Source organism: Nerophis lumbriciformis, linkage group LG17, assembly GCF_033978685.3.
Source record: "Nerophis lumbriciformis linkage group LG17, RoL_Nlum_v2.1, whole genome shotgun sequence".
NCBI lineage: Eukaryota > Metazoa > Chordata > Actinopteri > Syngnathiformes > Syngnathidae > Nerophis > Nerophis lumbriciformis.
In genome coordinates this window covers 19,159,473-19,220,420 of record NC_084564.2, presented here as the reverse complement: position 1 = coordinate 19,220,420, position 60,948 = coordinate 19,159,473, and the positions used below count along the sequence as shown (strand labels likewise).

General features: G+C 40.5%; 1 protein-coding gene across 2 annotated transcripts; it reads right to left on the bottom strand.

Moving 5' to 3' along the window:
* Nucleotides 1-243: 243 nt before the first annotated feature.
* On the bottom strand, nucleotides 244-10,876 carry rbm7 (RNA binding motif protein 7). 2 transcript variants are annotated; one of them, XM_061972693.1, is made up of 6 exons: nucleotides 10,658-10,876; nucleotides 10,279-10,441; nucleotides 4,598-4,664; nucleotides 4,436-4,514; nucleotides 4,256-4,375; nucleotides 244-940 (listed from the first exon to the last, which is right to left on the bottom strand). In XM_061972693.1, exons 1-6 carry the CDS (start codon nucleotides 10,748-10,750, stop codon nucleotides 647-649), a joined length of 816 nt encoding a protein of 271 aa, XP_061828677.1. In that variant the 5' UTR covers nucleotides 10,751-10,876; the 3' UTR covers nucleotides 244-646. The 2 variants fall into 2 exon arrangements, with proteins under 2 accessions (XP_061828677.1, XP_061828678.1); XM_061972694.1 differs by lacking the exon at nucleotides 4,256-4,375 and having other exon boundaries at nucleotides 10,658-10,873.
* Nucleotides 10,877-60,948: the final 50,072 nt, after the last annotated feature.

Below are 60,948 nucleotides of genomic sequence, written 5' to 3'. Positions count from 1 at the left end.
CAAGCCTTGAAAACATCCTAAATAGAAAGGTCACATGTAGGAGCTGATCATGTGGCGGCTATTATGTTACCGTGGTAATTGGACTTCATTGAATGGATATGCGTGGCGCCACCTGTAGATTACTTCCTAACCCGCAGCACAAGCGTATTAGTTACACAGCGGGACATTTATAGGTGCACACGAGGACATGTGGCGCACGCATCCGCACAATGGTTTGCGCCGTGATGAAACAGGATGCAAATGTTAAGTCAAAAGATCTTTTATAATCATAATGGTCAGTTAAAACATTCCAAAATGGTCTTACAAAACCAAGATTTAAAAAATGAAAGATTTTTAGAGGAAAAAATTGGTGCTGGTAGATTTACTTTTTTTTTTATTTTTTTTTTTATACCTGAACATTACGTAGCTACTCTGCGCACCAATTAAATAGTTGATATAAAAGCAGACCAAAAGGCTCTTTTTTGTCTAACATTATTGTCCTTGGCCTGATTAAGTATAAATTTAAAAACACTGTAAAAGTAAAGCAAAAAAAAAAAAAGTTAAGATGCTAACCCTTCTGGGGTCATGTAGAAAACAACCTGAGTATGCTAGAAAATGTCCAAGTGATCACATAAAGAAGTCTTTTTTTCGGGATGATTTCTTTGCATCAGTACCGTCTCCAACTGCTATCTTGGTAATCACGGTTACCGCCCCTGTCGTCGTAATGCCTATTGCCGCCCTGACGATTGCCGCCCCCCCAGGCATTCTGCTGCTGGTGCTGGTAGTTGTTCCTGTGCTGCTGATGGTGGACCGAGTCGTCCGGGTAGTGCAGGAGAAAGGTCTGGGATGGGTAGGGCCAGCTGGGATTGCCGTCGTGCAGCCTGAAGTTGCCTCCGCCCCCTGCAGGCGAGTGCCTCTGCTTGGAAGAGAGGTCGTCCAGCTGCTGACACATCATGTTCATCTTGGAACGGAAAAATACATTTTGTAGAAATTAGTAATTCAAAAAGATCCTTGATTAGGGTTTTCTGCAGGTTTCAACAAGTCACATTTAACACTTTTTTAAAGAACATAGTGAACAAAGAAAAGGACTAGTTGATCCCCATACAGCCGTGCAGGTGTTTGTGGCATTTTAGCATACTTTCACTCGGACTTGTACCAAGTACCAAGACTTTTTCATCATCGTTCAGTTCACTTTCACTACAATGTTTACAAACACTGCTCCTTATGACTTTGGTCCTGACCCGACCTAATGTTATTAAAATGTTAAGACCTTTTATTGTCATATTTAAGACGTTCTATGAGATTTTGATAAACATTAAAGACATTTTAAAGGCCTTTATTTCAAATGATTGGATTTTCGACTTTTTAAGACGCCACAGATACCCTTGTTATAATATAGAATAGACTCTTTAAAGGTTAATGTGTCTTTAGAGCTTGTCTTCATCACTTGCTTGCTCCACTTTTGAGAACAATTTCAATGGGACTTTCCAGGGAAAATAAAGGTTAAAAAAACAAAACAAAAAAGGCGCTCATATGCTTGCCTTAATTGCATCTTTTAATTGCTTCAACCTAAAAGTGTCTGTGGTTCATATCATAAATGTACGTCTAGGCTGCGACTGATGTAACTGCAGCAACAATGCTACTTTGTGGTAGCATTTTTACGTCATTTGAAAGAACTACAGCAGGAGCAAGGATGTCAACACCATTCCAAAGACAGACCACAATGGAAGCTAAACCAACAAAATCCGAAGAGGATAAGAAATAAAAAAAGGTGAACACCTTTGTTTGGATTAAAAAATAGTCAGTCGTCGACCGAAAAGAAGGGCTGGTACTAACAAAACTTTATTTTTTATTTATCTATTGTCTTGTCTGTTTTGTATATAAAAAATAAGCTTTATAAATAAAAATAAAACATAAGCAAAATCAGCCTTCTTTTCGTGTATTTATTTATATATATATATATATATATATGTATATATATATATATATATATATATATATTAGGGCTGCAACTAACCATTAATTTGATAATCGATTAATCTGTCGATTATTACTTCGATTAATAATCGGATAAAAGAGACAAACTACATTTCTATCCTTTCCAGTATTTTATTGGAAAAAAAACAGCATACTGGCACCATACTTATTTTGATTATTGTTTCTCAGCTGTTTGTACATGTTGCAGTTTATAAATAAAGGTTTGTAAAAAAAATAAAAAAATAAATACAATAAAACATTTTTTAAAAATAAAATAAAATTGCCTCTGCGCATGCGCATAGCATAGATCCAACGAATCGATGACTAAATGAATGGCCAACTATTTTTATAATCGATTAGTTGTTGCAGCCCTAATATATATATATATATATATATATATATATATATATATATATAAAATTCCAAGAAAAATATATTATAATTTATATCCATCCATCCATTTCTACCACTTGTCTCTCCCGGTAGCTTTCTTAGTTACCGCTGCCTCAAAAACATTGGGGTGTATTTTGAAGCAAAATCGAACACCCGTCAGTCTCCTCACTCATCTTTGCACTGACGTATGCATTGACCTGATCACTGACTGTATGACAACCTGTGACTGTTTTCAGGTCCTTAACTGGGGTTAAGATAAAGGAGCATGTACAACCAAAATAAATTGTGTGACTAATCACATGCAATAACTTGTTATATTTGACAGCCCTAAAAATGACCTGTTACAAGATATACATTTGAGTCCATGTTGCACACTATTACTCCTAGCTAGACAAACTTTTATAGTGTGGAAAAATATAAAACAGGCTTCACCACACATCCTAAAATAAAGCATTGAGCTCTGTCAACTATGCGTCAGTCAGCTACAGAGGGGGGATAGGAGCTGTAGGTTTGATCATTGTTTTTCAGCAAATAGGCTAACCTAGCATTAAGTTGCTGTTAAAATGTGACTAATGTTAGCACTGGAGCTCACATAGTTAGGGAAATGGTATTGTTTTTTACATGTTGTCTATGATTCACATTTTTTATGTGAAACAAACACTTTTTATGCATTCTACTTTGTAATATATGGCAAGTACGGGGTCGCTAAACTAATGAGAGTCATCTATTGCGCCATTAAAAAAAGAAAATTATAAAAACATCCACAAAGTGTCAACAATACTATATGTACCTGTCGTGACCTGAATATTAACCAAGTACAGTATTAGCGATATCGTTATTATAAGCACTAACGCAGAAGAAGAGGAACTACTTTTAGCGGCGCCGTGATCACAGAGAGCCAACTAGCTTATGCAGCTATTGACATACTGAGCCGGTGAGCTGCTGCATCGCCTTTGAGTTGGTGAAAGTTAATATCAGATTATAAATATGGATGTGGCCATAAACCGATAAGTTGGTCAACTTTGACATCCAATTTACTTCCGCAGATTGCAAGAAAGAACCGAAAAGACGCTTGTTTGCGACCATTTTTTTCCAATACCTGCTTGGGGATTATGATGAATTCTTCATCCAAAGGGGAATCAATAAACATCACATTAATCGTCATCCCAGTGAAAGCAGACATTGTACAGTAAGTGATTATTTATTGTGTTCGTAGTTTGTGTCGTGTTTAGCATTTAGAAATAGTGCTACTTGGTGGATCTGCTGAGAAATCAGCTTCTAAAACCTGTAGCTCATCCTCTGTATATTCAGGCTCAAAATTATAAGGTTCTGGATCATCATCTGTCCCAAAGTAGTCGTCGATGGCACTCATTAAGTCTGTCAAGATTAGTAGTAGTTGCAGTTGTTAATGATGGGGAAGGAAACAGCGAACGTTGTGATGCGTCTGTGAAATTGATATGCCGCTATGCTTAGAATGAGCAAAATATGTAAATATTATATATTATAAATATTACTACATTACTATATACTTACAGCATGTACATACAACGGTGGAGGTTTTTAGAGCGCTTTATAGGTGCACTAGATCGAATCACATTAGCTCCATTGTTAGCTGACTCTTGCTAACATTTACGAGTTAGAATGCATTAAAAAAAATGGTGTGCTTGTGTTGTGATATAAAGCATGTATTATGTTGGACAAGCGCAGCAGAGTTACAGTGTACATGTAAACACATGGATAAAGTGCGCAACACTTCTTTGAGCCACACACCATGTCAGACACAGCTCATTGGCAATAAAGCTATAGAGACAGGGCTTACTTGAAGCACTTTTAAACTGTCAATTCCAGCATCAAGGCTAGATTTTGGCCAAGACACTTCAATTACATTAGAATTGTTTAAAAATACCATATATGGGTTATGCTGGCCTGGGAACGCCTCGGGATCCCCCGGGAGGAGCTGGACGAAGTGGCTGGGGAGAGGGAAGTCTGGGCTTCCCTGCTTAAGCTGCTGCCCCCGCAACCCGACCTCGGATAAGCGGAAGAAGATGGATGGATGGATGGATATATGGGACAAAGGGGTCGTTACCATGGCATGCTTCTGCAGATTATCAGGAGACGAAAAGGACCTTTGCATGGAGACTGGAAGGGTTAACTGGGGTGGCATCCTGGAAGAGCAAATACAGCCAAATACATTTTTACATTGGACACACAAAAGGTGGGATGTGACCCTATAAAAAGATGGTCTCACCTCACGCCGTGGGGATTTGGGGTACTTGTCGGACTTGAATTTCCCGTACCATTGCTATGATTGCTACCTGAGAAGGGACAAAAATATATAGAATTGTATTAATAACTACGATCATCCTGTACTTCATGTTCTATTGCAGATCCATACTTGTATCACTGTATTTCCTCAAATAGAGGCCACACCTGTTCTCATTGTCCACCTGAATTAACGCTGTACCACCGATTGTACACTAGGTCGCAGTAATGACGTTTATGATTCACCATGTATCACATTACTACACTCACCTGCAAAGATAAAGCAGTGTTTCTTAACCGTAGGGGGCCCTGGCCCACTGTTTTATCAGCTGTGGTCCGTAAGGGCCGCAGTGGTACTCAGTTGTAATACACTTCACCACTTGTTGCAGTAATGACAATATCCAACAAAAAAAGAAGTCGGGAGCTAAAGTCAGAGACGTTCCTTAAGCGCAAAAATTATGACTAAAGTGGGGAAGCTATACTTTCATTAGCACTTTAATTTTTATTGAAAGATTTAAGAAACGCACACACACATACACTATATTGCCAAAAGTATTTGGCCACCTGCCTTGACTCACATATGAACTGGAAGTGCCATCCCATTCCTAATTCCTAATTGGAAGGTCACATGAAGTTTGGAGCTCTGTAGCAACTGACTGTGGTGACCTCTTTGCACAATTTCACGACTGGATTTGTTGCACAGGTGGCATCCTATGACAGTTCCACGCTGGAAATCATTCTTTCACAAATGTTTATAGAAAAAGTCTCCATGCCTAAGTGCTTGATTGTATACATCTGTGGCCGGGCCAAGTGATTAGGACACCTGATTCTGATCATTTGGATGGGTGGCCAAATACTTTTGGCAATATAGTGTATATACACACATATTATTGAAAGAGTAAGCGTACGACTTCAGAGTTAATATTTGAATAGGCCCCTCTGTAGTGAAAAAGTTGGGCCCCAAGGTCAAAAAGGTTATGAACCCCGAGTTGAAGTACAAGGTGGTAAATTACGGATCAGATGAAATATCAAAATACTCTTCAGGTAAAAAAAAAAATTGAATAGTGTGTAAACACTATTGATTTTATTGCAATTCAAGTTAAAAGGCAAAACTAATATGTTTCTTAACTCATTGCATACAAAGTGAAATATGTCAAGCTTGTATTTGTTAAATTTTGATGATCAATGTGTACAGTTTTTGAAAATCCACATTTTTGGGAATTTTTTTATAGATTTTTTATAGGCTGTAAGCCGTAATCATTAAAAGTATATCAAAACAAGGCTTGAAATATCTTGAGTTGCATGTTATGAGCCCATGTAATATATTAGTTTTACCTTGCAAATCTAATTGCTGGACTAAACAAACCTTTGCACAATATTACAATTTTTTGAGTTTCTGTATGTGCACAATACATAGGCACTCACATCTGCAGCATTGACACCGAAACAGCTTAATCTTCTAGGAAGACTAGGTCACTGTGAACATTTGTTGAAGATAAAATCTGTTTTCAAAGAAGCTCAGATGACTATCAAAGACTGTTATAAGATATTTACATTGCTCCACAGTTTCAACAAGCTGGCCATCAAGTGAAACTGGTTTGTCATTTTTTGTGGAAAACAAACAAAGTCCATTGTTTTCAACGCATTCGTTGTTAACTGGCCTTCAAGAGCCTTAGTGCGGGCAAGATATCAGGCCTCACCAGTAGGGTCCAATTTATTAAGCAAGCCAACTAAGGCTTCAGTTTAAAATTGTTATTGGAAGTGCCAATTCCTTTGTAAAAATAGAGAAAAGAGCAAAGGTGAAAGGACACTACTCTTTGGACAGATGCAATTGTATGCTCTCCTGACAGATGGTTGTACCCCTTTACTTCTTAGAGGCAATCTATCTAGTTCACCACTTTGTTCATCAATATATCAACCAACACTCTATCCATAGTTTCACAAACTGTGGAGGTTATGGCAATTTGTTTATTAGCTTTAGTACAACCTTGTATTTAAGCAAAATATGAATTACATTGTGATCAGACTTTCCGAGAGGCGGTCTTTGTAAACCTATGGAATGTATCCATAGCAACAATCCAGCGTTTGGTTAAGTCGTGAGGGACTGTCAGCATCTTGCTGTATGGTAGGCACGTAATCAAGCGAATTGCAAAAGTTTTCAATCGCATAATCGAGATGCGTTTGTCCGACTTTTTAAAGGCCAAACACGATCAGATTAAGGTGTTTTGTTGTAGCATGCTTATTTTGACCCAAATTTGAGAAATCCGATTTAATGCATGGAAATTTTATTACTGAGATTACTGCTTGGTAGGGCTGCACGATTAATCGACATCAAAGTGTTAATTAGGGCTATTACGTAACCCCAAGAGACTGAGTTTTTTTTGTTTTCTCTCTCCTCTTCTGAAATTTGTTTTACACGGGTAAGTGTGCTGTGTATTTCTTGCATCTCCGGCACTTAGCTTTGTATGGACTCATTGATCGTTTACACACCGAGTTCGGAGAGGAAGTCACGTCAAAAAGAACGCGCCACAGCCAGCTTCAAAATAAAGCGGTTTTGTAACTCGGAGCTAACCACTGGAAATGTGTAGGCGAGTCATCCAGACAGACCCGTGTTTCTCCTTCTTCTACTATGTACAGATGCTTGTGGAAATCATACATGAATGCCTTAAGAGAAAGCGATTGCAGCTATTTGGGATACAACACTTCTCAGACGGCAAGAGAACTTTCCAATGTCTAGGTCAGCTGTAATTCTACTTACTAAAAAACTTTGTCCATTTGTCGAAGGAGAGGCAACGAGAACGCGGTCTCCCGTTGATGTGATAAAAAAGTAGCATGTGCTTTGTATCACCTGGCCGTCGAGTCAAGATGGAAAACGGCGAATGCTTTTGGACTGGCAAATTAGACTGTATCGGTTATTGTCCGCCATGTATGTCGCGGTTTCAACGTCTAGGTCCAGAGTATATAAAGTCACCAAAAAACGAATGGACGATGAAGGTGAAGGCAAAAAGAGTGAGGAGTGTCCTGACCAGATATCTAGATCCCTAGATTGATTGATGTAAAATGTTTTTTATCACATTGTTTACGTGTCTAATAAAGATTTGATTAATTTATGATGGCTCAGGTGTGATTCACTACAATAGGGCCCCACAGCACACTGGATTCTAGTTAATTGAAATAACACAACACTGGATATTGTTCAGATAAGGTACGTTTAAGAACTTGCACACAAAGCAACACTGGAAGTGACTATGACGACTGCTAGACTTTTGACAAGAACAAGAAAGTTTGATCATATTACACCTATACTGGCTCACCTGCACTGTCTTCCTGTGCATTTAAGATGTGACTTTAAGGTTTTACTACTTACGTATAAAATACTAAACGGTCTAGCTCCATCCTATCTTGCCGATTGTATTGTACCATATGTCCCGGCAAGAAATCTGCGTTCAAAGAACTTCGGCTTATTAGTGATTCCCAGAGCCCAAAAACAGTCTACGGGCTACAGAGCGTTTTCTATTCGGGCTCCAGTACTCTGGAATGCCCTCCCGGTAACCGTTAAAGATGCTACCTCAGTAGAAGCATTTAAGTCCTATCTTAATACTCATTTGTATACACAACTGAAGATGTGTTGTACTGGTGGCACCACATGATTATTGCCAAACTCCACCCCACCCAAGAGGACATCTCCAACCCCTTTTAAATCGGTGTGCTGAATATTTAGGGATCTTTAACAACTAATCCTATTAAGAATCCTCTCGCCTTTAAATAGACCCCTTTTTTAGACCAGTTGATCTGCTGTTTCTTTTCTTTTCTGCCCCCCCCCCCCCCCCCCTGTAGAAGGGGGGGGGCACAGGTCCGGTGGCCACGGATGAAGTGCTGGCTGTCCAGAGTCTGGACCCGGGGTGGACCGCTCGCCTGTGCATCTGTTGGGGACATCTCTGCACTGCTGACCCGTCTCCGCTCGGGATGGTCTCCTGCTGGCCCCACTTTGGACTGGACTCTCGCTATTATGTTAGATCCACTATGGACTGGACTTTCACAATATTATGCTAGACCCACCCGACGTCCATTGCATCCGGTCTCCCCTAGAGGGGGGGGGGGGGGGGGGGGGGGTCACCCACATCTGCGGTCCTCTCCAAAGTTTCTCATAGTCATTCACATTGACATCCCACTGGGTTGTGAGTTTTTCCTCGCCCTTATGTGGGCTCTGAACCGAGGATGTCGTTGTGGCTTGCGCAGCCCTTCGAGACACTTGTGATTTAGGGCTATATAAACAAACATCAATTGATTGATGATTGATAAGACGTGTGTATTTGGTCGCAATGCGCCGGCGGACGTAGGGGGTCATAAACGGTGGCATTGTTGTGTGTGGACACGGATAAGGTTAGGTGGGATTTACCCTGGATAACCTTAAACGGGGGCCTAAGGCTGCTAGTTGAACGCTAATGGATCCTGTACTGTCAGTGAGTGGAGAAGAGTTGCATACTGCCATGGTCTGCTATTGTGATGCGTTCAAGGCACAGCTGAGAGAGAAAGGCCTGCTTTTGATTGATTGATTGATACTTTTATTAGTAGGTTGCACAGTGAAGTACATATTCCGTACAATTGACCACTAAATGGTAACACCCGAATAAGTTTTTCAACTTGTTTAAGTCGGGGTCCACTTAAATTGATTCACGATACAGATATATACTATCAGATATATACTATCATCATAATACAGTCATCACACAAGATAATCACATTTAATTATTTACATTATTTACAATCCGGGGTGTGGAGGGGGCAGTTAGGTTTGGTTGTTATCATCAGTCATCAACAATTGAGAAGAGAGAGAGAGAGAGAGAGAGAGAAAGATCAGAAGGCATAAGAAAAAGTACCTGCATTTGATTGTTTACATTTGATTATTAACAATCCGGGGAGGGTTTAGTTTAGGGTTGTAGCTGCCTGGAGCTGAACTTTTATTGCGGTTTTGAAGGAGGATAGAGATGCCCTTTCTTTTATACCCGTTAGGAGCGCATTCCACATTGATGTGGCATAGAAAGAGAATGAGTTAAGACCTATGTTAGTTAGGAATCTGGGTTTAACGTGGTTCTTGGAGCTCCCCCTGGTGTTGTGGTTATGGCGGTCATTTACGTTAAGGAAGTAGTTTGACATGTACTTCGGTATCAGGGAGGTGTAGCGGGTTTCATAGACTAGGCTCAGTGCAAGTTGTTTTACTCTGTCCTCCACCCTGAGCCAGCCCACTTTGGAGAAGTGGGTAGGAGTGAGGTGGGATCTGGGGTGGAGGTCTAGAAGTAATCTGACTAGCTTGTTCTGGGATGTTTGGAGTTTAGATTTGAGGGTTTTGGAGGTGCTAGGGTACCAGGAGGTGCATGTAATCGAAAAAGGGTTGAACGAGAGTTCCCGCCAGAATCCTCATGGTGCTTTTGTTGACCAGAGAGGAGATTCTATAGAGAAATCTCGTTCGTTGGTTGACCTTTTTGATTACATTGCTCCTTAATTAGCATCCTAATAAGTCGCACCTGCCTACTGTCCTAATACGTTCACACTGTTACCGAATTCAACAAACGTGTACATGCAATTGAAAAAAACGAGGTGATGTGTTTAATGGCCCAAAAGAGCAACCTAAAGACGTCACATCTACGACACATTCTGTAGCCTTACCTGTGCGGAACTGCACATGTATGATTCTTCCGAACAACGACGAGCCGTTAAGCAGCTGTATGGCGTAGGGCACCGACACTTCGTGTTTGAACACAGCGAAACCATAAGTCTTCTGCTTGCCTTCCGCGTCTTTGGGGATCTTTGTTCTGATCAGAGGTCCTGCCTGCTGAGAGAAGCTGGTTAAAGGCTGTACGCATGTGTTATGCATGTATACCGCTCGTTAGCTTACACAAATACACATGTTGCCACTCAATGTTATGTGCATGATTGGTGAATAATTATATTGTTACGTTTGAGTGCGTTTATTTACGCTGTCCGGTGACGCTAAGAGTTAGCGCTTGCTACTGCCGTGCTATGCTAGCCAGAAAGACAACATCACCTGCAAGAACAGTTCGAATAAAATCTCCTCTGTCACCCGCGCATCCAAGTGCCTGATAAAAAGCGTTCGATCAGTTTCCTCTTCGATCCCCATTTTTATGTATTTTTTTGTCACGTCCAGCAGATTTTTTTTCCCACGGCGATGCTCGCACGAGCTTTACTCTGATTAAAAAAAAACCCTGGCTAGGCCCGTGACGTCACGGCTAGTCGTAATGCTTTCAATTCAGACGAAACAAGGGCGGGGTTTTTTGTTGCTTTACGGCAGTTGCATCCGTTTTCGACCCGGTGTTACTGCCATCTAGCGGCACAAAAGGAGATTTTCTGGAAATTTATTTTAAAATTCATTTATGTTTTATGGCAGTGTTTTTCAACCTTTTTTGAGCCAAGGCACATTTTTTGCATTGAAAAAATGCGGAGGCACACCACCAGCAGAAATCATTAAAAAACGAAACTCAGTTGACAGTAAAAAGTCGTTGTCACAATTGTTGGATATGACTTTAAACCAGTGACGTGCAGTCATGGAAAGAAAAAAAATGTAAAAAGAAAAAAATGTAAAAAGAAAAAAAAAAATTAAATTGTTATATGTATCCAGTGATTATACTATAAAGTTATTTTCCATTTAACTTCACCAGTTTTAGATTTTTTTTATTTAAAATCGCTGAATTTTCACATTTGCCGTTCAAATACTGAGAAGAGACGGTGCGGTGAACAGCAGCCAGTTGAGGCACGTCACTGCGTTGTGCCTCAACATGGATTGCGGACTCGGCTAACTGCTGGCCTGCTGTGCAGTGAAACCGTATTGCTATATGAACTATATTATACATTTCCATAGTTTAGTTAGCTGAGGTATATAATCAGAGGTGGGTAGAGTAGCCAGAAATTGTACTCAAGTAAGAGTACTGTTACTTTAGAGATTTATTACTCAAGTAAAAGTAAGGAGTAGTCACCCAAATATTTACTTGAGTAAAAGTAAAAAGTATGTTGTGAAAAAACTACTCAAGTACTGAGTAACTGATGAGTAACATACACACACATATCATATATATATATATATATATATATATATATATATATATATATATATATATATATACACACAAATATATATATGTATATATATATACACACACATATATATATATATATATATATATATATATATATATATATATATATATATATATATATATATATACACACACACACATATATATATATATATATATATATATATATATACACACACACACATATATATATATATATATATATATATATATATATATATATATATATATATATATATACACACACATTTATATATATATATATATATATATATATATATATATATATATATATATATATATATATATATATATATATATATATATACACATATAAATAAAAGCGAAATTGTAACAGCATGCCGCCACAGACGGAAACACCTCCTAGGTAACACATGAGCCAATCACCACGCCCCTACGCCAGCCTGTACCCACCCACTCTGTGCCCTATATAAACCATGGTATGTGAATGCTCCCATTAAAATCTGATGATTGAGGGAACCCCTCCTCATGAAACAGGCCTGTAGAGATGAAATAGTCTTGTGATTTTTCCCCACACATACATATATATACACATATATATATATACAGTATATAATTTATATTTATTTATTTTGCCGTTTTTGTTTACATGTCAAAGGTGTTTTAATGAATATACATGCATGTTTAACACATATAGATTCCTTTCTTTCATGAAGACAAGAATATAAGTTGGTGTATTACCTGATTCTGATGACTTGCATTGATTGTAATCAGACAGTAGTGCTGATAGCGTCCACGTTTTCAAATGGAGGAGAAAAAAAGTTCCTCCTTTCTGTCTAATACCACATGAAAGTGGTTGGTTTTTGGCATCTTATTTGTCCAGCTTCCATATTCGTTTTTATACACTTTACAAGAAATACATTGGCGGCAAACTCCGTAGCTTGCTAGCTTGTTTGCGCTGGCTTTCGGAGACTCTTGTTTTGAAAGCGCAGGCGCGATGGAGCGGCACTTTTATTGTGAAGACAGGAACTGTGCAGTCAGTCTTTAGGCTTTTGACGGGATGTACGGTTGAAATAAAAAAGGGTCTTTTTTCCTTCACACTTTTGATTGATTGATTGAAACTTTTATTAGTAGATTGCACAGTACAGTACATATTCCGTACAATTGACCACTAAATGGTAACACCCCAATAAGTTTTTCAACTTGTTTAAGTCAGGTCATGTGACCGCCTGGCTCTGTTTGATTGGTCCAACGTCACCAGTGACTGCATCTGATTGGTGGAACGGAGTAAACGTCACCAGTGACTGTATTTGTTGAAACGCAGGCACTATGACAGACCAAAACAAACAAAGCGTGCATTAACAGATCGATAAAAATTAGTAGCGAGTAGCGAGCTGAATGTAGATAAAAGTAGCAGAGTAAAAGTAGCATTTCTTCTCTATAAATATACTCAAGTAAAAGTAAAAGTATGTTGCATTAAAACTACTCTTAGAAGTACAATTTATCCCAAAAGTTACTCAAGTAGATGTAACGGAGTAAAAGTAGCGCGTTACTACCCACCTCTGTATATAATGTACAGTGTATTTTGTCAACAACTGTATGTGTGTAACGTATTTCTTGTGCTGAGCGATCATAAAACGGCTGCAAAAGACGCACTGGCTGAGGCTCGCAGTAATCCGCCTCCTGCACCCCCGCCGTAGAATGCACCCTGTGACGGGAGTGTTATATCAACTAAAGCCCACACTTCAACTTTCCACGTGCAAGATTGAATCTATTTAAAAAAGTTATTTCATAAGAAGCCAAAAAGTGCAAAAACAATAATGTTCGTGTTGGAGGAGTTGTGAATGACTGCAGGGCCACAGCATTAGGTACACCTGCAGACTGCAAGTGTACCTAATTCACAACTCCTCCAACACGAACATTATTGTTTTTGCACTTTTTGGCTTCTTATTAAATAACTTTTGTAACCTATTTTTATGGGCTTTCCTCTTTGTGATGTTAAGTTCCTGTTATGCGCTGTTATACAGTATATGCCTTGAGCTCTTATTTTGAAGGCGCTAAGAGCGGAAGTGATAACACGTTGGAGTGGAGCGGAGGTTTTTGAAAGAAGGTAAATAAAGTGGTCCTCGTGTAAACTGGAGCCTCCGTGTTTGTTATTTTGTAGTTTCATACAGTATAGGCGACATTTATAAACCCTTTGTTACACTTTTTTAAATAGATTCAATCTTGCACGTGGAAAGTTTAAGTGAGGGCTTTAGTTGATATAACACTCCCGTCAGGGGGTGCATTAATCCAGCACAACAGCGGCACATGGACTTCATTTATAAGTAAAGGTATGACCATAATATTGTTTTTTTTATTAAATGTGCTTTTTTGTGTGCTACAGTTTGTATGTGTAAAGTTAAAGTTAAGTTAAAGTACCAATGATTGTCACACACACATTAGGTGTAATGAAATTTGTCCTCTGCATTTGACCCATCCCCTTCACCCCCTGGGAGGTGAGGGGAGCAGTGAGCAGCAGCGGCGCCGCGCCCGGCAATCATTTTTGGTGATTTAACCCCCAATTCCAACCCTTGAGGCTGAGTGCCAAGCAGGGAAGAATGCTGGTATGAACTTTTAAACATAACCCGTTAACTGCTTCCAATCAAATGGTGAATACGATACTCTTTAGGGTTCATATGTTTGTAAATCTGACTGTGATGAAGTCAGTACCTCACCAGCCATCAACCTCACCGCACGTCACTGCTTTAAACCATAACCAAGCATGCATCAATATGGCTCTTGTCTCAAAGTACGGTAGGTGTACTGTCACAACCTGTCACATCACGCCATGACTTATTTTGAGTTTTTTGCTGTTTTCCTGTGTGTAGTGTTTTTGTTATTGTCTTACGCTCCTATTTTGGTGGCTTTTCCGGTTTTGTTGTTTTTTCCTGCAGCAGTTTCATGTCTTCCTTAAGTATTAAATACATGCAATCAAAAGTCAGCTTACAATGGAGCCCATGAGAGGCGCTCTACTCTGCCTATAAAGCCTTTAATAAACATCCAAACACCTCCATGAAGGTTTTATATACATGATGTAACTATATATATAATGTAGTAACATGCACATTAATAATAACATTTAATATGTACACATTTCTATCATTTTAAGCATACGCAGCGCATTCATTTCGAAATCACAACGTTCACTTTTTTTTTTTTCAACTGATTATTACTCACTGCAGACTTTATGAGAGCCAACAAACATATTAATACATCACTTACTGTACAATGTCTGATGTCATTAGAATGCTGACTACTAGGATGTTCATATATTCCCATTTAGATGAAGAATGATTTATAATCCTGGCCAAAAAATATTTTTGTGTCGTTGTCGCCATTTCTAGGCCTAAATTGGCTGTTAAATTGTACCAACTTGTCGGAATATTTTGTCGCCATTTTACTATCCAGGTGAGAGGCATGATATATGATCTAGAACAGTCCGGAGGCACACCACCAGCAGAAATCATTAAAAAACTAAACTCAGTTGACAGTAAAAAGTCGTCGCAATTGTTGGATATGACTTTAAACCATAATCAAGCATGCACCAATATAGCTCTTGTCTCAAAGTAGGTGTATTGTCACGACCTGTCACATCACGCCGTGACTTTGAGTTTTTTGGTGTTTTCCTGTGTGTCGTGTTTTAGTTCTTGTCTTGCGCTCCTATTTTGGTGTCTTTTTCTAATTTTTTGGTATTTTCCTGTAGCAGTTTCATGTCTTCCTTTGAGCGATATTTCCCGCATCTACTTTGTTTTAGCAATCAAGAATATTTCAGTTGTTTTTGTCCTACTTTGTGGGGACATTGTTGATTGTCATGTCATGTTCGGATGTACATTGTGGACGCCATCTTTGCTCCACAGTAAGTCGTTGCAGTTGTCCAGCATTTTGTTGTTGTTTACTTTGTAGCCAGTTCAGTTTTTAGTTTCATTCTGCATAGCCTTCCCTAAGCTTCAATGCCTTTTCTTAGGGGTACTCACCTTTTGTTTATTTTTGGTTTAAGCAATAGGTACCTTTTTACCTGCACACTGCCTCCCGCTGTTTCCGACATCTACAAAGCAATTAGCTACCTGCTGCCACCTACTGATATGGAATAGTATTACACGGTTACTCTGCCGATCTCTAGACAGCACAGACCCCTCAACAACAACACATAATTTGCAGACGATAATTACTGGTTTGCAATAAATATTTTTAACCTAAATTGGTGAAATTAGATAATCTCGCACGGCACACCAGGCTGTATCGTGCCGCGGCACAGTGGTTGAAAAACAAAGTTTTATTGTATGTTTTTTTTTTTTCATTCTAAATCAGTTTTATTGGCCACATATGTTTAACACAAACAATTTGACCTGGTAGACTGTGTTCTCTTTGTTCAATGTAAACAATAATTTAAAAGTCAAAGTTAAAGTCCCACTTCTAGTCACACACTAGGTGTGGTGAAATTAACCTCTGCATTTGACCCATCCACTTGTTCCACCCCCTGGGAGGTGAGGGGAGCAGTGAGCAGCAGCAGTGGCCGCGCCCGGGAATCATTTGGTGATTTAACCCCCAATTCCAACCCTTGATGCTGAGTGCCAAGCAGGGAGGCAATGGGTCCCATTTTTTGTTGTCTTTGGTATGACTCGGCCGGGGTTTGAACTCACAACCTCCCAGTATAACCACTAGGCCACTGAGCTGGTTACTAATGATTGACTACAAATATCAACAATAAACAACTAAAATGTGAACGTGAGCGTGAACACAAGTTAGTACATTCACAGTGACATATTAGAATAACATAATAAACAATCATTCTTAGTTCATTTTAAAACTACTGGTATAAAATAAAATATGCTACATCAATAATAAAACAACATACGCCTAAACCAGGGGTCGGCAACCCAAAATGTTGAAAGAGCCATATTGGACCACAAATACAAAAACAAAAATCTGTCTGGAGCCACAAAAAATTAAAAGCCTAGTATATGTGTTATAATGAAGGCAACACATGATGTAAGCATCTATATTAGCCTACTATCAAAGGCTGACACTAATCTTTGTTGACAGAAATTTTGTATTTCAATTTTTATTCTACACATTTTTGCAACATTGGAAAACATTAGTAAATCATAGGCTTCTCACATGATGAGATTACTTCTGGAATTTACTGGCTCAGAATTGCCAGAGGTATAGTTGTGTTTGACCAAGTTTAAGGAAAAGGCAGGCTGTCTTCTTCTAATGGATTTATTACAATCTTTGCGAGCTGGGTAACGTTTGCTGTGGTCTGGAACAACATGGCACACAAACAACTATCAGAAATGCAGCCAATATTACATACAGATAATGTGTCATGATACATGCAAATATAAATTAAATACACAGAGGACATAAGTAAAGGAAATAAATTGAGCTCAAATATACCTACAAACGAGGCATAATGATGCAACATGTACATACAGATAGCCTAAATAGCATGTTTTTTTTTTTTTTTATGTCCTGTCCAGCTTCTCAGGCAAATCATATAGTTGATGTAGATGCCCATGTCGGCTGTTCAGATTTACTTTACAAAAGAGAAGTGTAGGATACTTCTCTTGTTGCCTTATTTGTATTTGACTTTATTAAATGTATTTATATTATCATTTAGTGCAGCCGGGCCGGAGCAGGAGGGGATAGAAAGAGAAAAAAAAAGAAGACAGAGGGGGAAATTGTGGGGACAAGAGGGGGATTAGACAGAGAGACAAAAACAACAACAGCAAACAACAACAACAACAACAATAGAGCAACATCAGCAAATATGACATGTACAAATATGATGGTAAAAGTAATAGCAAATAAGCAGTTAGCGAAAAATAAAAAATAATACAGAAATGACAATGAGCATTATTACACTACAAATGGATCAATACAAATACCAATAGAAATAGCGCTATTGATAATGAACAATACCAATAATTTACCTTTATTATCAACAATACAGTTGTTTAAATGCAACAATACATATACGTAATGATAACTTGAGATACGAAAGAATGCAGAAAAATGGAGGGGGAGAAAGAGAAGCAACCTACATTAACCTTGTAGATTGTTATAGTCACAATAGGTTAAGCTTTGTCAGTGTGCCATGTGTTACACCCAGTTTACCCTAGGGCAACAACGTTAATATATGTTTGATGAAACGTGATTATGTGCATGAGTGTAAGTATGCATATGTACTTGTATATGTACAGAATGTGTATATGTGTTTGTACAATGAATGTATATGTACAGAATGTGTATATGTGTTTGTACAGTGAATGTATATGTACAGTATGTGTATGTGTATGTTTGTATATTGAATGTGCGTGTGGATGTACGAACATTAGGTAGGTAAATATGTACTGTATTTGTGTATGTATGTGGGAGCGTAGGTACCTATGTACGTATGTGAGCATATGTGAATTTGCATGTACAATACATTCGACTCCCAGAGTGCGTGGGAGCCAGAGCACGGCCCCATCACCCCCGAGAGCCCAACCCACAAACAGGAGGCGTGGTGCCCAGGGAACCAGGGACCACCGCCCCCACGCAGCCAAGCCGGCCAGCGACAGGAACCCCAGAGCCCGACCCACCGTACCGCCCACAAGGGCCAGCAGCAGGCCGCAGACAGACGCACCCGGCGGAGGACAGGGCACGAGAAAAGCAGGGGACAGCCAGACCCCAAGCCAGCGAGAGACCACACCCCACACGGGCAGAAAGGCGAGACGCCCCGCCCGAAGGACCCAGAGACTCCCCGCAACCGGACGGGAAGACCGCCCCCGCCCCACCGGCAACCGGGCCCCCACGAGCCCACCCCCCACCCCCGGAGAGCGCGGCGAGGCCAGCCCCCGGCCACCCCACCCAAACCGGCCGCCGCAGGACCACCCAGGCACAGGGCCACGGGAACCACCCACCCCACCCGCAGGGACCCCAACGATGGAGATGGAACAACCAGCAACCGCCCCGCCGAGCCCCCCCCCTGAGGGAGGGGAAAAATTAAAAAATAATATTAATAAAATATATTTTAAAAATAAATAAATAAATAAATAAATTAATTAATTAATAAAAAAAAAAAAGAATTAAAAGAAGATCACAGACATGCTGACAAACAAGGTCACTACCCCAGCAACTGGCCGACTCGCAGCACCTCGGAATACCTTGCAGCACCAAGCTACCACAATAGACGCAGGGACTAGGCCCAACAGGCCCCAACCAAGACGGGCACCCGGAAGGGATGGACAGCGGGACCCAGGAGCTCCAGACACGCAGTTCGGATGCAGTAGCCTGAGGCGTCGACCCCCGTCTGACAGGCAGGCCCAGAGCGTACCCCCAGAAATATACATACATACATACATACACACATACACATACACATACACACATACACGTATACATACCCACACATACACATATATACATATACATACACATATGTACACATACACATATATAAACATACATACATACACACACATATACATACATATACACAGTTCGTCAGCCCCGACAGCCATCACGCGCGCGCGCTGCCACCAGTCACAACATCAGCCACACCCCTGCACCAGACCCAGCAGCCACGGGCGCCCGCACCACAAACAAATGGCAGCAGAAACAGCAGCCGCAATAACCCCAGACAGCCAGCACCAGCCAATCAAATTAAAGCGATCAAAGAAAAACTGCGACCAGCAACCACACGCCACCAGGGCCACGGAGACCAGCCGGCGCCAGCCCGCCGGTCAGCCCGAACGCCAACACGCAAACAAGAGACACCAACAACCCCCCCAACCAAAAGGCCCCCCACCCCAACCCAAACCCGCACAAACACACCACCGCCCAAACAACCGGGACACAGCATCCAGACCAGACACGGGGGCTGCGCCGCCACCACACCAAGTCACCAACAGAGACCCCACAGCGCAAGGTCGGGCCACACGGGCACGGACCCCATCCAACAGGAAGTGAGACCCGCGCGACGCCACACACAAATAAATAATAAGATAAAAAAAAAATGAAATAAAATAAAAATAAAAAAATAAAATAAAAAATAAAATTTAAAAAATAAAATAAAATAAAAATGAGTAATAATAAAAATAAAAATAATAAATACATTAAAAATAAAAAATATATATATAACAATAATAAATGAATAAAAGCCTGGCAGGCCACCAGACCGCAGTCCCCGCCGGCCGACGAGGCAATCAGGGGTGCGCCGAACCCCAAACCCCCCATGCATGTGTACAAGGCCCCCAGAGTGTCTACTGTGTAGTTAAAATTAGGAGGTCAGCCGTTACAGCCGACCTCCAGTCCCTATTGATGTGTGTACTGTAGCGTGAGTGAGATATGTATGCTTGTGGGAACTAATAATGCGATTAAAATTGGGGGACATCAAGGTCATGGTGGGTCCCAACCAAACCAAGCCCCCCAAATCCTAAGTGTCTAATATGCAGCTAAGATTGAGGGATGGACGAGCAGGGGACAAGAAAGGAGGACTGGAGCCCCATTGGAGGCATCCTCAACCCCCCGCCATGCCTCCCCGCAGGACAATCCCCAAAGTCCTATATATGTGTGACTGTGTGCGCTATAAGTAGGAGGAGTAGAGGGCCCGGACATCCCCCCAGTCCACGCGGCCGACAACCAGGAACTACGGGCAGGAGGCCGCCACCCCCCGCCACAGCCCGTGACCCACACCAGACCACTTTAACGTGACGCCACGCGAGCCCCTCCCCCCGCCAAACAAAGCCAGCCCCCGCCCGCCCCAACCCAACCCTGCAGAGCCCATACCGGCAACCAAACGCAGAGAAACCGCACAGCCCCCACGCCCAATGCAAACACCGCATCCCGGCCATCCACACAGCAACGTGCCCATACGAGTCCCGGCCAGGGGAAGGAGCCCCCCAACGGGGGAAGAAGCCAATGCATCCCGTCCGCCTGCCAGCCCCCAAACCAGCCGGCAAGCCAACGCCAGCCATCCCCACAACCCCACAAGCGCACAGACACCAGCCACAGTCCCCCAACCACTCCAACCCAACACAGCGATGCCAACCGCTGGTATCACCGCAGCAACCATCACCACCACCGCCCGTCCGCAGCGTAAACACCCGCGGCCGCCGAAACCAAAACAAAAAAGCGACCGACCCCGTAAACCACAACAACGCACACCCCCGGCTACCACCGAGGCCACCAACCCACCTACCCCAACTCATCCACAGCCAGGCCAATTGAGCCACCGGACATCCACACCCATGCACACACCTACACATTCATATACACATACATACACACATACATATATGCATATACATATACATACACACACACACATTTCCACACGTATGCATATACATATAAACATACACATCCACACATATATACACATTAATACACCCACACACATATACATAAGCCCACATATACACAAACACATACATACACAACACACACAAAAAAAAAAAAAAAAAAAAAAAAAAAAAAAAAAAAAAAATAGAAAAAAAAAAAAAATAATAATAATAAAATAAATAAAAATAAAATAAAAATAAACCCTTTAAATAAAATAAAATAAATAAAAATAAACAAGAGGCCTGGTCGCCAACAGTGCCCAACGCCACCAAACCCCGCAGCCCCTCCCGCACGTCCAGGCCCCCCCCGCCCACCACCCACCAGGCATCCCATCCGGCAAAAAGCCATAAGGGCCCAGCCCTGCGTCCACAGCCGGCATGCCACGGCACCTCAGCAGACCCGGCGCCGCGATCAGCAATACACACCGGGGCAGCGACACATACATATGTACCTACATATGTTTTAGTTCTTGTCTTGCGCTCCTATTTTGGTGACTTTTTCCCTTTTTTTGGTATTTTCCTGTAGCAGTTGCATGTCTTCCTTGAGCGATATTCCCCGCACCTGCTTTGTTTTGGCAATCAATAATATTTAAGTTGTTGCTATCCTTCTTTGTGGGGACATTGTTGATTATCATGTCATGTTCGGATGTACATTGTGGACGCCGTCTTTGCTCCACACGCTGTAAGTCTTTGCTGTTGTCCAGCATTTTGTATTTGTTTACTTTGTAGCCAGTTCAGTTTTAGTTTCGTTCCCTAAGATTCAGTGCCTTTTCTTAGGGGCACTCACCTTTTGTTTATTTTTGGTTTAAGCATTAGATACCTTTTCAACTGCATGCTGCCTCCCGCATATTGTTATCATGACAAACCATGTTCCCGACATCTATAAAGCAATTAGCTACCTGCTGCCACCTACTGATATGGAAGAGTATAACATGGTTACTCTGACGAACACTAGACCAGTTTTTCAACCTTTTTTGGGGCAAGCACATTTTTTTCATCTAAAAATACGGAGGCACACTACCAGCAGAAAACGTTAAAAAATGAAACTCCACCAGGTCCTCCCCGTGCCTTATTTTGAGTTTATTGGTGTTTTCCTGTGTGTAGTGCTTTAGGACTTGTCTTGTGCTGTTATTTTGGTGTTTTTCTGTAGCAGTTTAATGTCTTCCTTTGAGCGCTATTCCCCGCACCTGCTTTGTGTTAGCAAGCAAGGCCATTTACGTTGTTGCTATCCTTTGTGTGGACATTGTTGCTTGCCAAATCATGTACGGATGTACTTTGTGGACGCCGTCTCTGCTCCACACGCTGCACGTTTTTGCTGTCGTCCAGCATTCTGTTTCTGTTCACTTTGTAGCCAGTTCAGTTTTACTGTCGTTTTACATAGCCATCCTTATGCTTCATTGCCTTTTCCTTTCCCTTTTGTTCATTTTTGATTTAAGCGTTGCATACCTTTTTACCTGCACGCTGTGGTCTGCATATTGCATACTTGCCAACCCTCCCGGATTTTCCGGGAGACTCCCGAAATTCAGTGCCTCTCCCGAAAACCTCCCGGGACAAATTTTCTCCCGAAAATCTCCCGAAATTCAGGCGGAGCTGGAGGCCACGCCCCCTCCAGCTCTATGCGGACCTGAGTGACGTGTTGACAGCCTGTTCACACGTCCGCTTTCTCACAATATAAACAGCTAATGATCGAGGGCGAGTTCTTGGTTTCTTATGTGGGTTTATTGTTAGGCAGTTTCATTAACGTCCTCCCAGCGCGGTAACAACACACAAAAACAGCAGTCAAGTTTTCGTCTACCGTAAAGCAGTTTGTCTGCCGTAAACAGCAATGTTGTGACACTTTTAAACAGGACAATACTGCCATCTACTGTACATGCATATGTGACCCACCCATAATGTGTCACATTTTTGTGTTGATTTATTTATTTTATTTTGTGGTTTGAATTCGTTTTTGGAGCTGTCATTACACATTTATCAGTATTCACATTGGTCAGTAGGGGGCAGTAGGGTGTTTCTTCCCAATTGAACGCTATCACCTGCAGACCGGAAGTGTCTTGTCATTCTGATGAGCGCGACCAGTCTGTGAACAATTGAAACGTCCTGTGTGCTTTTTCCTCCTGTATAACAGGTTAGTTTTGGTGAATCAACTCACTGAATAATATCCATGTGATCTTTATAAGTTTAAGTACACATTCTGATGGTGGAGCCTAACTCTAAAGTGTTTGTGAGTTGTAGTTTGTATTTGTGAATGAATCCAGTGCACAGCTGCAGTAATCAATACAAAAAGGCAACGTGAGTGCGCAATGTTTATATAGGAACTTCTGATCCTAATTCAGACTACCAAATTAGAGCTCCCGTTTTCTTATTGATTTTATAATGTATATTTGAATAATGTGTTTGTTCTGAAATAGTGACAGAGAATGGAACAAGGATGGACAATTCAACCCTTAACAATGAGTAGATGAGTGTTATGTGTGTGTATATGTGTAAATAAATGATCACTGAAATTCAAGTATTTCTTTTATTTATTGATATATATATATATATATATATATATATATATATATATATATATATATATATATATATATATATATATATATATATATATAAAATCGGAGGTCTCAAGGTTGGCAAGTATGGCATATTGTTATCAGAGTTCTACAGCCGAGTTCTACACAGCACGGACACTAAGGAACAGCACAGTATTTGCTGATTATAATTATTGATTATTATTATCTTTATGTGCTCGACGCCTCAATCATTGGTATGTTTTCATCTACAAAACTATTCTGGGTATCACTCCATCTTATCTGTCTTGTCTTTTAAGAAAGAAACAAGGAAGTCACAATCTCCGTTCAATGAATGTTCTGCAATTTGTCGTCCCCAAAGTAAGAACTGAACTGGGCAAGAAAGCATTTAGGTTTTCAGCACCGAAGGCTTGGAATAACCTACAATCGAATATTAAACTTCAAACCCTAGTTACGTTGAATGAGTTTAAAGCTTCTGTGAAAGGACTGCAGTCTACCTTGTCTGTATGCACATGTGTCATGTGAGCAAGTTTTAATGTTGTAAATGTGATGTTTTATGTATTTGTTTACTGTCTTTAATGTAACCTTGCTGCTGCCCTCTTGGCCAGGTCTCCCTTGAAAAAGAGATCGTTGATCTCAATGGGATTTTACCTGGTTAAATAAAGGCTAATAATAATAAATTGATTTGCAAAATATATTTTTTGGACCAATTAGGGGAAGTTGCATAATTTCCCACGGCACACAAGACAATATCTCACGGCACACTAGTGCGCCGCGACACAGTGGTTGAAAAACACTGCTCTAGACAGTACAGATACTCAACAACGGCAAATTATTTGCAGACTATAATTACTTGTTTGCAAAAATTGTTTTTACCCCAAATAGGTGAAATTACATAATCTCCCACGGCACACCAGACTCGTGTGCCGCAGCACAGTGATTGAAAAACACTGCTCTATTCGATGAATGGTCAATGACTTAAGGACAATTATTGGCTGCTTGATTGTGTGTTTGCCAGTCCCCTAAAAGTGTGCATCAAATTGGTGGTGAGACGGCAAAAGCCCTTGAAAATTTCCAATGGATGTTTGGTAGTGTGCGAAAATTTCAAGTCAACCCGATTTAAGGAGCTAAATAATGGCATGTAAGTGTAAGAAAAATAATAGCAGGGGTGCATATTTGGTCAAAAACAGTGAAGAGGATCCCAACATCATGAGTTTGTGACAGTAAAAAAAACATTTAGCATGTCCACTCTTATTATTTCCAATTACGTTGACAGCCTGGCTGCTGCTCACTGATAAGACTTTTCTTTTTTTCCCCCTCCTCCCTTTTTAAACACGGTGGCTAATTTTTTGTCAGAGGCTCAAGTGCCTGGAACCAACGGCTCCTGGTGTTTCTGTCGTTGCTTACAGTGGAGGTCAACTAAGCGCCATGAGAGGCTTAACTCCTTCCGCCATAATTAGATGGGCTTCGGTGTCCTCCATATTCCTTTAATCCCTTCAAACCGTAATGATTTTACTCATTCTTCATGCCTGGGGGCCTGCAGGCGATAGGGGGGTGGTGGGTTGCATATTGCAAATATTTGAACAATTTCAGCTTAATTGATGGAATATCCCATCAGAGAGCAAACGTGTGCTGCTGACAAAGTGTTTAAAGTGCTGCACGTGGCTGCAATGCAATCTGTTGTTAAAGCATAACAACAAAGCCCAAACGCAGCACGGGGTGATGAAGTGCTTCAATTTGTCGGTGGTCTCTGCAGCCCATAGGAGCCCCTAATGCATTTTCCTCACCTGGCTTTTTGTGATCATAATTTAATGTGACATGCTTTATTTGATGTTCAAAGCACAACATGTTTGATGATACACTGAAATACCAAAAATATGGACATTTTAACGGTTTACTCCCAAAATACAGCATGAATCAGTGTAAAATGTCATAAACAGTAGATGGCAGCATTGGTCTACTGATACTTTTGTATATTTGGGTACAGTGTTTGTGAAACAATTGCTCAGCTCAGGGAAAATCACATCTCCTTTTAATACTCATATGTAGAAATTAAGGGCTGTCAAAATGTGATTAATCACTAAAAATATCGCAGTCATTTATTTTGACTGTACATGTCACCTAATAGGCTGTGGGGTTTTACTGCATACAGTCAGTGATCAGGTCAGTGCATACAACAGTGCAAGGATGGGTGAGGAGACTCCGACTGTTGTGCTCACTGACAAATTTCACTTCAAAATAAAGCCTGACGGTATTATATATTATATATCTGTCTATTACCTGACCGCTTCTATGTTAGCTACCTCTCTTTGTTTCTGCTGGAACTACTCTCTAATTTATGCTGCCCTTTTTTTTTTCTTTTTTTTTTTTGCTGCAGCTGTTACATATACTGTAATATTGTACATGGTATTTGGGGTTTGTTATATATTGTATATGTTATATACAAATATAGTATAATACAATATAATATATCAGTATATATTATATACCGTATATATAATATGAACATATTACATATATGTTGTATTTCATATTGCTACTATGGTACATTTTTAGTCTACTTAATACCCGCATTATCCTTTCCATCCGTTGAAACTGAGCTACTGTGTGGAACAATTTCAATAAAGTTTTTCTAAGTCTAAGTCTAAGTCTAAATTATAGATACAACTTTTAGCAAGTTTTGAGCGAATACCTGTAGTGTGTTCAAGTAAAACAGTTAAAAATGTTCATGTATGACATGAGAGTAAAATTGCAGTTTTGTCCAAATATTGGGCTCTTTTTTAAGTTATTTTGAATGATGCAAGCGAGTAATAACTTGTGATTAATTGAAATCCAAAGGTGTGATTATTCTAATTAAACATATTTGACAGCACTCTGGTAAGATGTTCTTTATTATTATTTATTTACAGACACACAGTTTTGTATTTCATTATTGTGTCTTTTGTTAATACCAGAGTCCGTTCTGCAAAAAGTTCATCCCTTGAAGCACACAGCTTATGGACAGGGACCTACAGTTAAAATATACATCATTATAAAATATCCAAAATACAATACATTTCAAAATTTACCCACCAAATACCCATTTACAATTTCATTTATAAATAAAAAAATAAATCTTTAAATCCACCAAATCAGGCTCGATATCCTATTATTCAAATTTGAGTAAAAGGTTGCATCTTGATTCTTTTTATCTTTTTGTGCTTTGATCCAAAGTCCTATCAATAACGAGGAAAAAGCCCTGTTATCCTGGTCCCACACTGCTGTGGGATGGCATTCCACATGACTCAACCATGAGTCGACCAAAAGTTACAGAATCATGTCTCGGTCGTGAGACGGCACCACCAAGGGTTATTTTTCCAATCGTGGCGATATCACCTCACACCATCGCACTGCCTCTTCCACAAGGTTTCACTCTATCAATACATATGTCTATCATCCAGTGGCGGGCCGTGCGTTTCCCACCTAGGCCTTCAGATGTCCTACTTCAATAAAAACCTCTCAAAATACCATCATTTATGTCACCACATGATCATGGTTGGTGCACAACAGTGTACAAAACGGTCTATTTTTCTCTGCATTTAAAAATGTATAAACTTGCATCAGCAACTAAAACATATCTTACGTGGTGCTGTCACAAGTCAAATAATTGTAAAAATAAAATAAAATAAATAAATAAAATATTTGAACTCACAATTTGTAGAACCCATTTAAGTGGAAGTGGCGAGCAAACCATTTCACCACCAGGACAGCTTAGCTCAGGAAAAAACAGAGGCTATTTCATCCCTACAAGCCTGTTTTGCAGGTTTCCCTGCTCTTCAGGGGATTTTTTCTACCACCTGTCCTTAATAATGTTGACAAAATAATAGAATGGAAAATAACACAATATGTTACTGCATACGTCAGCAGACTAAATTAGGAGCCTTTGTTCGTTTACTTACTACTAAAAGACACGTTGTCTAATATGTTCACTATTTTATTTAAGGACACACTTGCAATAAGAAACCTATGTTTAATGTACTCTAAGATTTATTGTTAAAATAAAACCAATAATGCCATTTTTTGTGGTCCTCTTTATTTAGAAAAGTATTGAAAAGTATCGAAATACATTTTGGTACAGGTACCAATGAATAGGTCAATATTTCTTGACATCATTGATTTTGATACAGAGACAAGTGGATAAAACATATTTAACAGGGACTTGGTTGTGTGTATATATATATATATATATATATATATATATATATATATATATATATATATATATATATATATATATATATATATCAGTAGTTCTTAACCTGGGTTCGATCGAACTCTAGGGGTTCGGTGAGTCGGCCTCAGGGATTCGGCGGAGGTCAAGACACACCCGACTCATCGTGTATCGCCGTATTATGGGTACTCCCCAAACAAACAATGTTCCTTCTAATTTTCCAACTGATTTGCAGGTGTGTAATTTGTTGTGAGTTCATACACTGTGTTGGTATTGTTCTTTGAACAAGGTGATGCTCATGCACGGTTAATTTTGTGCACAAGTAAAAAAAAACATAACTTTGTCTTGAATTTGAAAAAAAACAACATTTCGGGGGATTCACAGTTGGGAGAGCGGCCGTGTCAGCAACCTGAGGGTCCCTATTCAAGGCTGTAATTACTCAACCTCAAAGATTTTGTTCTGCGACATATTTTATGGAATATTGCATATTTTGCATTTTCCAAGTATAAAAAAAGTTTTTTTTTGTTGAAAAAAAAAGGCCATAGAACATACAAAAAATATTATAAACACTTTATATCTGAATTTCTTAAAATATTTCAAGCACTGAAAGTAGAACAAAAAAATATTGTTGACTTATGACACTTTTAAGAGCAGACCACCTTTGGATCCTAATAATAAAGTGTGTCCAGTCAATCTCACGGTTGCACAAGGGATAAGAAGTGAAGGTGCAACCTTGTATTGACAATCTAAACAAGGCCCACTCAATGTGTTTAATCAGTGGAAATAAGTAGTGGTCAAGCAGAATGACATTGCACTAATTGATAGCATTCACAGAAAGAAACAAAAAAACAACCCATCTGGAACAGCGGTGTGTTATTTAGCATCATTACAGGAACAAATCTTACAGGAGCTCATATTTGATTCCATTCCATTTCATTCTTTTAATTACCAGTGGAAGAAAACAGGATCAAATTGGGGCAATGCTCAAGGGCTCGGTCGGTGGACATTACAAGGAGAATAGGCCCACATATAGTAAATAGGTTACACACACACACACACACACACACACACACACACACACACACACACACACACACACACACACACACACACACACACACACACACACACACACACTCATAGACATTCACCAAACAATTGCAGTTCTGACCTCAGGCCCGGAGCGTTTGTTGATCCTGTGAAATGATTGACTGGTGGCTAGACACTTCCTTCTCCTTGACCGACACCCACTCTTGCTCTCGGCTCCCGCATACAACAACCCTGACGCTGGCCTTCCTTGATTCATGCCCATTAATTCCCACGGCATGATGATTGGGCAAGATTTCATGCAGACCCGTATTGCTATAAAGTTTGGCATAACTCAGACTTGGAAGTTGTCTTGAATCATTTATTCAATACACAAGAATTACATGTAAATACCGACTCAGTGGTTTCCCACAGGACAGTAATCTGAATGGCTTCATTGTGTAATTTGCATAATTGGCCAAGAAGAATAATGTGAGAGAGACAAAAAGTAAGTAAAAAAACAGGAAATGCATGCCTACAGTAATGGCTTCAGACGGGAGCGGGAGGGAGAGCAACACCCGATGCTCGTTGAGAAGAGCAATACCGGGTACCAACGTTGATACTTTTATAAGCACCGACCTAAATCTGTCCTTCCTACTCAGTACAAATGTAGAATAAAACCATCTTATTTCAGTACCTTTGTTGCACGTGACGTCACGTCCAGTTGCAGAATCAACACCGGTTTAAATATTTAGAGGGGAAACAGGCTTATTCGTAGGAGACTGCCTCTGGGTAATGTTGCAATTGTCCATGCCAACAATGCAAGCACGCTTGAAGGAAGCACTAAAAAGTATGGCTCCCCTTTCCAAAATGTGCTAACTTGATGCTAATTTGCATTGGATATGCCATATACATGCTACTACTACACTAGTGATTTTATTTGGTTATTTCAACACCTCCAAAGGTAGTATTCAAAACTACAACAAATATGCACGTAACAATCAAATATCCATTGTGTATTAAGTACAATATTTACAGCTGTTAAAAGGCAAGACTGGCACATTTAACTTAATGGCAAAGACTACATTTTGACAACAGCAACACGCTGAGGACAAACTGAAATGAATGCTTACTTGCAAATGAGACTCAGGAGTAGGGTTGTGCGGTATACCGGTATTAGTATAGTACCGCGATAATTATGCAGATCCCAAATACAGATCAGCAGGTACCAGAAGGTAAGAAAAAATGCTTTTGCATAATATTGCGAAACTAAACGCCAGATAATATGTCTTACCTTATACACACACCATAATAATACTTGTATGTTGAAACACAGTAAAATCCATCAAGCGGTGCGGCTTCATAGCTTACCAAAGTCGTACTAAAACATTTTGATGGATTTTTGAGCGTCGTGTGTAATGTTCTATATTTTCTATGGAACATATAAAATGTTGGTGTTGTTTACTTCAGTCATATTGCCATAATAGTGCAGTCTACACGTATCTCTTATGTTGGACTGCCATCTACTGGTCACACTTATCATTACACCATGTACCAAATAAAATTGCTTCGAGGTCGGTAAGCAAAACCAGATTTATTCCGTACATTAGGCGCACCGGGTTATAAGGTGAACTGTCGAGTTTTGAGGGGGAAAAAAGTATTTTAAGTGTGCCTTATAGTCCGGAAAATACAGTACTGAAAATGAGATAAACTTATTCATCTCACTATTGTGAAATACAACTTACTTTTTGTCAAGACTGAGACTATGGCGTGGTTTGTTCTCCCGAGATGCAAATGATTTGGACCAGATATGACATGCAGGTGAATACATATTTAATTTTAACACTCAAAAAAAGAATAAACAAAAGGCGCGCACAAGGGCGGAAGTACAAAACTTGACTATAAACACAAAACTTGCACAAAGGCAGAAACTATGAACAATGAAACAAAACTTGCAAACTATGGCATGAATAAAGAAAACTTACTTGGACGAGAAAACGGCATGAAAAAGAGCAGCAAGGGTCATAAGGGTGTGTGGAGAGTGTCAGGGGTATGATATCGCCAGATTAAAGACAGGTGCGTGAGTCGTGAGGGCAGGTGAAAACTAATGGGTTGCTATGGTAACAAACAAGAGTGCACAATGAGTCCAAACGTGGAACAGGTGAAACTAATGGGTAACCATGGAAACAAGACAAGGGAGTGAAAAGCCAGAAACTAAAGAGTCCAATAACTAAACAAAGCAAAACATGACTAAAACAAAACATGATTACACAGACATGACACTTTTTTTTAGAATTGTATTATTTATGGAGTAAATTATGTAAAAATTAAGAACAGGAAATGAATACGATTTGTTAGTAATTGCTATGAAATGTAAAAGGGGTAGGATTAAATAAGCCTACTTCTTTTGCTCCTTTTCGAACATGTTGAAAAGAGAAACTGAAAATTGTGACATATCCTGCTGTAACTGTATGCATGTTCGAAATAAACTTAAACTCATATGTTGAAGTACATCAAACAATGCAGCCTACACTTATCTCTTATGTTTGACTGCCATCTACCGGTCACACTCATCATTACACCATGTACTTAATAAAATTGCTTCGAGGTGGGTAAGCTCAACCAAACTTATTCCTTACATTAGGCGCACCGGGTTATGAGGCGCACCGTCGTTGAGGAAAAAAAAAAAGTTTTTAAGTGTGCCTTAGAGTCCGGAAAATACGGTACTGTTTTTTGATGTTTTCTTGGAGTAGATGAAATAGACTGCATCTGTTCAAGTCTGTTAAAAACAGTAAATTAGTTCATGAAGCCCCTTTTTTGTCGCATTCTGGTCGCGTCAGGATGGGTATTGTGATCCCACGAGGCAGAAGAACAGGCAAGGTGCAACGTGTGGGTAAGGATGATTTTTAAATCCTTGGAAAAAGATAGTATGACACAAGGAATGCACACAGGATGGCATCCTGGGAGTCTCAGTGTAGAAACAAAATCAAATATTCGCATGACGCTATCAAGAACGCAAACGGTCACGTAAGGCAGGTTGACGCTCGCATTTAAAGCTCTCTGATTAGTGATCAGGAGCAGATGAACCTCCTGATAGCCGATCAGAGGCATGTTAAAATAAGCAGCGCTCCATGGTAACCAAATGAACACAATGAAGGGAGTGCAGAAAAATAAACAGAACCTCAAACACAGGAAAACCACAACAAAGACAAACAGGAAATGTCACTTTTTTTTGTTATAATTCTATTTGAATTAGAGTTAAAAGTTAAAGTTCTAACGATAGTCACACACACACTAGGTGTGGTGAAATTATCCTCTGCATTTGACCCATCCCCATGTTCACCCCCTAGGAGGTGAGGGGAGCAGTGAGCAGCAGCGGTGGCCATGCTCAGGAATCATTTGGTGATTTAACCCCCAATTCCAACCCCTTGATGCTGAGTGCCAAGCAGGGAGGCAATGGGTCCCTTTTTTATAGTCTTTGGTATGACTCGGCCGGGGTTTGAACTCACCACCTTCCAGTCTCAGGGCGGACACTCTAACTAAGGCCACTGAGCAGGTCAAGTACCTCAAGTTCAGGGCTTTTTGGAGCACTTTAAGATGATAATAGAAATAGATTAATTCAATTAATTACAGATCATAATGAATGAATCTGTCATTTGAAAACATTCTTGACAGTTATAGTGAAATAAGAATAAAACTGATAATACAAGTATGCATTGTTGTATATTTGGATTATTTTTGGCATGTTAAAATGATCCCAAATAGTCAATAGGCCCCATAAATTTTTTTCATTTTTCTTATGCAGTCCTCGGTGTTCTAACATTGGACACTTAGAAAAAGTCCTTGTTATCAGTTCCTCCACACTTTGTGTAATCCTGACATGTGTGTTGAAGTAACTCCCTCTCACAGGCACAAATAGGCAAGAGTTGATCGCTGCCACAGCCATCTCTGCGGGCAGGGATCACCCCATTTGCTTGTTATCTCGATATCAGGGCTGTCGCCATGTTGACGCGTAGCGACTTGGTGTTCATTTACAGCTGCGCTCTCGCGTTTTGCATGCTTTTTCCTCTCACGCACATAAGGAGAAATGTACCCTCTTGCTACAGTATAGCGGTAGCGTTCGTCATACCAACCAAAAAAGACTCCAGAAATTCAATTTAAGATTATTTTTAAGCAAGGTGACAAACATTAAAGGGAAACTGCACTTCTTTTGGAATTGTGCCTATCGTTCACTGTCATTATAAAAGAAATGATTTAATTTTAATGCATTCTAACTCATAAATAAAAGTATATAAAAGTCCGCTTACAGCGGAGCCAATGGGAAGTCCTCTATTGCGCACATAAAATCCAATATAAAAAACATTCAAAAAGCGCCAACAAAACTCAAATTACATTTTGTGACTTGAATATTAACCAAGTAATAGTGATATTGTTGTTATAAGCGCTAACGCAGACAAACTATTTATAGCGGCGCCGCGGCACACTACAGTCTGGTGTGCCGTGGGAGATTATCTAATTTCACCTATTTGTGTTAAAAATATTTTTTGCAAACCAGTAATTATACCGGTAGTCTGCAAATGATGTGTTGTTGTTGAGTGTCGGTGCTGTCTAGAGCTCGGCAGAGTAACCGTGTAATACTATTCCATATCAGTAGGTGGCAGCAGGTAGCTATTTGCTTTGTAGATGTCGGAAACAGCGGGAGGCAGTGTGCAGGTAAAAAGGTACCTATTGCTTAAACCAAAAATAAACAAAAGGTGAGTGCCCCTAAGAAAAGGCATTGAAGCTTAGGGAAGGCTATGCAGAACAAAACTAAAACTGAACTTGCTACAAAGTAAACAAAAACACAATGCTGGACGACAGCAAAGACTTACTGTGGAGCAAAGATGGCGTCCACAATGTACATCCGAACATGATATGACAATCAACAATGTCCCCACAAAGAAGGATAAAAACAACTAAAATATTCTTGATTGCTAAAACAAAGTAGATGCGGGAAATATCGCTCAAAGGAAGACATGAAACTGCTACAGGAAAATACCAAAAAATTAGAAAAAGAACTAAAACACTACACAGGAAAACAGCATAAAACTCAAAATAAGTCACGGTGTGATGTGACAGGTGGTGACAGTACACCTACTTTGAGACAAGAGCTATATTGATGCATGGTTGGTTATGGTTTAAAGTCATATCCAACAATTGCGACAACAACTTTTTATTTTTAACTGAGTTTTGTTTTTTACTGATTTCTGCTGGTGGTGTGCCTCCGGGTTTTTTCAACGCAAAAAATGTGCCTTGGCTCAAAAAAGGTTGAAAAACACTGTTCTAGATCATAAATCGTGCCTCTCACCTGGATAGTAAAAGGGCGACAAAATATTCCGACAAGTTGATACAATTTGACAGCCAATTTTTTGGCCAGGATTATAAATCATTCTTCATCTAAATGGAATATATGAACATCCTAGTAGTCAGCATTCTAATGACATCAGACATTGTACAGTAAGTGATGTATTATTATGTTTGTTGGCTCTCATAAAGTCTGCAGTGAGTAATAATAAGTTGAAAAAAAAAGTGAACGTGGTGATGTGATTTTGAAATTATGCTTACAATGATCAAAATATGTAAATATTATATGTTATTATTAATGTGCATATTACTACATTACATACATACTTACATCATGTATACAAAACCTTAATGGAGGTGTTTGGATGTTTTTTTAAGGGCTTTATAGGCAGAGTAGAGCGCCTCTCATAGGCTCCATTGTAAGCTGACTTTTGATTGCATTTATTTAATAATTAAAATGCATTTAAAAAATAGATCTATCGTCATGTCTTTCATAATTATTGTGAACGATAGGCAACATTCCCAAAAAAGTGCGCTGCTTTAGGATGATGGAACAGTTCAAAATACGAAGAGGATAAACGTTTCTTCAGAGTTCCTCAAGAGGTAATACAGAAGGGCGAATAAGTGCAAGAGTTTATGAAAAACGTAGAGAAAAGTGATATGCACTCCAGTCTAACAAAGCAGATTGAGTTGAAGAACGCACAAGTTGGCAGGGATCACGTCATTAAAGTGTTATCTTGATATTATTTGTATTTCTTAAAATACATGTTTGCTACGTAAACAGGACCAATTTGGTGAGTTTAAATAAAAATAAAGCAAATGTAAGCAAAACCTAAAAGAGTTAAAAGAGCCATATGTAGGAATTTCACATCAAGTCATCATTTAATGGCCCTGATATGTCAAAAGGCATTAATAAATCATGTTCTTTTCGCGTACCTCTATAACTGATAACAGTAGTTCAGCCGGGATATGCTCATTTCAAAATTAGATTTACAGCCCCGAAATCTTGTTATTGGTTTCATTTCGATGTCCCGCCCTCCACTGTGTGACCAATTAGAATGTCTGTGAGTGTGTCACATCCAGATTGCCAGTTATGCACCGCCACCTTTTGTCTAGTTACTGCCACTGGTAAAGTTACTAAACATGTCAGACCTCAGTAAATCTAAAAGGTGTCGTTACGATTCTCAACTTATTCATAACGAAGCCAGGAACAAAACAAAGATTTTATCGGAGATGCCTTTGAAAGATGAAGACGATTGAAGGTGGAGAAGATTTTTTCATCTGACGCCAAACTTGCTAATTTCCTCCTTGGTAGGTAAGTAAGGCATTTAGGTTTTCTTATTACTTGTAATAATTGGAAATGGACAATTCGTATGGAAACTATATTGTCCAATACAGTCTATGACCTTGTCTAACAAAGCTAGTATGTTCGTGCAACGAATGCTTAGCATGCTAGCCTGGTCAATGACACATCTAAATATAGGCTAATGGGGGAAATACTGTATATGCCCGTTAGCCTGTATGTCGATGTGTAATCAAACTGACAGGGCAAAATATATACTTTGTGGATATGGGTAGTGTCAGTGCCTATTTCATTCTCAATATGCTGATACACTGAGGAAATGGGTTCTAACATTAGCACGGTCGTCATCATGGCAATGTGAAACGTATCACATGATAAAATAATTCCTCATTCGTGTTTGCATATTGTGGACTACATGTACCAAGTTATATGGCAATCTGAAACATTTGAAACGGTAGCCTATAGGTATACCTTTAGTTTTGGGGTACTTTAGGCTGCTAAGCATGCTCTACTTATTTTGACCAGTATAGCCATTGATAGAATTGGTTGTTGTTTGTTTTAGTCTTTGTTTTCTGATAGTACTGACAATAACCATATGATTGCCATTTGTTGTGATATTGTATGCAGGCATGACATACTTCTTCATGAAAATAGCCTAATTCTGTGTAAAATATGTTGGTTAGAGAATTGTTATTGACAAAAACTATTCAGTTATTTTGGTCCCAGCACATCAACCCCTAGTAAGAGGCAGTGGAAGTTTGAAGTTCCTTGGAGTAGCCCAGTCGATCGAGCTGGATTCGGCTGCGTATCTGGCGACATCAGTCAGGGAGAGGGGGAGTGTACTCCAGATTTTTGACCGTGATTGCAGAACTATTTCTGGCCAGATCCCTACATATGGCTCCTTTAAGCTTTTGCCAGTGGCAGTGGCAACAATCATAAATGACGCTTTCAGCTCATACACAACCTTGAAATATATAGTTTTATTTTGATAAAGACGGGGGAAAACACGTGTACCCAAAAACGGCACGTGCAACATAACAAGGCAACAAACATTGCCGTAGACGCAAAGTTAAATCATGAAATGCAACCTTACCCGAGCAAAAAGGATGCATATTTATCCAGGAGAGTCTTGATACTAATTTCCTTGACCCAGCCACACACTAAAAAGTTGTAGACCTCCATGCTTTTCCAAGTTTTCATCTGTTTTGTCATGTAGAATGATGTCTGGACTACCAGATTGTTTGACATGTCTGGGAATGCGATGGACGGGTAATTCTTCTGATTACTCACAAATCTTATTTTGATAACATATAGAGATAGATTCCATTGCGTAGTTGGATTTTTTGCTCGTATCTTCTTTTAAATGGTAAGATCTAGGCCCCTTGTGTACTGTGGAGAATGCATATATTTTTAAGTGTTCTTTCTTTATCGACAGTCATGTTTAAAGCAGCTAATATGTTCCCATGTGAACACTTTGGGTTTATTATCTTATGTCCGCTAGTAAACTCTGTGCTTTACATTGAAGGTGCTAGAATGTGTATTGGGAGTATAATGTACTCGGCCCGCAATGGCCCATTGCAAAAGGACTCCCACAACTCCCTTTTTACAATTTACACCAATAAGGCTGTATTTCTTTCTGGGCGGGAGGGGCTGTTTTCGTACTAAATAAGCTGACTCTTTCCGTTTGATTTTTAGATTGCTGCTCGATGCCGCCATTAACGCATTGTAAGGCTGGTCTCCTAAAGTTTTAGTAAAACTTGGTAATATTGCTATTCAGTCTTGATGGTCCTTCTTACTCAACATATACCTGTATGTCATCCGAAAGTACTTGGGATTGACAAGTACTTTTATTCCCTGAAAGGAAGACTGGTCTGACACAACAGTACTCAGAGAGTTCACACTCTGCTTGCTGCACAGTAGCCTTGTTTGTCTTGGTTGCCCACCACTTCGTTTACTTCCGTTCAAAAGGTCACGTGACGGAACAAAACCAATAAAAGAACTGTCCCTACACCACTTCCCATATTACATCGACCCCATCAACTGCCTCCAGAAGTGCAGGTGTCAGCACATTTCTGATGGCCACGCTCATCCCTGATGCACGTGCAAAGGATCCGGATATGGAGCTTGTTTTATGGGGACGGAAGGGGAAATGACTGTCCCTGAGAACTAATTAGGAAATGGTTCCTCACAGCACAATGCTCATCTCATCGCAAATCTCCAATCTCTTATGGATGTTCCGACACCGACTCTTATTTATTTATTTTTTTCCTTATCGACTGCCCTCTTTTTCTTGGCCGTTTCTTAAACAGCCCAAATACCTCCAGAGTAGATAATGAGCTCTGTCAAAACACACTGCCTCGCCATTTTTTCACCAGCTCGAAAGAAAGTGAGCCTTTTCCCTCCTCCTCAAACATACACACACACACACCCAGCACTCTTCGTTCTAATCAACAGTGGAGTGTCCCATATTCCTGCTGCTGAGCAGGAACAGGCCCGCAGAGACAGCCAACACTGCAGCTCATAACCTATAACTCGGAGCTCAACTCCAAAAGAAGAAGAACACGCTTGCCTTTGAAGCTTCTCATCACTATGGTAATCAGCTGATCACAGGATGTTGTGCCAATTCCTCCACATGCAAATATTTGCTCAGCACGCAAAGTCGCCAGATGAGAACGCCCTCTGCTCATCTGCTCATTTGCAACCTTACAATGTGACCACCACAATAAAAACAAAACATTAACATTGATGTGGAAAACAATCATCCATTGTATATCCTCCTGAGAACCAGAAGTTTACATTCTAGCTCCTCTGTCCTACTTAAAAAAAATGAATTTGCGAAAAATTGCGACAGAAGTTTGTAAGGCAATTTTTTTTTAATAAACATTGAATCAGCCAATGATTTTATGAATTTTTTTGTCAATTTCTTACATGTTATTAAAGTTTATTTCAAACACGCATACAGTTACAACATTATGTCTCACAATTGTCAGTTTCTCTTTTCAACATGTTCGAAAAGGAGCAAAAGAAGTAGGCTCATCCGACCCCTTTTACATTTCCCAGTAATTACTAACAAATCGTATTCATTTCCTGTTCTTAATTTGTACACAATTTACAATAATACAATTCTAAAACAAAGTTTTTTGTATTTTACAATAGTGAGATGAATAAAATGATCTAATTTTCGGTACCGTATTTTCCGGACTATAAGGCGCACTTATAATCCTTTTTTTCCCCCCTCAAAACTCAACAGTTCGCCAGAATAATTCTGGTTTTGCTTACCGACCTCGAAGCAATTTTATTTGGTACATGGTGTAATGATAAGTGTGACCTGTAGATGGAAGTCAAACATAAGATATACGTGTAGACTGCACTATGATGGCAATATGACTCAAGTAAACAACACCAAAATGTTATATGTTCCATTGAAAATATCGAACATTACACACAGCGCTCAAAAATCCATCAAAATGTTTTAGTACGACTTTGGTAAGCTATGAAGCCGCACCGCTTGATGGATTGTACTGTCCTTCAACATACAAGTATTATTATGGTGTGTGTATAAGGTAAGATATATTATCTGGCGTTTTTTTTTTAAATATTATGCAAAAACAACTTTTCTTACCTTCTGGTACATGCTTATCTGTATTTGGGATTTGCATAAACCCTGAAAAATAGTGTGTGTCCGCCTTTGTAGTCTTCTTTTTTTCTGTCTTCTTGTTATGTGACATTCATCCTCCACTGTTGCCATTTTTAATATAAAGTAGTGTAAAGTTCTTACTTATATCTGTCAGTAAACTCGCCATGAAAGCGCTAAAACATACCGGTCTAGTGAGTTTTCATTATTCACCCAAGAAACTTTAGTTATTAGAGTTCCGGTCGGACGTTTTTTTACGGGACACATTTCCGGCCTTGTTGTTCTTTCCGGATGAGGAGACATACTTGCCAACCTTGAGACCTCCGATTTCGGTGGGGGGGGGTCGCGTGGTTGGGGGGCGTGGCTTAGAGGGAAGAGTATATTTACAGCTAGAATTCACCAAGTCAAGTATTTCATATATATATATATATATATATATATATATATATATATATATATATATATATATATATATATATATATATATAAAGTCAAGTATTTCATATACGTATACATATATGTATATATATATATATATATATAAGAAATACTTGACTTTCAGTGAATTCTAGCTTTAAATATATATTTATTTTATTATTTATATATATATATATATATATATATATATATATATATATATAAGAAATACTTGACTTTCAGTGAATTCTAGCTATAAATATATATTTATTTTATTATTTATATATATATATATATATATATATATATATATATATATATAAAATAAATACTTGAATTTTAGTGTTCATTTATTTACACATATACTTGTTGAGTTAAGGGTTGAATTGTCCATCCTTGTTCTATTCTCTGTCACTATTTTTCTAACCATGCTGAACACCTTCTCTGATGATGCATTGCTGTGTGGCACGCACAAAAGTGCTTTCATCAAATGCACTAGATGGCAGTATTGTCCTGTTTAAGAGTGTCACAACATTGCTGTTTACGGCAGACAAACTGCTTTACGTTAGACGAAAACGTGACTGCTGTTGTTGTGTGTTGTTACCACGCTGGGAGGACGTTAATGAAACTGCCTAACAATAAACCCACATAAGAAACCAAGAACTCGCCCTCGATCATTCTACAGTTATAACGTCATTGGGCAGGCACACCGTTTATATTGTGGGAAAGCGGACTCAGGTCCGCATGGACCTGAGTCCGCCTGAGTTTCAGGAGATTTTCGGGAGATAATTTGTCCCGGGAGGTTTTCGGGAGAGGCGCTGAATTTCGTGAGTCCCCCGGAAAATCCGGGAGGGTTGGCAAGTATGTCCTCTGAGGAGATGCTGCTCCGTTATTGATTGAAGTAAAGTCTGAATGTCATTAAAACAGTTAGCTCCATCTTTTGACACTTCTTCACCCCCGTCCTTACACGCTACACCGCTACAACAAAGATGACGGGAGAAAGCGCTGCCGAAGGTGAGCCACGTAAATAAGACCGCCAGAGGTGGGTAGTAACGTGCTACATTTACTCCGTTACATCTACTTGAGTAACTTTTGGGATAAATTGTACTTCTAAGAGTACCGTATTTTTCGGACAGTCGAGGTTTTTTTCATAGTTTGGCCGTGGGTGCGACGTATACTCCGGAGCGACTTATGTGTGAAATTATTAACATACTACCGTAAAATATCAAATAATATTATTTATCTCATTCGTGTGAGCGACGAAGAAAATGTCCACAATCGTCACACACACGTCAGCAATCCTCACTCACACGCCAACCAATAAGAATTCGGCGGGGGCGGGTCATGGCAGAAGTGTATTGTGGGTTTTGGAATGCTAACTGCTATATGCTTTACGCTACTGCCGGAGCTATTAAAATGGATCACAGCAACATTGGCGGTAACTTATAAAAACTGAGAAGGACTGAACTAAAATGGCACCGAAAAGGAAATCATATACTGCAGATTACAAGCTGGACATAGTGAAATATGCACCAGAAAACGGCGATCGAGCAGCAGAAAGAATGGACGCTAGCGGCGCATACCAGGAGCGACACCGAGGAGGAAGATTTCATCGGATTTAGCGATCGGGAGTGACAGATTGTTTGGTCAACGTTTAGCATGTTCTATATGTTATAGTTATTTCAATGACTCTTGCCATGATGTGTTGCGTTAACATACCAGGCACGTTCTCAGTTGGTTATTTATGCCTCATATAACGTACACTTATTCAGCCTGTTGTTCACTATTCTTTATTTATTTTAAATTGCCTTTCAAATGTCTATTCTTGGTGTTGGGTTTTATCAAATAAATTTCCCCCAAAAATGCGACTTAAAAAGTGCGATGTATATATGTTTTTTTTCTTCTTTATTGTGCATTTTCGGCCGGTGCGACGTATACTCCGGAGCGACTTATAGTCCGAAAAATACGGTAGTTTTAATGCAACATACTTTTACTTTTACTTGAGTATATTTATAGAGAAGAAACGCTACTTTTACTCCGCTCCATTTATCTACATTCAGCTCGCTACTCGTTACTGATTTTTATCGATCTGTTAATGCACACTTTGTTTGTTTTGGTTTGTCAGACAGACCTTCAAAGTCGGTTCTAGCGCTTGCCTGCGTTTCACCAATCAGATGCAGTCACTGGTGACATTGGAGTCCGTTTCACCAATCAAACAGAGCCAGGCGGTCACATGACCGTCACACGTGGACCCCGACTTAAACAAGTTGAAAAACGTATTCGGGTGTTACCATTTAGTGGTCAATTGTACGGAATATGTACTGTACTGTACAATCTACTAATAAAAGTTTCAATCAATCAATCAAAAGTGTGAAGGAAACAATACACTTTTTTGTTTCAATCGTTCCTCCCGTCAAAAGCCTAAAGACTGACCGCACAGTTCCTGTCTTCACAATAAAAGTGCTGCTCCATCGCGCCTGCGCTAACAAAATAAGAGTCTCCGAAAGCCAGCGCAAACAAGCTAGCAAGCTACGGAGTTTGCCGCCAATGTAATTCTTTTAAAGTGTATAAAAACAAATATGGAAGCTGGACAAATAAGATGCCAAAAACAAACCACTTTCATGTGGTATTAGACAGAAAGGAGGAACTTTTTTTCTCCTCCCTTTGAAAACGTGGACGTTATCAGCACTACTGTCTGATTAAAATCAATGCAAGTCATCAGAATCAGTTAATACACCAACTTATATTCTTGTCTTCATGAAAGAAAGTAATCTATATGTTAAACATGCATGGATATTCATTAAAACACCTTTAACATGTGAACAAAAACGGCTAAATAAATAAATATAAATGATATACTGTATATATAAATGCATATATATATATATATATGTACATATATACATGTGTGTGTATGTATATGTATATATGAGGTAGATCACCTCGACTTGGTCATTTAAAAAGTAGCTCGCCTGCTGAAAAAGTGTGGGCACCCTTGGCTTACATGAACTCAACGTCAAATTTGAGGAAGCACATCGCGGTAAGTAACGTTAGTAGATATTTTGGCTGTCACCGTAGGCTGATGTTAGCTTCCCTGCTATGAATCACTGTCAAATGTACATCGTGTGGGGACATTTATTAACGCACTGCAGACTCACACACACAGACACACAGACACACACACACACACACACACACACACACACGCGTGCATAGAAACACTAATCAGAAGTGCACAGTGTGTTTACCATGAATTGATTAACGTTGAAAAACTTATTGGGGTGTTACCATTTAGTGGTCAATTGTACGAAATATGTACTGTACTGTGCAATCTACTAATACAAGTTTCAATCAATCAATCAATGAATGCCTACTGAGCCTATGGTGCTTTTAAGTTATTGTGGCTCAATTTACCTTCATTTTTTTTATTTTAATGTATTATTATTTAATATATGTTATTGTTTTAGTTGCTTAAGAGATATTCCTGGCTCGGAATTTGCTCATTGCTATTTTTATGTTTTTGTGCATTATGTGTTGCCGTCATCATTAAACAAACAGTTTACTCATCAGCTACTCAGTACTTGAGTAGTTTTTTACACAACATACTTTTTACTTTTACTCAAGTAAATATTTGTGTGACTACTCCTTACTTTTACTTGAGTAATAAATCTCTAAAGTAACAGTACTCTTACTTGAGTACAATTTCTGGCTACTCTACCCACCTCTGAAGACCGCCCACAAAACGGCGCATCCTGAAGCGACTGTCAGAAAGCGGCTTGAAGATGATCTGTAAAACATAATCTATGCAACATTTTGACCAAAGAACCACAATTATGTAGACAACCAGGAAGTGTTTTCAATTGAGAATAAAAAATAATAATAATATGACTCCTTTAAAGGCCTACTGAAACCCACTACTACTGACTATGCAGTCTGATAGTTTATATATCAATGATGAAATCTTAACATTGAAACACATGCCGATACGGCCGGGTTAGTTTACTAAAGTGCAATTTTAAATTTTGCGCGACATATCCTGCTGAAAACATCTTGGTATGATGACGTCAGCGTGTGACGTCACGGATTGTAGAGGACATTTTGGGACAGCATGGTGGCCAGCTATTAAGTCGTCTGTTTTCATCGCAAAATTCCACAGTATTTTGGGTATTCTGGACATCTGTGTTGGTGAATCTTTTGCAATTTGTTCAATGAACAATGGAGACAGCAAAGAAGAAAGTTGTAGGAGGGAAGCGGTGTATTGCGGCCGACTTCAGCAACACAAACACGGCCGGTGTTTCATTGTTTACATTCCCGAAAGATGACAGTCAATCTTTACCATTGGCCTGTGGAGAACTGGGACAACAGAGACTCTTACCAGGAGGACTATGAGTTGGATATGCAGACACGGTACCGTGAGTACGCTTCCAAACATTTGATCGCTTGCCCGTACGTGCGTGCCGCTATGTGCATGTCACGTACGTAACTTTGGGGACTTTGGGGAAATATATGTGCTGTATGAACTTTGGGGAGGTGAACGGTACTTTGGGCTGTGGGATTGAGTGTGTTGTGCAGGTGTTTGAGTTGTATTGGCGGGTTTAATGGACAGGAGGGGGGAGGTGTTTGTTATGCGGGATTAATTTGTGGCATATTAAATACAAGCCTGGTTGTGTTGTGGCTAATAGAGTGTCTTGTGTTTATTTACTGTTTTAGTCATTCCCAGCTGAATATCAGGTCCCACCCGCCTCTCACAGCATCTTCCCTATCTGAATCGCTCCCACTGCCCTCTAGTCCTTCACTCTCACTTTCCTCGTCCACAAATCTTTCATCCTCGCTCAAATTAATGGGGAAATCGTCGCTTTCTCTGCCCGAATCGCTCTCGCTGCTGGTGGCCATGATTGTAAACAATGTGCAGATGTGAGGAGCTCCACAACCTGTGACGTCACGCTACTCGTCTGCTACTTCCGGTACAGGCAAGGCTTTTTTATCAGCGACCAAAAGTTGTAAACTTTATCGTCGATGTTCTCTACTAAATCCTTTCAGCAAAAATATGGCAATATCGCAAAATGATCAAGTATGACACATAGAATGGACCTACTATCCCCTTATAATAAGAAAATCTCATTTCAGTAGGCCTTTAATGCGCCCTGTAATCCGGTGCGCCTTAAATATGAAAACATATAAAAAATAGACCATTCATCGGCAGTGCGCTTTATAATCCAGTATGCCCTATGGTCCGGAAAATACGGTAAGTTCCAAATGTCTGTAATGATTCTTCTTCTTTGTACTTTGTAAACACTATGAGTTTCTTAAACTGGATCATGTCAGAACTTTGTTTGTCTTCTTTGCTGTAATCCAGGGGTGTCAAAAGTACAGGACCGACAGATAAGTTTGCCAAGTATAAAAATAAGCTGTAATATTTGAATGAAAGAAACTGCTGTTCTAAATGTGTCCACTGGATGTCGCAATAGCAATTCTTTGTACAACAGAGGGGGCGGAGCTATGTGCCGTGTGTCAACACTTTCGTATTTGGACACTACGTACTTACACTGCTTATTAGTGATAATAGTGACACACAATGTGGATTGTTACATGCCTTGATTGTCAAAGATGATGTTGATGTAGCCTGCGACATTTATCCCCAAATACATTGTTTTGTTAATCTTTACATCTCATGTTGTACTTATAACAGGGGACACATCTTCTGGATGTCATGAAGTGGTGGTGACGAACCCCAAGATAAAGACATAACAGGCTTGGTACAAGGAAAACATGAGCCAGAAACCAGGAAACAGCAAACAGGGACAGGAATCAGAATCCAAGGAATAGCTCACAGCATTCAAGATACATGCAGTCCACAGCATACGGCAAACAATACTCCAGCACTGACTGGAGAGCAACGCAGTTATAAATAGCAGCCGACTGATTGACACCAGGTGTGGCCAGGTGCCAATCAGTCGCAGCTGAGGGGAACAGCGCTAAGGGAGGCAAGCAGGAAAGTGAACAAAAATAAGAGCGCTGACAAGAAATAACACAAACAGAGGTAAAACTAAAACATAACCAAAACTGTCTGTGACAAGCCTGACAGTATCCCCCCTTCCAATAACGGATACCCGCTACTGTCAGCGAATGCTTTTGGACTGGCAAAGCAGACTGTATCAGTTATTGTCCGCCATGTATGCCGCGGACTCAGCGTCTAGGTCCAGAGTATATAAAGTCACCAAAAACGAATGGACAATGAAGGTGAAGGCAAGATAGTGAGGAGTGTCCTGACCAGATATCTAGATCCCTAGTTTGATTGATGGAAAATGTTCTTTATCACATTGTTTACGTGTCTAATAAAGATTTTATTAATTTATGATGGCTCAGGTGTGATTCGCTACAATAGGGCACCACAGCCCACTGGATTACAGGTAAATGAAATACCACAACACTGGATATTGTTCAGATAAGTTACACTTAAGAACTTGCACACAAAGCAACACCGGAGGTGATTATGAAGTGCGCATTTTCCGCGCATGCATATTAGGCCGCATTGCGCCAGCGGACCGAGAGGGGCAGGGGTCTTAAACGGTGACATTGTTTACCCTGGATAACCTGTCTTGAGTCTTGAGTCAGTGTAAACGGGGCCTTAAAAGCAAACATTAGATGCCAGTAAAAGCACACACTCGACACATCAGCGCTCATTGTCAAATTACTGTACTGTTTTAATTAATGGTAACATATACACCACCGAAGGCTTAATTATAATCCTTCCTTATCGTTTTTATTTATTGCTATTACTACTACTATTATTCTACTATTTAATGTTTTAATTCATTTTAATATATTATTTATATTTTATTTTCACATTTATTTAAAAATATTTTATATTGTTTTTTAAATGGTGTTAATTTTAGTTTAGTTTACCGTAATCATCACTGCCATGCCATGTTTTGGTATTGTCGATAGTACTAAAGGTGCGTGTGTGCATGTGTTTTTTGTCTTCTTCTTTATTTACTGGTGTAATGCACCTGGTGTTGCAGCTCGCCCGTGCATGAAAAGTATTATATACATATTTTAAAATTGTACGTTGTCTGCTCTGTTGTCCACAAGTTGTGTAAATTCTTGGTGTATATTTTACAGCTAAAAATGATGTCCGTCCTAAATTTTCTTTTATGTTCTGACACATTCACCCCTGCATGTTCAGAGCATTTGTGAACTTTTGAGAGCAATATATCGCAGTAATTTTTGTTGGAAAATTAGAGATGACGAGGAATTATCATCACACTTCAACATCTCTAACATGTAAATGCTGCCGATACTGCAAATGACTATCTCTTATTAATTGGATGATGGCTTATACTTGTGTTGCGCTTTTCTACCTTCAAGGTACTCACATTTACTTGAAATAAAAGAATGTTAATAAATATATAAATACCATATTTTTCGGACTATAAGTCGCAGTTTTTTTCATAGTTTGGCCGGGGGTGCGACTTATACTCAGGAGCGACTTATGTGTGAAATTATTAACACATTACCGTAAAATATCAAATAATATTATTTAGCTCATTCACGTAAGAGACTAGACGTATAAGATTTCATCGGATTTAGCGATTAGGAGTGACAGATTGTTTGGTAAACGTATAGCATGTTCTATATGTTATAGTTATTTGAATGACTCTTACCATAATATGTTATGTTAACATACCAGGCACGTTCTCAGTTGGTTATTTATGCCTCATATAACGTACACTTATTCAGCCTGTTGTTCACTATTCTTTATTTATTTTAAATTGCCTTTCAAATGTCTATTCTTGGTGTTGGGTTATATCAAATAAATTTCCCCCAAAAATGCGACTTATACTCCAGTGCAACTTATATATGTTTTTTTCCTTCTTTATTATGCATTTTAGGCAGGTGCGACTTATACTCCGGTGCGACTTATACTCCGAAAAATACGGTACATGCAAACTAGGTCGTGAAGATGCCAATGTCTTGCTAAATGTTCAAATACTATATTACCCAGAAGGCTCACAAGGCATACAGTATAATCACAGAAATTAAAACAAACATTAACAAAGCAGGGCTAAAAACAGGAGATATAGTATATTAAATGGCAACAAAGGGTCATACAGAGATATTAGACAACATCAAGTGCCAGAAAAGTGCTAGGTGTTAAAGTGCGTGTATTCATTGCACATTGCTCTATTGCACTATTTTTTGCATTGTTCAAAAGCTTGATAGTAACTGGAACGAATGGTAATTTGAGACGGTTTATTTTGCACTTTGGTATGCGGTGTCTTCTTCCTGACGGGAGAAGTTTGTATTCTGAGGACAGTGGGTGAGTGGAATCTGAAGAGATTTTTGTAGCTTGTGTCATAACTGACTGGTTATACAAATGATCTATGGACTCGTAAAGTTTCATACCAATTATCTTTGCGCATGTTAGCCAATTGTTTTTTTTAGTTGTACCGTTAGGTTGCCAAGCCACGCTGTAATTCCGTACCTGATTAGGTTCTCTAAAATAACCTTTGTAGGAAATGAGCATGATCTGATTGCTAACACCATACAGCCTCAGTCGTAACAAATGATCAATATGCAATTTCCAGCTAAACAGGTTATCAACATGGACCTCTAGATAGTTATAAGTTGTCACCTGATTGATAGTCTGGTCTTTAAGTGTCGTCACTTGACTTGGGTCAAAAATCATCTCTTTTGTTGTTGCCACAGTTAAAATGAGATGGTTTTTATCACACCAGCTAATGAAGGTCTGGATCTCATTGTGGTATGTCAAAGAGTTCTTATGCAGAGGACTTACAACTACTGTGTCATCTGCAAATTTAAAAATAGCATTATTAAGATGTACTTTCCTGCAGTCATTAGTGTAAAGTATAAAATGGATGTACGGAAGTACAAAGCCCTGTGGAACACTTGTATGACAGTCTTTGATGTCTGACAGCATATGATTAACCTTCACTTCACTTCACTAGTCAAAACAGAATAAAACCATTTAATCAGGGTCGTGTTGACATTAAAGTTTTTACATTTATATGTCATCGTATAACATGATATACAATTGTATGTTTTACAATTGTATTGTTCTTGCTTTATTCATCCCCGGCCCCACCAGCCCCCTGGTGATGACGTCAAAGATGAATACTTTTTTCTAATTCTGGTAACCCTTTCTGTCAGCCGCCTCCAAAGGACTTTAAATCCAAAATAAGACATTATCAGAAATGTTTTATGGAAGTTAGAGCTAGTCAGTCCAAGCCACCTAATTTTCAAGCTCCGCTCCCCAAGACTCAAGCCACGCCCACGTCACGGACCTTTTCTTTCTGTCCGCCCACACAACCTCAGGTGTGGGATACAAAAAGACATTTTGGACAATTTAAAGGGGAGGAGTCTACCCCCCTCCTGTTCTCCCTCCACCCACCCCTATAGACGGTTCCAGACCACAAGGAGCGCGTCTGGTATCCGCACCTTGAGGGGGGTGGAGTGCCGGGAGATGTGCTAGTGGGGTGACTCAGCTGCGCCCAGCCAGGTAGCAACCTCCGGCCCGGCCACCACCACCACCAGTTTTTCGGCATGTCAAGCCACAACCTCCAGCGAGGCCACCTCCACCAAAGTCAAGGCTAGCACCTGAACTTCCTGCTCCAAGGCTAGCAACTCTTCCTGTTCCTGTTCCAAGGCTAGCAACCCTTCCTGTTCCAAGGCTAGCACCTGTTCCTGTTTCTGCTCCTCGGCTAGCACCTGCACTAGTTCTTGTTCCTGCTCCTCGGCTAGCACCGGTCGCTGCACCACGGCTAGCACCAGTCGCTGCTTCCACGCCTGCCTCGGCGTCTGCTGCTTCCACGTCTGCCTCGTCATCTGCTGCTTCCACGCCTGCCTCGTCGTATGCTTCCACGCCTGCCTCATCGTATGCTTCCACGCCTACCACCGTCGTCTGGTTCCACGCCTGCCTCGTCTGTTTCCACGCCTGCCTCGTCGTCTGCTTCCACGCCTGCCTCGTCGTCTGCTTCCACCCCTGCCTCATCGTCGTCTGCTTCCACGCCTGCCTCCTCTGCTGCTTCCACGCCTGCCTCGTCTGCTGCTTCCACGCCTGCCTCGCCGACATCCGGTGCTTCCACGCCTTCCTCGCCGACATCCGCTGCTTCCACGCCTGCCTCGCCAACATCCGCTGCTTCCACGCCTGCCTCGCCAACGACGCACCCACCTCCCAATCGGCTACGGATGTGGCCATTCCCTGGTTGCCCGCCTCGCCAAGTGCACCCACCTCCCCGTCGGCCACAGCCCCGGTCGCCCACCTCGCCTGCTGCAGCGGCGTTCCACTCGCCGCCGCTGCTTGACTTGTCCTCGGTGGATTCGGGGACACTTGGCCTGGCGACCCACCGCCAAGTCCTCCCTCCGCCCTCCCGTGACTTTTGACCCTGCTTGTTTTTTTTAATCTTTTTTTGGACATCTGGAATCTGTCCTTAAGGGGCGGGCTCTGTCATGATCCGTGGTCCAGATCATGTTTTTGTTATGTTCTGTTAGTTTTAGACTCCATAGTTCCGGTTTTTGTGCACCCTTGTTTGTTTTAGTTACCATGGCGACTTATGATTTTCACCTGCCTCTGGTGTTCGGGATGCGCACTTGTTTCCAATCTAGAGACATTATTTAAGCCTGCCTTTGCCAGTCAGTCTTCCTGGCGTCATTGTTTGTCTCATGCCTGGACTACGTTAGTCGTGTTTATTTCATGCCACAGTTTCATAAGTTCTTTATGTCCATAGTCTATGCTAAGTTTTTTACTTTAACTCCAGGTGCGATCAGCGCGTTGTGCTTTCGCCTTGTTTTCCGTTTTTGTACCTTTTTGAGTTTTCAGAATTAAATAATGTTTTTACCTGCACGCCTTGTTCGGAATAGTCCGTTTGCATCCTGGGAGAACAAACCTCGCAGCCAGCTGCGACCTCCCCGTCGTGACACTTGGACCAATTAAAGGTTGTATAACACAGGTTTATCCTCCTAAGAGCCACCTTTCACTGGAGTGGACATTTTTGTTTTGCGTCACAGAACTATGTCCTCCCTGAAATGTGTAACTCTGACAAAAAGAAACGTCCCTATACGCCATAAGACACAAGTGCTTCACTTAACACGTGACATTTTCCATTTTCCTGCATCACACTCTTAAATGGCACAGTTCGCTGCCCCGCCAGATTAAAAGCGCCACCGATTCCTCCAAAAATAGCGCTTGTATCAACACGGTCTATACCAGCTGCTTCACGCTGCACCCGGGGACATCATATTTCATCTATCTTTCCACCGTTTATTGGCAGGATGTCTACATAAATTTAACTGACGGATGTTGAAGCCTTATGAAATATTCATTTTATATTCTGTCTGGTGATCTAGAAGTGATGGGGTAGGGGAGGGAGGGGTGGGGCAAGGTTCACGTTCCTGTGGCTACGAAAGGTTGAGGTTCATACGTTATCGAGGAGATACTGTCGATGGAATGCTGAGCAGAAGGGAGCATATTGATGACATTGACGTATGACACATATGGTAACACGGAACTGATTTTTTTTTCCAGGGGTGGCACTTAGTTCTGCAGGGGTGGCACCTAGCAAACAGTCAGTCTACCACAGGAGCAGCTGTAGCTACTCCAGTAGTTTACCACAATTACCACTACCAAGTATGGAGCCTCTTCTTGTACAAACCCCGTTTCCATATGAGTTGGGAAATTGTGTTAGATGTAAATATAAACGGAATACAATGATTAGCAAATCCTTTTCAACCCACATTCAGTTGAATATGCTACAAAGACAAGATATTTGATGTTCAAACTCATAAACTTTCTTTTTTTTTTTTTGCAAATAATAATTTACTTAGAATTTCATGGCTGCAACACGTGCCAAAGTAGTTGGGAAAGGGCATGTTCACCACTGTGTTACATGGCCTTTCCTTTTAAGAACTCTCAGTAAACGTTTGGGAACTGAGGAGACACATTTTTTAAGTTTCTCAGGTGGAATTCTTTCCCATTCTTGCTTGATGTACAGCTTAAGTTGTTCAACAGTCCGGGGGTCTCCGTTGTGGTATTTTAGGCTTCATAATGCGCCACACATTTTCAATGGGAGACAGGTCTGGACTACAGGCAGGCCAGTCTAGTACCCGCACTCTTTTACTATGAAGCCACGTTGATGTAACACGCGGCTTAGCATTGTCTTACTGAAATAAGCAGGGGCGTCCATGGTAACGTTGCTTGGATGGCAACATATGTTGCTCCAAAACCTGTATGTACCTTTTAGCATTAATGGCGCCTTCACAGATGTGTAAGTTACCCATGTCTTGGGCACTAATACACCCCCATACCATCACAGATGCTGGCTTTTCAACTTTGCGCCTATAACAATCCGAATGGTTCTTTTCCTCTTTGGTCCGGAGGACACAACGTCCACAGTTTCCAAAAACAATTTGAAATGTGGACTTGTCAGACCACAGAACACTTTTCCACTTTGTATCAGTCCATCTTAGATGAGCTCAGGCCCAGCGTAGCCGACGGCATTTCTGGGTGTTGTTGATAAACGGTTTTCGCCTTGCATAGGAGAGTTTTAACTTGCACTTACAGATGTAGCGACCAACTGTAGTTACTGACAGTGGTTTTCTGAAGTGTTTCTGAGCCCATGTGGTGATATCCTTTACACACTGATGTCGCTTGTTCATGCAGTACAGCCTGAGGGATCGAAGGTCACGGGCTTAGCTGCTTACGTGCAGTGATTTCTCCAGATTCTCTGAACCCTTTGATGATATTACGGACCGTAGATGGTGAAATCTCTAAATTCCTTGCAATAGATGGTTGAGAAAGATTTTTCTTAAACTGTTCAACAATTTGCTAACACATTTGTTGACAAAGTGGTTACCCTCGCCCCATCCTTGTTTGTGAATGACTGAGCATTTCATGGAATCTATTTTTATACCCAATCATGGCACCCACCTGTTCCCAATTTTCCTGTTCACCTGTGGGATGTTCCAAATAAGTGTTTGATGAGCATTCCTCAACTTTATCAGTATTTATTGCCACCATTCCCAACTTCTTTGTCATGTGTTGCTGGCATCAAATTCTAAAGTTAATGATTATTTGCAAAAAAAAAAAATGTTTATCAGTTTGAACATCAAATATGTTGTCTTTGTAGCATATTCAACTGAATATGAGTTTAAAAGGATTTGCAAATCATTGTATTCCGTTTATATTTACATCTAACAATTTCCCAACTCATATGAAAACAGGGTTTGTAAGACAATTGCTGACATGAAACAATATTGCAAAGACCTGAGCTATTACAGTACGTCGGACAACTTGCAACAATTGGTGCAAAATACAAATACAGTATGCCAAATTTCCTCTTTAATAAAGTAAAATTGTATTATTCATAAACCTTTATTGACATTTAAACCGATTAGGTCCTCATTCAAACACACTATTTACATTGCTGGCAACAGAATAATTAAAAATATTACACAGTGTGCCTTTAAGAGTATTTGCACACAAATAAATTACCTGGACTGAGTAAAACTAAAATCACAGTGGAATAACAAAAGATGGTGGGACTGACATAACGTTCCAAACAGATGAATGTGCCTGTACTCGTGTTTGCAGCTAAACACTTTAAACACGCATTTGTAAAAAAATATGTTGCAACTAAAATGACTTGGGTTTAGAGAAGGAACACGGACGTCTGGAACCTGGCTGCTCATCATCGGTCATCATCACTTGGAAAAGAATGCCTGCCACCCGGATATGTGCGCACAAATTAAGATTTCCCGCGCACTGTGCACCGGATAAAATATTGAATCCGCCAATTAAGATTGCCCGCCAATATGTGCATGTCGGATAAGATTGCCCGCCACTACATTATGAAGTGTAAACGATAAAACATTAAATATTAAGAGTATGTGAACCATTCCCACCTGTTTACTTCCCTGGCAACCTCCTTAAAGGCCTACTGAAACCCACTACTACCGACCACGCAGTCTGATAGTTTATACATCAATGATGCAATCTTAACATTGCAACACATGCCAATACGGCCGGGTTAGCTTACTAAAGTGCAATTTTAAATTTTGCGCGTATTATCCTGCTGAAAACGTCTCGGTATGATGACGTCTGCGCATGACGTCACGGATTGTAGAGGACAATTTGGGACAGCATGGTGGCCAGCTATTAAGTCGTCTGTTTTCATCGCAAAATTCCACAGTATTCTGGACATCTGTGTTGGTGAATCTTTTGCAATTTGTTCAATGAACAATGGAGACAGCAAAGAAGAAAGCTGTAGGTGGGAAGCGGTGTATTGCGGCCGACTTCAGCAACACAAACACGGCCGGTGTTTCATTGTTTGCATTCCCGGAAGATGAGAGTCAAGCTTTACCATTGGCCTGTGGAGAACTGGGACAACAGAGACTCTTACCAGGAGGACTTTGAGTTGGATACGCAGACGCGGTACCGTGAGTACCAGAGGTGTGGACTCGAGTCATATGACTTGGACTCGAGTCAGACTCGAGTCATGAATTTGATGACTTTAGACTCGACTTGACAAAATGTAAAAAGACTTGCAACTCGACTTAGACTTTAACATCAATGACTTGTGACTTCACTTGGACTTGAGCCTTTTGAATTGACATGACTTGACATGACTTGCTACTTTCCCCAAAACCCAAAGATGAAAAAGTTATTCGGGAGCGCTCCGTATTTTTCATTGTGTACTTGTCTATCAGCGTTGCGTGTGTCAGCTGGTGTGCTCTCAGTACAACAGCCAATCAAATTAGATCTACTTTGTTTTCATCACACAGCATTCATCCAATCAAATTGCAGGACAACCAACGAAGAAGACATGTCCAAACCACACGCCAGTGAACAAAAAATGATGCCTAAAATAATTTTGTTTGGGTATAAAAATTACGAGGTGGTCAACACAAAACGGTTTGCAGTATGCAACACATGCGGTTCGAAAATTACTGATGACAACTTCCAACTTCGTCCGGCATTTGAAGTTGCACAAAGAACGGTAAGTTTTGAATGTAAGATAACGTTTATTGGCAGTAACGTGACTTTTACTTGCTGTGTAGTTAAATCAGTGAGGCTGTAAACTCACTGCTAACGTTATAACGTTATTGCAAACACGGGAATCTGTTGCAGTTCACTACCTTATTCATACTTTTTGTTCAGTGATTTTTTTAAGCAGGGTCACGTTAGTCAATATATCACACGTAACGTTAGATGGCGGTCAGCAGCACCGCGTATTTTAGCCACCTAAAAAAAGACAAAAATAGTAAAATAAAGGTCAGTTAAAATGTATACTATATTATGAATATGTGTACCGTTTTAGCTAGCTTTCTGACATACTGTTGGTTGTTTACCTCAGTGGTCACCAACCACCGGGCCGCGGCCCGGTACTGGTCCGTGGATCGATTGGTATCGGGCCGCACAAGAAATATATTTTTTATTTTTTTTATTTTTATTAAATCAACATAAAAAACACAAGATACACTTACAAGTAGTGCACCAACCCAAAAAAACTCTCTCCCCCTTTTGTTCTGGGCATTGAACATGAAGACTCTTCCTTCACTTCCGAGTGGCCATGAGAGTCTTGGCAGTGCCTGCCTCCAGTGCTCCAGTGGAGCGAGTTTTCAGCCATGGTGGCATCATACTACGCCCCCATCGTGCACAAATGACTGACAGACTCTTGGCTAATTTGGTCTTTTGCAAATGCAATGCAGCATAGGGCCCTGACATATAACAAGTACAACTTTTTTGTTATGTTCACGTATATGTCATGTTTTTTCAATGTTAACACTTTTGTACAAATAAGTACATTTGCACTTTAATTTTCAATGTGTTTGTTCTGTAAAGGAATGAGTTAATGTTTAAAATGACTGGTTAGTGCTATTATAAAGTGCAATGTCAACACAATTTTCTTTCCTGCAATTTAAAATGCACTTGTTTTAATAAATAAATACAGCGTTTGAAAAGCATACATAATCTGTGTTAATATATTAGTCTGTGGTTAAAAGGACTTGAAAGGACTCGAAACTCAAAATGCAGGACTTAGGACTTGACTTGAGACTTTCCAGTCTTGACTTTGGACTTGACTCGGGGCTTGCCTGTCTTGACTCGGGACTTGACTCGGACTTGAGGGCAAAGACTTGAGACTTACTTGTGACTTGCAAAGCAATGACTTGGTCCCACCTCTGGTGAGTACGCTTCCAAACATTTGATCGCTTGCCCATACGTGCGTGCCGCTATGTGCATGTCACGTACGTAACTTTGGGGACTTTGGGGAAATATATGTGCTGTATGAACTTTGGGGAGGTGAACAGTACTTTGAGCTGTGGGATTGAGTGTGTTGTGCAGGTGTTTGAGTTGTATTGGCGGGTTATATGGACGGGAAGGGGGGAGGTGTTTGTTATGCGGGATTAATTTGTGGCACATTAAATATAAGCCTGGTTGTGTTGTGGCTAATAGAGTATATATCTGTCTTGTGTTTATTTACTGTTTTAGTCATTCCCAGCTGAATATCAGGTCCCACCCGCCTCGCACAGCATCTTCCCTATCTGAATCGCTCCCACTGCCCTCTAGTCCTTCACTCTCACTTATCTCATCCACGAATCTTTCATCCTCGCTCAAATTAATGGGGAACTCGTCGCTTTCTCGGTTCGAATCGCTCTCGCTGCTGGTGGCCATGATTGTAAACAATGTGCAGATGTGAGGAGCTCCACAACCTGTGACGTCACGCTACTCGTCTGCTACTTCCGGTACAGGCAAGGCTTTTTTATCAGCGACCAAAAGTTGCAAACTTTATCGTCGATGTTCTCTACTAAATCCTTTCAGCAAAAATATGGCAATATCGCGAAATGATGAAGTATGACACATAGAATGGACCTGCTATCCCCGTTTAAATAAGAACATCGCATTTCAGTAGGCCTTTAAAGTTGTGTAATCTATCAGAAATATCTAGCCATCCAACCATTTTCTATTGATGTCCCTCAAGCAACTTAAATGCGTCAAACATGTCCACGTATAAAGAGTGTTTTGCATAATACCCATCAGGCCTACTACATTTTTAATTGTGTATGGTACTATTATAATTTTTTTTTATAATGTCCACTTAGTTCTCTGGGAAAGTTGTGTGTTTTCATATCACATATTTTAATGTTCTGATTATACGGACCCTGAGTTTGAAAGGTTATCCAATTTAGTACCTATATAATGAGTCTGTGCAACAAGAGACTGTGTAAAGGGTGTGGTCAGTATTATTCGCTGTTATCCTCTCCAACAGTTTGGCAACAGAATATTGTATTTCATGTTTTAAAAGTAAACTTGGGACAATCTGTGGGCTGTACTTTGGGGACCCCCTGAAATAAACACAGTATGCTGTACCACTAGATAGAGCCTGAGAGGTATTTGTACCACAGTTTGAAAAAACACTGCTTTAAATGTTTCCGCCTCTGAGTAGGGTGGCACCTGAGGTGGGTTATTAGATTCTAGGGGTGGAACCACTCCAGGCCACCCATAGACAGGAGACTGCATTGAGGAAAAATTTAACAAAAGTGAAATTAAAACAGGTAAGCAAATCATGCAAAAATATATAACTTATTTGTTTCTAATCTATTTTTTTTTTCAGAGTTACACATTTAAAAAATAAATGATAACCCTGTTATCAAAAATGTCCACTGCAGAAGGGGTCTTTTGTAAAGTTTGAAAATGTGTGTCTGGCATTACAATATGGAGAAAGTTATGCATAAGTTTCAGTTTTGCATCCAATTGCACAGAACTGTGGTGCGTTCAAGGACCCTCGATCAAAGATAGAAACAGAGGCGTCACTCGTTTTTAAAGACACTACTAGTAGATGCACTAATAATAACATAATCATAATAATAATACAAATAATAATAATATTTTTATGATTCACATTATCCACTGATTATCCTTGCCCCGGGGGGTGGATGAGATCCGCCCGGAGTTCCTTAAGGCTCTGGATGCTGTGGGGCTGTCTTGGTTGACAAGACTCTGCAGCATCGCGTGGACATCGGGGGCGGTACCTCTGGATTGGCAGACCGGGGTGGTGGTTCCTCTCTTTAAGAAGGGGAACCGGAGGGTGTGTTCCAACTGTCGTGGGATCACACTCCTCAGCCTTCCCGGTAAGGTCTATTCAGGTGTACTGGAGAGGAGGCTACGCCGGATAGTCGAACCTCGGATTCAGGAGGAACAGTGTGGTTTTCGTCCTGGTCGTGGAACTGTGGACCAGCTCTATACTCTCGGCAGGGTCCTTGAGGGTGCATGGGAGTTTGCCCAACCAGTCTACATGTGCTTTGTGGACTTGGAGAAGGCATTTGACCGTGTCCCTCGGGAGGTCCTGTGGGGAGTGCTCAGAGAGTATGGGGTATCGGACTGTCTGATTGTGGCTGTCCGCTCCCTGTACGATCAGTGTCAGAGCTTGGTCCGCATTGCCGGTAGTAAGTCGGACACACGTTTTCAGTGAGGGTTGGACTCCGCCAAGGCTGCCCTTTGTCACTGATTCTGTTCATAACTTTTATGGACAGAATTTCTAGGCGCAGTCAAGGCGTTGAGGGGATCCGGTTTGGTGGCTGCAGGATTAGGTCTCTGCTTTTTGCAGATGATGTGGTCCTGATGGCTTCATCTGGCCAGGATCTTCAGCTCTCGCTGGATCGGTTCGCAGCCGAGTGTGAAGCGACTGGGATGAGAATCAGCACCTCCAAGTCCGAGTCCATGGTTCTCGCCCGGAAAAGGGTGGAGTGCCATCTCCGGGTTGGGGAGGAGACCCTGCCCCAAGTGGAGGAGTTCAAGTACCTAGGAGTCTTGTTCACGAGTGAGGGAAAAGTGGATCGTGAGATCGACAGGCGGATTGGTGCGGCATCTTCAGTAATGCGGACGCTGTATCGATCCGTTGTGGTGAAGAAGGAGCTGAGCCGGAAGGCAAAGCTCTCAATTTACCGGTCAATCTACGTTCCCATCCTTACCTATGGTCATGAGCTTTGGGTTATGACCGAAAGGACAAGATCACGGGTACAGGCGGCCGAAATGAGTTTCCTCCGCCGGGTGGCGGGGCTCTCCCTTAGAGATAGGGTGAGAAGCTCTGCCATCCGAGGGGAGCTCAAAGTAAAGCCACTGCTCCTCCACATCGAGAGGAGCCAGATGAGGTGGTTCGGGCATCTGGTCAGGATGCCACCCGAACGCCTCCCTCGGGAGGTGTTTAGGGCACGTCCAACCGGTAGGAGGCCACGGGGAAGACCCAGGACACGTTGGGAAGACTATGTCTCCCGGCTGGCCTGGGAACGCCTCGGGATCCCCCGGGAAGAGCTGGATGAAGTGGCTGGGGAGAGGAAAGTCTGGGCTTCCCTGCTTAGGCTGCTGCCCCCGCGACCCGACCTCGGATAAGCGGAAGAAGATGGATGGATGGATGGATATAATCCTGTAAGTATCTGATAATATTTACTTAGCACTCGGAAGTAAAGGGAAACTCGACACATTTACAACAATATTTAGGTGAGTAACGACATATTGTGTGACTATTCAAAATAATATTTAGCCACTCATACAAATAATTTGTTGTCACTTTTTCTTTCTTGACAAAACCAAATTATTTTGGGGGTTTATTTAGATATGTTCTAGATAAGATAGATCCCTCTTTAAAAAGTCAAAAAACTAATTAACATTTTTACATGTTTTAAAAAGCTTGTTTCAACCAAATCCATGCAATAGTTAGTTTTTTAGTTTATGTACACCCATTACTGAGTGGATCTAGTGTGAGAGGAAGGAGGGGGATTCATCATTTTTAAATGCAGTCTGCTGAAAATGATGGAAAGCGCCACTCTACATACCAACTGACGCTGTGGTCAAATTTGGAATTGCCACAAAATACATTTTAATACATCCAACACTCTACTGCCATCTGATATTGCACGCCTGCCCTAATTTTGTCACGTCTCATGTGTCAGGTAAACCAAAACAAATGGACCATATGAATTCCCTTCCGACTGTAAACATACCAAGTGTGTTTATTGGGTTGCAGCGTTGGGTTTAGGGTGGGATGGGGGGCCCAGAATTTTTCGGAAGATATAAAAGAACCTAACAACTAGTCATTACATTTTCATACCGATCATATTTCACAATGATATGGTCAATAAAAACATTGTGCTCCTAACTGGGACTTTGACGCCGGCGTGAGAAAAGGTGATAAATTAGCAAACCCCCCAACATGTTTTCCCTCAAAGTGACAACGCCATAACTGCACCCGGATGATTCACCAAGGTTACTTTGTGCTTTGATGCTTTCTATTTAAAATATGTCAGAAAGTAAATAAATCGTACGCCGACCCGAGGTACAAAAGCGGAAAACGCTGCTGCTTGTAATTATGCGAGTGGATATACACAGGGATCAGAGGGGCGACATAAGGCATCGTTCCATAAATCATACCTGTGTGCAAAGCGTGTGGCTCGAACACATGCTTTCACTTAATGCATTGTGCTCTTGCACTGCAGCAAAATAATAATAATAATAATAATAATGATTGATTATTTTGCTTTTTGTGATTCACAAAGAGTGGCCTTTAAGTCGTAGAGAGTGAGTGCATATCATCAGTTAAAGTTAAAGTTAAAGTACCAATGATTGTCACACACACACACTAGGTGTGGTGAAATGTGTCCTCTGCATTTAACCCATCCCCTTGTTCACCCCCTGGGAGGTGAGGGGAGCAGTGAGCAGCAGCGGTGCGCGCCCGGGAATCATTTTTTGGTGATTTAAACCCCAATTCCAACCCTTGATGCTGAGTGTCAAGCAGGGAGGTAATGGGTCCCATTTTTATAGTCTTTGGTATGACTCGGCCGGGGTTTGAACTCACGACCTACCGATCTCAGGGCGGACACTCTAACCCAGTGGTTCTTAACCTGGGTTCGATCAAACCCTAGGGGTTCGGCGCAGGTCAAGACACACCCGACTCATCGTGTAAATAAAAACTTTTCTCTATCGGGTGTATTACGAATATGGCAACAGCAGAAGTCAGGCTGATTTGCAGGTGTGTAATTTGTTGTGAGTTTATGCACTGTGTTGGTTTTGTTGTTTGAACATGGTGATGTTCATGCACGGTTCATTTTGTGCACCAGTAAAAAAAAACATGGTAACACTTTAGTATGGGGAACATAATCACCATTAATTAGTTGCTTATTAACATGCAAATTAGTAACATAATGGCTCTTAACTAGTCATTATTAAGTACTTATTAATGCCTTATTCGGCATGGCCTAATTATAACTCTAACCCTGACCCTAACCCTAACCAAATAACTCTAAGTTAAGTCTTTATTACTTAAAATATGTTCCCTTAGTGTCCAAATAACTCTAAATTAAGTCTTTGTTACTTAGAATATGTTCCCTTAGTGTCCAAATAAC

Excerpts from the sequence above, each read along its gene's own strand:
- rbm7 (XM_061972693.1), bottom strand. The coding sequence starts at position 10,750 with ATGGGGATCGAAGAGGAAACTGATCGAACGCTTTTTATCAGGCACTTG. Across the intron at positions 10,442-10,657 it reads TATTCGAACTGTTCTTGCAG|GCAGGACCTCTGATCAGAAC; the intron begins GTGATGTTGTCT and ends TTCTCTCAGCAG. Across the intron at positions 941-4,255 it reads GCCAGCATAACCCATATATG|ATGAACATGATGTGTCAGCA; the intron begins GTATTTTTAAAC and ends TTCCGTTCCAAG.